General features: G+C 43.3%; 3 protein-coding genes across 4 annotated transcripts; all 3 read left to right on the top strand.

Moving 5' to 3' along the window:
• Positions 1-25611: 25611 nt before the first annotated feature.
• LOC123996325 (GS homeobox 2-like) lies at positions 25612-27689 on the top strand. Its single transcript, XM_046299683.1, has 2 exons — positions 25612-26038; positions 26352-27689. The coding sequence occupies exons 1-2, from the start codon at positions 25666-25668 to the stop codon at positions 26690-26692; spliced, it is 714 nt and encodes a 237-aa protein (XP_046155639.1). The 5' UTR covers positions 25612-25665; the 3' UTR covers positions 26693-27689.
• Positions 27690-31234: 3545 nt separating this feature from the next.
• On the top strand, positions 31235-34214 carry LOC123997826 (pancreas/duodenum homeobox protein 1-like). Its single transcript, XM_046302408.1, has 2 exons — positions 31235-31660; positions 31885-34214. Exons 1-2 carry the CDS (start codon positions 31294-31296, stop codon positions 32145-32147), a joined length of 630 nt encoding a protein of 209 aa, XP_046158364.1. The 5' UTR covers positions 31235-31293; the 3' UTR covers positions 32148-34214.
• A 7038-nt stretch (positions 34215-41252) lies between these two features.
• LOC123996500 (platelet-derived growth factor receptor alpha-like) lies at positions 41253-71297 on the top strand. 2 transcript variants are annotated; one of them, XM_046299875.1, is made up of 28 exons: positions 41253-41491; positions 43947-44022; positions 44209-44496; positions 44612-44875; positions 45342-45472; positions 47976-48138; positions 48639-48831; positions 48938-49053; positions 49217-49516; positions 49611-50011; positions 50192-50360; positions 50504-50693; positions 50928-51043; positions 51247-51373; positions 51586-51782; positions 55941-56035; positions 56388-56520; positions 57382-57486; positions 62602-62712; positions 63391-63544; positions 64645-64802; positions 65468-65583; positions 66858-66980; positions 67139-67250; positions 67402-67501; positions 68680-68785; positions 69877-70112; positions 70353-71297. In XM_046299875.1, exons 2-28 carry the CDS (start codon positions 43965-43967, stop codon positions 70492-70494), a joined length of 4404 nt encoding a protein of 1467 aa, XP_046155831.1. In that variant the 5' UTR covers positions 41253-41491; positions 43947-43964; the 3' UTR covers positions 70495-71297. The 2 variants fall into 2 exon arrangements, with proteins under 2 accessions (XP_046155831.1, XP_046155829.1); XM_046299873.1 differs by having other exon boundaries at positions 43944-44022.
• The last annotated feature ends 792 nt before the right edge of the window (positions 71298-72089 follow it).

Genomic DNA, 72089 nt, shown 5'->3' with positions numbered 1-72089 from the left:
TGGGGATAGAAGCTGTTACGGAGCCTGTTGCTGTCGGACTTGATGCACCGGTACAGCTTGCCGTGCGGAAGCAGAGAGAACAGTCTATGGCTTGGATGGTTGGAGACTTTAACGATTTTCCAGGCCTTCCTTTCACACCGCTTGATATAGAGCTCCTGGATGACAGGGAGCTCAGCCCTGATGATGTACTGGGCTGTCTTCACCACCCGCTGTAGGACCATGCGATCAAGGGTGGTGATGCTGTTAATGGTGCAGTTGTAGAGGGCCCATGCCAAACCTTTAGGGGCCTCTTGTTTGCCGTAGATGGAATTATGTCCTTATAGGGATGTTGGGATTACTGAACAGTTTCCCAGACTAATACATGACCCACCACAGCATAAGAGCTGATTCTTCACATGCGAGTCCAGTTCAGGTGTCACATGGGCTGGGTGGAAGCAAAATAGATACATATGAGGGCAATGCATGCCAGCACATTCCAGAAGTAACTTTGTCTGTTGAATGGCCTCCTGGCATGTGGCAGTCCAGTTCCATGGTGTCTCTATTAACTGCCAGAGGGGGAGTGATGGTGGAGTGGACCTATCAAGGACAGTTCTGGGCTATTCAGAATGGCATTGACAATGGAGAGGCATGTTGGTTCAATGTGGTGAACACCTGCCTTATAAGCTTGTCATCTATGTGGTCACCAAGTCAACATGTTCGGTAACTCCAGCACAGACTGGAAGATTCAAGATTTCATTGACATTGGATAGGCACAATTCCTATGATATGTGAAGGCCCACTAAGTTGATGCCATTCTCTTTCCTTTTGTTGGAGCCTCCAAGTTGCCTCATTGGTCCTCAAAGAGGTTTGTAACTTGGCTTGGAATACTTGGTGTTGCCATGCAACGCAGTCTGCTGCCTTTTCCATATCTAGACAATGGTGTTTGAGTGTCATTATGGCAGGCCTATTGGATTTCCAACATACATTCTTAGAAAAAACCCTCCACACATGGAACCCAAAAGAGTTCTACCTGTAACCAAATGGGGTTCTCCTATGGGGAGAGCCAAATAACCATTTTGGAACCCTTTTTTCTAAGAGTCTAGTTGAATTACACAAACATTTTATTGAGTAGAGGTCATAAGTACAGTACACATATATGAAAGATATCTCTCATTTAAAACATGTATAGGTAATTGAACCACCATTTAACGGTATTCTGGCAGCCATATTTGATTTTGGACACCATAATGGATTGGGGGGAGGGGTAAAGCAATTGCAAGAGGTTGAAAATTTAAAATCAACAGGAAACTTTGACTGAAAAGAAATGGCAGTTTTCACTGTCTCAGCCCACTTGTTTCCTTAGAGATGATTAGATTACAAAAGCCACAACATGAAAAAACATGTGTAACTGCATGTATTTTTGTCAGGCAGGACCATAGAACACTGAGTGAGAACAAATTTGACTTGAAAAGTTGTCTATTAACAAGCTATCTAAAGGTAAAGCTTACATTCATCAACAGTTAATTGTTTATATTTCCACCTATTGTATCTCTGTGTTTACAGGTTTTTACAGTGCAAAGTATTCCGACCCGTTGACTTTTTTCCACATTTTGTTACGTTACAGCTTATTCTAAAATGGATTCAATTGGTTTTTTTCCCCTCATCAATCTACACACAGTACCACATAATGACAAAGCAAAAACCAAAACTGAAATTTGACATTTACAGAAGTATTCAGACCCTTTACTCAGTACTTTGTTGAAGCACCTTTGGCAGTGATTACAGTCTCGAGTCTTCTTGGGTAAGACGCTACAAGCTTGGCACACCTGTATTTAGGGATTTTCTCCCATTCACCTCCCTGACCAAGGCCCTTCTCCCCCAATTGCCCAGTTTGGCTAGGCACCCAGCTCTTGGAAGAGTCTTGGTGGTTACAAACTTCTTCCATTTCAGAAGGATGAAGGCCACTGAGTTGTTGGGGACTTTCAATGCTGCAGACATTTTTGGTACCCTTCCCCAGATCTGTGCCTCGACACAAATCTGTCTCTGAGCTCTAAGGACAATTTCTTCTACCTCATGGCTTGGTTTTTGCTCTGACATGCACTGTCAACTTTATATAGACAGGTGTGTGCCTTTCCAAATCATGTCAAATCAATTGAATTTACCACAGGTGGACTCCAATCAAGTTGTAGAAACATCTTAAGGATGACCAATGGAAACAGGATGCACCTGAGCTCAATTTCGAGTCTCATAGCAAAAGGTCTGAATTACTTACGTAAATAAGGTATTTCAGTCTTTTTTTGTTTTTGCTCAAAAATTCTAAAAACCTGTTTTCGCATTGTCATATGGGGTATTGTGTGTAGATTGATGGAGAACATATTTTATGTAATCCATTTTAGAAAGAGGCTGTAACATAACAAAATGAGGAAAAAGTCAAGGGGTCTGAATACTTTCCGAATGCACTACATTTCCAAGAGCGTTAAGATATCCCGATGCGTTTTTGTTTGTGTATGCACAATAGACAACTACTTGTATTACACATTTTTGCAATATCAGAGCAATATTGTGTTACATGAGCTTATGTGGCTCACCCCCCCCCCCCCCCTCCAGCCAGGCATTATTCTGCACCTTTTGAGTTTAGGGGGTGTCACAATATCTATACATTTAACTACTTTTGCAGTGAAATACTTTTCACAACCATCCATTTAATAAATGGGAGACATTCGAGATTTGAAAAACTTGGTTGTGTTTTGTTCTACCTGGGGTAGGGGTATCTAAAAAAAATGGAGGATTGGCCGCTAGCCTAATTCTCGTGTTTCTTCAACTCACATCGTAGTTTTGTTTGTTATTTATTTTTTATTCTGTATTTTATTACTATGTATATTATCTCTGTTATTATTATCACTGCATTGTTGGGAAATAGCTCTCAAGGTAAGAATTTCACTGTAATGTTTTACACTTGTATCCTGTGCAAGTGGTGAATAAACATTGAAACTTAAAACTAACATGATGATGACATCTCTGCACAACGCTAAGCTTGCTTTGAAAAGTTTCCATCCGCTGGACCCATCAAGGCCCACATCATCATTATAGTCCGGTATCCAGTATGAGGGGGAGGTCACAGGTTAAAAGGTCAGTTCAGGATAAGGTCAGCCAACAAGGAATGGGTTTCACCTAGCCACGACCTTTACAGGCAACCAGGAGAAACAGCATCACTCCAAGAGTTTAGGAGGCAAATCCCTCTCCTCTTGGTAACTTGCCTCTCCCTCTGACTCTGACAAGACAAATGTGTGACTGTGACAGCTTGTACCTTAACAGGGTTGGTTCTCTGGTGTGTTTAGTATCAGTGTCCCCGTGCATGTGTGTGCTGTTTTCTTACTCTGCCTCACTTCAACATCCAGAGGAGCAGACAGGACAGACAGAAAGGACAGGATGGATGACAGGATCCAGGTTGGGGCCGTGCTCTCAGGATAGCCCCAGTCCAGACTAAACAACAAACAGACTCCTCACCAGACAGGGACAGTGTTTACACAACTGCACAAGGCAGAGACAGACATATACAGTACAAGAAAAATATACACGTGCATATGCCTTGAACATAAACACCAACACGTCACGCTAATAGATAAACAAACCTACATGCATTCATATTTGTAGGCCAACACACAAACATACATGTAGGTAGAGCAATGTTTCCTTTGCATAATCGGCATAATTGCTCCACCATTTGAAGAGTTTTCATCTGTGATTATGTGTTTCAGTCTTTGAGAGTATGTGAATTCATCTGATTGAGCATGTCTTTGTTGCCTAGTTGGTCTATCTGCGTGTTCAGTCTGTGTGGTCTATGTGCGTGGTCTATCTGTGTCGTCTGTCTATGTGGTCTATCTGTGTCGTCTGTCTATGTGGTCTATCTGCGTGGTCTGTCTATGTGGTCTATCTGTGTCGTCTGTCTATGTGGTCTATCTGCGTGGTCTGTCTGCTTGGTCTGTCTATGTGATCTATCTTCCCGGTTCTGTCTGCATGGTCTATCTGCGTGGTCTGTCTGTGTGGTCTATCTGCGTGGTCTGTCTATGTGGTCTATCTGCGTGGTCTGTCTATGTGGTCTATCTGCGTGGTCTGTCTATGTAACTCTCTGTGGCTGTCTGGTGTGTGATGTACTAAAGGAGTCTCATTGTCATGGGAACTGCTCTGTGTCCTTGCACTCTGCCAGTAATCCAAAATGTTTGCTGTTGGTTTAGCCGTTGATCCCTGGAAGTGGTGCGGGAGGATCGGCGGTGCATTTGGAGTTACATAAATCAATGGATATGGTCATTTTCATTGTGGTTGCATTTTTCCTCTACTTCTGGAGTGGGTTTAGAGTGGTCCAGACTACTATTGTCTGCTGCTCTATAATTGCATTTGTGTATTTCCCTACGCTAAAAAAGGCCCCTTCTGAAAATCCTCTGTGTTTACAGCCTCTATCAACAGACCACACCACAGTAACAATCGAATCATCACTCCTTTATCATGGTCCACTCTGATATGCTGAAAAGTCCCACACTTCTGGACATAACTCTTTTTATGTACAAGAGGACTAGCTCAAACCTCTATTTGCCATATATAAGAGATTTAGCCACAGACAGACAGAAAAGCAGTGGAACTCTTTGCTTTGTCTAATGACAGCCAAGGTGTAAAAATAATAGTGGTTTGTGTGGAGAACGTGTTTTAACACATGGAGAATTGAGCTACTTAGTTTTTGGTGCTACCCAAGGATTCATTTATCTGTATTTTATTACTCATCATGGTTATTAAACTTTCTCTTTAGGGACAGTTACATTTGACACACAAACCCTCCTTCAACTGTGGTTTTGCTAGGTTCCTGTGACTGTGGCTGCAGTGCATGCACTTTTCTAAAGCTACTGTATCTCTCTGAAAATGGGAGTTGCAGAAAAAGGCAGAAAAAATATGGTGGTCCTTCTGTAGCTCAGTTGGTAGAGCATGGCGCTTGTAACGCCAGGGTAGTGGGTTCGATCCCCAGGACCACCCATACGTAGAATGTATGCACACATGACTGTAAGTCGCTTTGGATAAAAGCGTCTGCTAAATGGCATATATTATTAATATAGCTGTTTGAAGTAAAGACCATTTACCTGATTAAGTTTCAGTTGAAAAACACCCTGAAACATAAAGTGTTGGCAGCGTTCACACAGAACAGACAGAACAGAGATCTTGTTCCGCCACATCAGTACCAGCGTGTGTCTTTGCCTGCAGCGCTGTCACTCTGTGTGGGGGCGTCCAATATACCCCAGATACATACACCCCTCCACCCCATCCTATCCCGACCCGCCTGTAATAAAAGGCGTTATGAATGTATGTGTCTTAATTCTGTTCTACTCATGTCTGTGGGTGGCAGAATTAGGCAAGGGGGTAGAGAGGGGCCATTTAAATAGAAAACCGTGTCCAGTTTAACCGAGCTGCTCTAAGCCGATTTTTTAGGGTCACATTGGCACCAATGGGGGATTAGTTTTGTTCAGATCAATGTCTGATTGAGATCTTTCTCTCTCCCATTGCCTCCCTCTGTCCTTGGAGAATGCTTCCAAAGTCGTGCGATTTGTACTTGGGCAAGAAGAAAGGCTCTCCCCTCCTACGGAGGACAAAGACACATTAACTCAGTTTTGCTGATTTTCTCTCCTCCAGCAGTAAAGCTCCCGGCCTAAAGGATCAAACGTATGAAGATATGACGAATGATGGCACCCCCACACCTCCCTGTCCTGACTGGAGATCAGCTGTTAGTTCCACAGCTACTGTTGCAGAAGTGCAAAACAGGTGGCTGCAACAAGTGTGTCGGTCTCCAAGTATGCCTGTGAGTATTTTGTCTGGTGAAGGATGTGTGTAAGTATATGGTGTAAGTATATGTGTGATATGCCGTTATATGTTTACATGACAGTCTGTCGACCATGTGGTGTCACATTGAGGGAAAGTTTGGCATTACTTCCCATGGGGTCGTCAGACAACTTGAAACCATACTCTGCTGTCTAGTAATGGCAAGTAGGCACAGTCCATGCCATAAACAGAACTCTATACACTGGAGGGAGCAGAACGGGATCAAAAGCCCATAGTTCATATTGTTCAATATCTAAGGTATAGGTGGCAGTATAGGCTACATCCACTGGTATGTACTGTATGTTGCCAGAGTTAAAGCACCAGGGTGTGATCATCCATACTGTATCAAAGCTCAACCTGTCATCATCCATAGTCAGAAACAAACAAATAAACAAACTAATGTAAACTAAAGTAAACCTTAATTAATGGTGGCAATGTTGCTTTTCTGAACGACACTAATACGTTTTTCCTTCCGTCTGTCCTCCGACCAAACGCTCTCTCATTACCAAAATAAAAGACGAAATCCTAAATGTGTCAGATGGATCGTCCACTCTCAGCATTGTATATACAAACACACAAGCTCCGCTCAGCAAGGACGAGACGGAAGGCATGAAAAAAATAGTTTACTCTGAAAGTTTCCCAGCAACGCAAACATCAGAAAGCTGGAATATTTGAATAAAAATGTCCCGATTGTTAATCTCAGTAAATATTAAGCTGACGGGAAGATATGTTGTATAGTTTCAAAAAAAATGATGACTTAGTAAATGTAAAAATATCAATTTAGTTTATATTTACGGTTGAATATAAATAGTATGTCACACTATTTCTTGTAAAATTATTTGAGCTTTAGCTCACAATGTTCAAAGCAGAGCATAGACTTAATTAAATTAAGTCACACATTTCAAAAGCTGCAGCTGTTTGTCCATTTCTGTCCTTTGAATGACATTGTTTGGTGACACTCCCAATTAACATTTGTGTCTGGAGTATCTTAATATACTTGTGTCTTAAACTAGTAACTCAATCAAACCTTTTGAGAAAAAACCAAAAGCCATTGCATGTTGAGGTGAGGTGTTCATATTTTCCAGTTAATAGCCAGTTACAACATTTGGAAATCTGGAAATGGTTGACCACTGGCGTACTGATAGATCAGGGTCAAATGTTAGAGGTTAAATCAGGCCGGGTCTGGAGGAGATTTGGAAAACACCCCCAGGCAATCACCTGTAACCCCAAAGTCAGGCAGCGAAACAGACCTCCTGACTAACTAGAGAGCAGAAAAACAAAGACACACCCATTCTGAAGTACAAGAAAAACCTACAGGAAAGGGGTAAAAACATGGCTTCAGGTGCAAGGAACATGTACTCAAAATATATGGGGTCAAAACAAGACAAACCAAGGTGCCTCACAGGAAAACCACAGCTGTTTGAAAGGAACAGGAGCTAAACAACCTCTCTAGAATTAGGCAACCCTTGATTAAGAGCAAGCATGGATAAATTGGCCCAAGAGGTCATTATGGGTGCGGGGGTCATTTGCAATTTGCTCACAGCTGCAGGGTTGGGAGAAGCCAACCCTGTGTGTGTGTGTGTGTGTGTGTGTGTGTGTGTGTGTGTGTGTGTGTGTGTGTGTGTGTGTGTGTGTGTGTGTGTGTGTGTGTGTGTGTGTGTGTGTGTGTGTGTGTGTGTGTGTGTGTGTGTGTGTGTGTGTGTGTGTGTGTGTGTGTGTGTGTGTGTGTGTGTGTGTGTGTGTGTGTGTGTGTGTGTGTGTGAGGGAGATGAGGCATCATTCAAGGACTGAAGAGAGGACACCCTATCTGTAATTATACTGACACCACACCATAACTACTAAAATGTAATAAGTATGGGTATGTAACTCAGAGTCAGCAGGTTCCAGTTTATACAGGGTTCAGAGTGTACACAGACATTAGATCCTATAAAAAGGCTAGTCCAACATCCATACATGATCTCATTCACTTCAAAACTTCCCTTCCACTCACTTCAAATGTATATTATACAGTATATATACAAAGGTATGTGGACACCCATTCAAATGAGTGGATTCTGCTATTTTAGCCACACCCATTGCTGACAGGTGCATAAAATCGAGCACACAGCCATGCAATCTCCATACACCAACATCAGCAGTAGAATGGCCTTAGTGAAGAGCTCAGTGACTCTCAATGTGACACCGTCATAGGATGTCAACTTTCCAACAAGTTAGTTTGTTAAATTTCTGCTCTGCTAGAGCTGCCCTGGTCAACTGTAAGTGCTGTTATTGAGAAGTGGAAAAGTCTAGGAGCAACAAATCAAATCAAATGTATTTATAAAACCCTTCTTACATCAGCTGATATCTCAAAGTGCTGTACAGAAACCCAGCCTAAAACCCCAAACAGTAAGTAATGCAGGTGTAGAAGCATGGTGCTAAGGAAAAACTCCCTAGAAAGGCCAGGTAGTCCTGGCCTGCTCAGAGCCCTGAACTCAACCCCATTGAACACCTTTGGGATGAATTGGAATGCTAACAGTGTGCCAGGTCTAGTTGTCCAACATCACTGCCCAACCTCACTAATACTCTTGTGGCTAAGTGGAGGCAAGTCCCCGCAGAAATGTTCCAACATCAAGTGAAAAGCCTTCCCAGAATACTGGAGGCTGTTATAGAAGCAAAACGGGGACCAACTCCATATTAATGCCCATGATTTTGGAATGAGAAGTTTGACGAGCATGTGTCCACATACTTTTGGTCATTTAGTGTATTACTGTATATAGTAGAGCCACTTATAGCATAACCACACACATCTATCTGATGGGGCAGCAAATCAGCGTTTGTTTTGACTTATGTAGAGCTGGTTTTCAGTGAGAGAGAGGGGAGATGGACAGTGCACCTGTGAGCTGTCAGTGGACCAGACTCTAACGAGAAGTGAGGAGAAAAGGGGGGATGGAGTAAAGACGATTGAGAGAAGAGAGATTGGGGAGGGAGGAGAGAGGGAGGGGGAAAGAAGCAGGGAGGGAGGGAGGGAGGGAGGGAGGGAGGGAGGGAGGGAGGGAGGGAGGGAGGGAGGGAGGGAGGGAGGGAGGGAGGGAGGGAGGGAGGGAGGGAGGGAGGGGTGCAGTGAAGGAGGCGGATGTCTAAGGGGTTCCTGGGCTCTGCAAACCACTTCATTTCTCACTTGAGTGCCTCTCTTTGGGCATTAACCCCCCCCCCCCTAACCGCTTCAGATTGAAATTCCTCCACTCAGCAAGACCCTGTGCCCCCCTCGTCCCCCCGCGCTCGGCACACACCAAGGGGCATTCAAAACGCATTAACACCAAATCAATGGGAAACAGTGAAAAAAGCAAAAAATCTCCTTAGCAACATAATCTAGATGGTCTGACAAGAAGAGAAATGAAAAGACAGGAATAAGAGGGGGAGGTAGTGGCGTTTAGGAAGGGAAGAAGAATTGGACACAAAAGCTGGGCACACAGACAGCAACAAAATAGAAAATTAACACAGAAGAAACTGTTCCTTTTTCACAGGAGCACAATCAACGCTATTAAATCCCAGCCCCCCTTAAACAGCCATTAGACGGAGAAGGGAACAGGAGGGGAGGAGAGGGGTGCTGGACTCTATACAGAGCTCTATAGGGAATGTAAAGTAACTGATCCCTGGAATAAACACATTTAACTATGTGTTATGCATGCAAAGTACATATATCAAACTAAAAACAAATACATTAATTCAGGCTTGAAAATGTTTTTATTTTTATAATGTGTCAATTATTTATCAATAACTTTTGGGAAATTGGAAGTGATATAGTGAATGTATAAATTTGGTCTTGACCAAAGAGTTAATTAATTTAAATGTTTATTTATGCCATTATACAATTGCCCTGCTGGGACTTAGACTTAAACCATGGGAGCTTCATGGGTTGGTTCCCCGGACATGAAATCATGCATTAAAATCCCCAATTATCTTAATAACCACACACAAATGGAACATACACCTGTAAATACTTCAACTACATTAGTGAGATCCTGGAACATATCCAGTATTTATACAAACACTTTCCTCAAGTTGAAGTGCTCATTGTCTCTGGCTCTTGTCTAGCCTTTATCCAAACACACTGCCTTACTTTATGAGCTCATGGTCTGTCTCCTACAGCACAATGCACTGGTCTGAAGCATCTCTAAGGACCTAGTCTGTCTGGGAAAGATAGAGAGGGGAGAGTAGGGGAATGGAGGAGAGATGCACCTGGGATCAGAGATGGCAGAATGGAACATCCCTAGAACTGGTTCTGACACACCAAGTTGGGCTAGTTTAGGCTGAAGAGAGGGAGAGAGAGTGATGGAGCGGGAGATGGAAGGAGAAGGGGAGAGAATATTGTAGACTAATTTAATTGTGGGTTAGAACAGACCTATCTCCTAATCGCGTGGGTGTGTGAATGTGTTGGTGTTATAATATGCGTTTGAATGTTGGTGTATTTCAGAGTTGTGGTTTATGCATTGGTGTTTGTGTTTCTATGTGCTTCTACTCTCTCGTCTATCTGACAGAGTAGAGGTGGATCTACTATGCTGCTGTGCATCTAACAGGGTAATTAGCATGGAGCTGGAACACTGGCCACCAGAAGCCCTGTAAATGACCCTTGACCTCCAGACATGATCAGGCCATTAAGAGGAGGGGCAGGGCTGCTTTAATTAGGAGGTCATTAAAGAGACGCCCCAGCCCCACATGGGAGCATATAAAGCCATCTCAGCACATAGACTGAATGACACATATACATACACTCACACTCAGAGGCACTTTTGGAGCTATTTATTTACACACATTTGCACTCATACATTCAACCAGTAGGGACAAAACCACTCACCTGGACACAGATACAAAATTTGACCTCACTACACAGACTGTCTGCAATAAAAGGCCTGATTGCCTGTGAATAGCAAGTAGTGAAGGTAAATTATCATTATTTCTATGACTTTTATCCTGAGAAGGTCAAACTAAAGTGACTGTCTTCTCAGAGAGAGAATAACAAAAGAACTGTTGGACATAAGTCAGCTGTAAGAAGCCGTAGACTGCCAATACTCCCAGGAATCGCCAGTGTGGGGGGAAGAGTAGCAAAAGGAGTGCAGAAGGGTGAAAAGGGGAGGGAGTGAGGGAGGAGAGGAACAGAGAGCAGGATAGAGGGTAGAGAGAGGTGAAACAACAATGTCAAATAAAGTATAAAGGTGGGGAAAAAATGGATGACAAGGCGAAGGAGGGAGCGAGAGAAAGAGAGAGTCCAGGGCCCTCTTTGTTCAAGTCTCTGATTTCACACTTGCACAAAGAGCTTTGGGGACGTTTCATCCTTTTCACGTTTCTTCTGCGTTTATTCAGCGTTATTCTGGAGCACAGGCAGTGTCTCTCCTGTATGAGAGAGGGTGCTGCCTGGAGAGGAGTCAGCTCCATTCACATCTTTATAAATCACCTCAGCATGCACGGACCGTGGCCAATCGGCCAATTACACCCCCCTGACACACCGGGGCCGATAAAGAAGGCCCAGGACAATGGGATCACAGGCCAGATAAACGACCCTTTAATGAAGGCGGCCACAAAACAGGCCAAAACCGCGCGCCCCACTTACGTATTCCATCATGCTGTTGCCCTCACATTTCCTCTTGCTCAGCCGCCGCGGCAGACACAGCTGGGTGGAAGGAGAGGGAGAGAAAGAGAGGGAGAGAGAGAGAAAAGGAGAGAAAAATGACTCTGCGCACTGACACTGCTAAGCCCCCCACCCATGGCCCCTTTCAGACTTTTGGCTGAACAAAAGCATCTGTTGCCATACTGCCCCGCTCAGACCCCCCCGTACACACACACACCCGGGTCGGCCGGAGAGCTAGCGGACGGGGGAAAAGGCAGCATTGGGCCTTATGCAGCTGCGGCTGCTCACCTTGTGGCACAGGCCATTGTTCTACCACTTCCAGGAGCTTCTCCATCCATCTTCGTGTCTGGGGGACAAATGAGAGAGAAAGTGTGTGAGAGAAAGAGTTAGAGAGAGAGAGGGGCACAGAACTGCAGCTGCCGAATGAATAGAAGAGGGGATGATGAGGGGATGAGAGAGGTGGGATTGAGAGACGGGAGAAGAGAAGGGGGGCAGCTGCAGGGTGGTCCTGCCCTCTGCTCCCCCACCTCCAGAGTCCCAGCCCACTAACCAGGACACAAACAGCCAGGCCTCTCCTCCTCTCTCCTCTTCCAAGCTGACTGACCCACTCTGGGCACAGAACAGACACCACCTTATGACACATAAGGAGACAGAGGAGAGATGGAGGGGGAGCTATAGAGGGGGGTGGAGTTGTGGATGCATGGAATAGTGAAAGATAGAGAGAGGAGATGAAGGGAATAAGACTATGTGTAAATAGAGAGAGAAGGAGAAGAGCGGTCTCACACATACTGTATGTACACAAACAAACAAGGTTCCGCTACAATAAGTTGAGCACATAAAGTAAATTACTAGATGTTAATTACTGAGTTGTCTTAACTCTTCTCTGTGTCAAAGCCAGATCTCACTAAGGCTTAAATAGTATTCTAGCCTGCTTGTCACCAGACTCAACGAGGCACAGACGAACAAACAACCTACTAATAATTGACTGAACATTTTCAAAGGAAAACCTCAAAGAGAAAAATTAGGAGTAAGAGATGGATTAAAGTGGTTATGAAGTCTCTGAAATCTCAGTTGGTTATAGTTGTATTTATGGATATGAATATGACTTCACTGGGATAAAGGCGCTGTTCTGGAGAAACAGCAGCCCAACACAGTGCTGTCCTAATCAAACCAATTTGATTGGCTGAAATAGTTCCTTAAAAAAATATATTTTATGTTTTCAAGCAGTTTAACTGTTAAGATTTACTATGATGTTATGCTGGTGAATGAGGACCCAAAAGCGACTTAACGAAAACAGAGTCTTTATTCCAGTATTTGACAAAAGTAATAATCCTGGATATTATCAAGGAGAAAACAAAACAGGAAAACTGAAATCCACTCGTTAGTAGCGAGGACTGACTGGAGACTCGACCATAGACTGCAGGTTGCTTCGGGAAGGCACCGACCGTAGCAGACTAAGACACCTGCTCACACGCAGCATCTGAAGAAGGTAAAACACGACAGGGCGAGACAAGGACACAGAACAGCGAACATCATACAAGGATCCGACAAGGACAGAAGCGGAAAACAGAGGGAGAAATAGTGGCTCTAATCAGAGGGCAAAATAGGGGACAGGTGTGAAAAGGGTAAATGAGGTAGTTAGGAGAATGAGGAACAGCTGGGAGCAGGAACAGAACGATAGGGAGAGAGAGCGAGAGAGGGAGAGAGGGAGGGGAAGAGAGGGAAAGAACCTAATAAGACCAGCAGAGGGAAACGAATAGAAGGGAAGCACAGAGACAAGACATGATAACCAATGACAAAACATGACATATGATGTAAAAAGCTGGTATTTGCCTGGTATTTACAAAGAATATACGATATGTGAAAACAATAAGTACTTAATAATTCATGTCAATTGGTACCTAATTAGCACCAAATGGAATGTACTGGTACTTAGTCTCACAGAATGTAAAAATGTATTAGGCAATTATCATATTTATTTATAGGCTGAGGCTGCGGATCCGTAGGTGATCCCCCCCTGTCCCGCCCCATCCCGCCCCCCCAGATCCCTTTTCCCCAGAGCTAAAGATCCAAAGCACGTTCTGTGCATGTGTTTCTTTACCTCTACTTTACACACACATTTTTGTGGTCACCCCCCCTTCACATTTCTCACAATTGTGAATAATAATTCTTCAAACTTTACAGGTGAAACGTCCATACAGCAGCATCTGCATTCCAACCATTTGATCTCAGTCAGTTTCATGGGGATATACATTTAGATCTTCTTAGATATACAGTGTTGTTTCAAAGTAGCCTACAGTATTGTTTTGAATGATGTCCAGTGAGAGAATTGTAGAGCACATGCTGTTAGCTTACCTGTGTTTAGTTTAAATCAAAGCACATATTTTGCTTAGTGGCGTGAGCTGTGGAATTTTGGCCACATGAGCAGAATCATTATAAAATCTCATAATAAATTAGGTGGTGTATTTGTCTTACAGTAATCTTATACTATGCTATTATATACAGTTCTGTTATGTAGAATACTGTCACGCCCTGACCATAGAGAGCTGTTTATTCTCTATGTTGGTTGGGGAGTGACAGTGACTAGGATGGGTTACCTATGTGATTAATTATCTATGTTGGCCTGGTATGGTTCCTAATCAGAGGCAGCTTTTTATCGTTGTCTCTGATTGGGGATCATATTTAGGCAGCCATTTCCCCATTGTGCTTTGTGGGATCTTGTCTAGGTATAGTTGCCTACAAGCACTTCATTGAGCTTCACGTTTCGTTTCAGGCTTTATTGTTTATTCTTTGAGCTTCTTTTCCTAATAAAGAGGATGGAAACATACCACGCTGCATCTTGGTCTACTCCTTATAACGATCGTGACAAATACTATCATAATGTGATATTGCAGACATTGATTCAGCTTTGATCTAACTTTATTAAGCTGCACATGGGCAGACGATTCAGGACCTTCAGCTGTCGGGAGGAGGGGGCCAAAAAAGTCTGATCCGAAGCCACTCCATTACTTATATTCCAGGAAAATACACTGCTCAATAAAATAAAGGGAACACTAAAATAACACATCCTAGATCTGAATGAATGAAATATTCTTATTAAATACTTTTTTCTTTACATATTTGAATGTGCTGACAACAAAATCACACAAAAGTTATCAATGGAAATCAAATTTATCAACCCATGGAGGTCTGGATTTGGAGTCACACTCAAAATTAAAGTGGAAAACCACACTACAGGCTGATCCAACGTTGATGTAATGTCCTTAAAACAAGTCAAAATGAGGCTCAGTATTGTGTGTCGCCTCCACGTGCCTGTATGATCTCCCTACAACGCCTGGGCATGCTCCTGATGAGGTGGTTGGATGGTCTCCTGAGGGATCTCCTCCCAGACCTGGACTAAAGCATCCGCCAACTCCTGGACAGTCTGTGGTGCAACGTGGCGTTGGTGGATGGAGCGAGACATGATGTCCCAGATGTGCTCAATTGGATTCAGGTCTGGGGAACGGACGGGCCAGTCCATAGCATCAATGCCTTCCTCTTGCAGGAACTGCTGACACACTCCAGCCACATGAGGTCTAGCATTGTCTTGCATTAGGAGGAACCCAGGGCCAACCGCACCAGCATATGGTCTCACAAGGAGTCTGAGGATCTCATCTCGGTACCTAATGGCAGTCAGGCTACCTCTGGCGAGCACATGGAGGGCTGTGCGGCCCCCCCAAAGAAATGCCACCCCACACCATGACTGACCCAGCGCCAAACCGGTCATGCTGGAGGATGTTGCAGGCAGCAGAACGTTCTCCACGGAGTCTCCAGACTCTGTCACATATGTCACATGTGCTCAGTGTGAACCTGCTTTCATCTGTGAAGAGCACAGGGCGCCAGTGGCGAATTTGCCAATCTTGGTGTTCTCTGGCAAATGCCAAACATCCTGCACGGTGTTGGGCTGTAAGCACAACCCCCACCTGTGGACGTCGGGCCCTCATACCACCCTCATGGAGTCTGTTTCTGACCATGAGCAGTGTATATATCATATTTAAGTAGAAATGCTAATAACTACGTTTACAACAAAAAAGTGTCTGCAAAAGAGAGAGTGATGACAGTCCGATCAAAGGCTGAGGGAAGCGATGGTAGGATCCATACACTGCAGGTGCAGAGATGTTGTCAACAAGTTTAGCCCCCTCAACCCCCTCTTATACTCTCCTCCCAGACCCCCCCCCCCCCGTTAATACCCCCTCTAGAGTGGGCTAGCAGTGTGTCACCCACACTCACCACAATAATACTAAGCGCTCCATACCATCATCCCCATACCACTTAATCTAAACTCCACAGACTACACTAATTTAACAGTGTACCTCGATGGAACTCCAGTATAGACAGCCAAAGCCACTTGTATACCCAAATGTCCTACTGAACAAAAGGCGTCATCCATTACACAAAATACTTTCTTCACTAGATGCTAGTCTTTGATAAAGTACTCTTTAACATACCCTCACTGGCTCTGAAGAAGTCCTTAAATCCCTCCCTTTGTAAATGTAAGAGTTAAAGCCCCTTTAAAAGTGCACCACCACTGGGGTTTATTGTTTTTCTAATTACTATGCAGATAAGATCTAAGCCAAAGATCCCTATATCATAATTGTAGATGTATCTATTCTCGATGTACAGTAGGCCTAGATACATTTATCATATTCTGAAAACATTTCCTCTCCTGTGTATTGTTGGGCTTAAAAGAGAAGACTTTAAGAGTCTGTTTAACATTCCGGTTCGGTCACTCCTTCCCTCGTCTCGCCCCAAAGGTCTTTGTTTGGCCCGCTCCTCTAAAAGACCTGGAGTGTCAGGAGGGGCGGGGGGATCGATTTGATTATAATCGGACCATGAAAAGAACATGATCTAACTGCTTTCAGGCCGGAGTAAATTTAGGCCCACTCCTATCCCCCTTCCCCCCTCTTATTTCAAACACAATGAAGCTGGCCAATTTAAAAAGCTTTGAATGTCTCGTCAATGACTTTGTGAATACATAGGAGAGAGATTTGGAGAGGGAGAGAGAGAGAGAAATAACGAGGGAGGGAGAGGAAAAAGGGGAAAAAGGGCCAGGGAGCAGAGATAAAAATTCCAAGAGTTGTTTAAGCGTGGGTGGGTTCATTTGCATGACAGCGATGTCTGAATGGGCCTGACCTCTCGGACCGCCCCAGCGCTAGGCCGAGCTGCAGCCTGACGCGTAGGCTTTGACCCAGCTCATCGACTCTGAATGGATACTCTGTCAAAGGGAAGAACCTCAGCTCTCAACCGGACCGACGGGACGGCATCTGCCTGACATCCAGCAACCTCACACACAGGTCTAACTCTGTACACTTCACAAATACACACAAGTCTACCTGTATACGAATATACAGGTCTACCTGAAACATACACATGCAACATATCTCCATCTCACTCAAACTTACAGCCTCAATCTATCTCACACATTCGCAAGCATTCACTCACGCATGCACGCAAACACACACACACACACAAACGCACACATACACACACAAAGACAAGAATAAAAGAAACATAAATATCCATTGCAACAGCTCAACAAAATACATACATTTATCTCTCACACACATATACATACACACTGACAGGTGCAGAAAAGCGCTTGCACGTGCAGACACATTAACACGCTTCACTTGACAGCTCTATGATTCACAGCAACAGGCAGGTGAGAGGACATAGAGCGGGTGTAGGGGTGTGGGGGGTATAGGCACTGTATGCAGTCTGCATACAAATGTCATCCCCCCCAAACCTCCTTCATGGACACAAACACTTGGAGTTTTGACACTCTGTGCAAACACAAAGCTCAGGCGGCTTAAAAACCCCTCTCCATTTATCAGCCTGGCACAGAGCAGGGAGATGATGCAGCCTCCTGTCCCTGACCTCAGCTCTGTGCCCCTGTCTACTGAAACTAACCCCACAATAGGAGCACTCAATACTGGCACCGACTGGATACAGCTAGTGGTGAACACTATATAAGTGGATTGTTATTGGTAAACTGGGGAAAACGTTATTAAATAAAGAATTAAAAGCAATTCAATTCAGGCAAAGTACGCTACAATATTTCTACATATCTTTATTGTATTAGACTACTAAAATTGTATCATAGAGTGTGAGATCATTTCAGCATGTCTGCCCTACATTCACACTATTACTACGATAGATGATGGGTTAAAACACTAAAGAATAACTGTCCTTGCCCTCAGATGAGTGTAGACCTACTGTCCTCACTCACAGCCAGGAAAGTGGCTGAGACGGGCCCTCTAGTCTGAACCAGCTAGCCCACTAAAGGAGAGCAGCTCTTCCCCCCGGAGAATCACACCTCCCAAATGGAATGCTCCAGAGCACACAGAGCTGGAAGTGTGATGCAGCTGTGCAAAAGAAACCCAACCAGTTCATGTGATGTACCAATCTACCTACCGCACAATTAAGCGCCAGCTCTGCTGGGTTTGAAACACTTTATGACTTTGTATGCCATCAACCTTGATGTACTCAATCCAACTAGCTTCTACAATACCCTCCCCTACTGTAATATTATTCTCAGGGAATGGAGGTGGGGGGAAACATCAGGACCTTACGACTTGTAAATTTAAATTATAATCTGGACCGCAGTATGCTTCTTATCATTGGACATAATCTTTATGTATTAAGCATATCCTGTTGAAACACTCTAATCCACTACATTTCCAATGTGTTCACACACTATCCTATACCACTCTGTTTACTCAAAGACTACTTAACAGAACTCAAATAAGATTCAAAGGGGAGCATGGGAACACACAAAGAGCATGTATTAGCTGAAATTCATGTAAACATATAAAACCTCAGATGACTTTAGGAACAATAAGACCTGATGACGTACACACTAAGCACCCCCCCCCACACACACACACACAAGCTTATTTAATCCACCAACTAAGGAATTAGCTTTACTGCAAGTAAATTAACTATATTATTCACATTAACTGATGATAGACAAAATAAATGTAATGTATTTTTAGGTCTGAAAACAAAATACAGTCCAATCCTCTAATAAAAAGTTGATATAGATGTAGGATCTTAATTTGATCCTACACGGCAGGAAATGCAAACTTATAGTGTGTTCAAGGTTTAAAAAGGCTTCTAAAGTTTAAAATTCCCACTTTAAAACGTCAAACTTGATTTGCCCTAACGAAAAATGTATCAACTCCTACAAAAAAAATGCCTATTAATCATAATCCACATAATAATTTACATTTCTTGTTGCTGTAGCAAACTGTCTCAAATTAAGATACTACATCTGTAGCAATTTGATTCTAATAACTGTTTGCTTAATTTGTATAAGCAAAGTATTATGACATAGGAAGGATTCTATCAAGCAGTTTTTTGGCAACTATCAGCTTTTAAATCTCACTTTATCTTAAAAGCAGAGAGTACTGTATATTTTAGACCTCACATTGGGCCATAAAATGAAAATGTTAAAATATGCAAACAGATGTAAATGAATCATTGGAGCTGAGCTTGGCTGATAGTCATCTCTTACAAATAGAGAGAGAATCATTTCCCTCTAAGTTCTACATGGTGAAAAAGCACTTTCTAGATGTAACAGAAGAACTGAGCTTTGTTTTATAAAACAAAGACCATTTCAATTATGTCTGATTGTGCTAGCAGCTCTGTGAAATGAATACAAACGAGCAGTGAAGTGGCAACAGCTTTAAGAAAGATACAGACCAAAAAAACAAATTGATGCACTCAATTGTTTAAATGACTACAGTATGGCATAGGCCCAGTGTGGGACTGGATCTTGACCGCTAACCCCCCTCTCTTCCTCCTATTCTGCTCAGCACATCTTGCTAAGTGTCGCATTAGAATAACACAGTGGATAATAGGTGGAAAAATGCAGACACAATCTCAATTAAGAGATGTGTGACTTTGCCCATCCAGATGGGTGAAGGGTCGTTAGGAGACTAGGGATGTATGGCCTCTCCTCTCATTTGCCTCAGATATAGTTGTGTTGCCTGCCTGTGTGAAGGCCTGGGATGTGGTTGAAGGGACATGGTAGCGGACACTAACTGGCAATGATGAACATCAGCATAATGACAAACACTTCTCTGGATGAGGCTGACATGTTATCCAATCAATAGTTTGTCTGAGGATGGGAAACTGCACTGAAAGAAAAATAAATCAGAAAGATAAATGATTTATTTAGAAGGAAATAAAACTTCCTCCTCATCAAAGCCTATTGTGTCAATTTGCTAAACATCACAAGAGCCTGAATCACCAGAGCATTCGCCTACCCTTTAAAACATCCTCTAAATCCCAGTAATGGGCGTTCTATTCACTGCGATATGCGATGAAAATCTGTATTTAGCTGACAGTGCACGGGCCACACATTGAAATATCTAGAAGATTTGACATATTATCATCAATAATTTTGTGCTAATCCTTTGTCTTTTTATTTGTACAATCCCCCAGCATAACAACTGACTGATAATTAAGGAAACCTTTGTATATGACAGGACTAAATGATTGACAGGTGTAGGATGCTATAAAAGGTGTAAGAGTGAAGGCTTCCATCAGCTGGCTATAGGCTTTTCCTGAGCCCACAGGAGCAGATTGTACCCCATGCCTATTCAGCCGAGGCCTGGTGACAAAAGACATGGCCTGGCCACACATTCCAGACTGCTTCCGCTCCAGCACACAAGCTCAATCCTAGGGATTTCCCCTTTCAGAAGCAGAAAACGGTTACAATATCACCTCTTTTATGTTCTGGGAGAGATGGGTGGGGTAACTAGATGGATAGGAGAGCCTTCACTCACTCTGGGATACATTTCCTGGTTCAAAGCCTAGCAGGAAGTCAGAATCATCCTCTTGTTGTGGGGCAGGTGCTTGACAAGAGGGTGAATGGCTGAGAACCTGTAAGGATGAAATTCAGACATGCATCTATGTTGAACTTGTGAACAACCCACTGTAGAATACTCCGAGCATGCCGAGCATCAATAATACCATCCCACTGTATAGGCCAAGAAATTGTCATGACTATAAATAATAGAGAAAATTAAACTGATCATCACTGCTATAAATTAATACACTGATTGTTCCACTATTATTTTTGCTCTCTGTGGATGGAAAGACAAAGGTTGTCTCTATTACACAAATTGTGCATATTCTGTGATTGTGTGTTTTGGTGGCAGGAAATAGGGGAGACCACGATTTAAAATGAAATGTTTGGTGTATGGTGTACAGCGGCAGGCTTCAACAATGTAGCTGTTATGGTAAAAGACCACCCATTAAAAAACAGGGTCTTGATGTCCAGAATGACCAGTAAGAGAGTGCATGTCCCCAATAATAAGTTCCCAAAGGCAGACAACAATAACCATTAACAGCAACAGTGATGACAGAACAGAGAAGCATCACAGGGCAACGTCTGAAATATCTTCTGATCAAAATGAGGATGAATATTCAGGTCTTTTCTTTAGCAACTCAAGCAAGAGGAGATTGCTATAAGGGCTATTTTATTTTCTGTAGTTCGTTTTGGCTCAGTAATGACTATTTGCTTAGTCTTTTAGAAGGAAGAGACAAGGCAGAGAGGGGGACAGGGCCCTAATAAGGGGAAGAGAGGAGGCAACCATCGGTTGGTATTTATCTCGTTTTCTAGACTCTCTTTAATTGAGCATGGTATTGAAACGCAGACATATTTCTGTGTTTGTTTGTGTGGATGTCCAGACACTTCTTGCCTGACGAACACACTTCAGTCTCGAGTGTCTCGGCTAAGCAGCTCGGTGAGAGCTAGAAACGTTGCTTTAATTAGTGGGAGCCAAGCGCATCTCTTCGGTCGACAATGAGGGCCTGTAAGTGGCTTGGTTCACAAGGCTCACCCAGTGTTGTGGGTGTCACTGTCCTGAGGAGGATTGCCTGGAATGGTGGTGTAAAACAGTGAATAAAGCCTTATATCGCCTATTAGAAATGGTTTGCCAGAGTAGGCCTACTAAATCCCAGGTTTAACAATTCTGAATGAGGAGCAAAAACCCTTATTTTGTTATTCAATCAAATGTATTTATAAAGCGCTTTTTACATCAGCCTATGTCACTAAGTGCTATACAGAAACACAGCCTAAAACACCAAACAGCGAGCAATGCAGATGTAAAATTGTTATTCGTGGTTTAGTTCCACATTTACCGTTTATCTGATGTTCTGTGCACAGAAATATCCCAAATTCTCTCTCATAGCATGAACTGATGGATGGTTTGATGCACTTAAAGAAAACGTTTTTTATTTCAAGCTCATTTTTGTATAAAGATCAAATTATGAATTGAGATATAAATTAGATTCCACACTGAGTGGGACCATGACTCCTGCAGAATCCTATTCAACTTCAGCTCTTTCTCGCACTCTCTCTTTTCACTGAAACCCATGAGATGGAGAGTAGCCACTGCAGCTGCTATTCACATGAACGAGATAATTGTAAATGAAAAGTCACTGCGTGGCATTATGTTGTCTGCAGGATCATTGTTCATTTTTCCATCACCATTGAAAACTATATTGAGAACCCGAGTGTTTCTATTCAGTTTTGGTATTCAGGATCAGTTGCCTGGTTACTAATAAAGGAGGAAATCACCCACTGTATTGGCCAAGATGGGCCGCAAGCCGGCCCTGTGCAACAATGCAACTTTTGTAAAAAGGCGTTGATACAACAAGTTAATGACGCTTGTTCAACAAAACATTAATGGACTTCTTCACGGTATAATATGGACTGTGAATGAGAGGGGGCTGCCTCAGCAAAGCACATTAACACGTTTGTGTGTTTTTGTTTCTGAGAAACTCAAAGCAGTGCCCCCCCCCCCCACCATAAGATAAGGACGTTATTGTCAGAATAGAAACCCGTGGCATATGGTTCTTATGGTATCCCTAATAACTAACAGCCTAACCGTTTGTTGATCACAAACAAGCAAAGGCCTGGTTTATCTTCCCACTAACAAGGAAAATATCAACAGCTAATATGTGGAGGACTAAGCAGTGTGCATTAATTCCTAAAGTGTGATTTATTACTAATTTGATCTTCATTATAATTAATGGACACATGATTAATTGCCACATCAACATGACTTGAATAGGGCTGAATGGAGTAACTGCTGAATGATTATATCGTTTGCACACAACATGGGAGAGGGAACTCATTGCAGTGGGGCCCTCTGAGCTTTATGGATTTCTGACATTCTTTCAAACTCAGACGTTTCGTTTTTAAGGGGGTAATTTGGTAACGGTCCCATTTGCTGCAGCCGCTTTTTAACTGAAGCGGACAAAGCTGTAGTCCTGTCACCCCAAGCAGAATAAAAAGAATCAAAGGATTTTTACCTTAAATGGACTAATTTTCTTCTTGAATTATGAAAGTAATAGCTAGGTAACAGCCTGTGCTCTGTACCCGACGGCTTAATGCCTGCTAAACCCTTCCACGTGGCTCGACTGGTCGTGGCAATTAGAGCTCATTATAGCCTCATAAAGGATCTCATTTGTGGGATTACTTAATAGACAATGAAATTTTATCGTGCAGAATTATGGAAAAATAATATTGGAGCTAGGATAGTGTGATGAGGGCGCGCGCCACACATCATTCCGCCTGGTTTGTCCTCTTCACTGCAGGCTGATGGCATCACATTCTCTCTGTCTGACTACAACTTTGTGAAGTCATCTCCCCAGTACTAATGACATGATGTCATCTCATCTCTCTCTATCACACACACACACACTCTCTCTCTCACACACTCCTCTCTCTCTCTCTCTCTCTCTCTCTCTCTCTCTCTCTCTCTCTCTCTCTCTCTCTCTCTGGAAACTGTTCACTGTTCTCCGTACCATAACAACCCATTGCGCTTCTCATGTCATACACATGTGTTCACTTTATTATAGCAATTACAGTCTGCGTGACAGACGTGTTTGTTTTCTGTAATGTATACCTGTATTAAGTCATATTCTAATTCGTTTAAAGATGCCAATTAAAATCGTATGAGCACTGGTCACCCACCGGTTGCTTCCCCAAAGTAAGCAGAAAAAAACAGACAACGAATTGACCATGTTCCCCTCCCTTATACGGCTAATTTACACGTAGAGCAAACAGTTGTAAACTCCACAAAAATATAATTGTATGATCTTGGATATATGGGCCTAGTTTCATTGGAAAATGTATAGACAACATAGTGCGGTTTATAGTCCAGTTTTACCTCAATATTGCAATCCTTAAACTGAACTCTTGTATGCATACTTGTCCTTTGCTCAAGAGACTGAATGGATGTTTACACTTGTAATGTTTGCACAATTAAAATTCGGAAACCGCGCACGCCGCTCGCTTCCACGCGCTCTGTCTGGAGGTTCGAGACGTTAGTCCGCAGATGAAAGTAGAAGGTAAAACCCACTGGTGACCCGCCTGGAGATCAAACTCGCTAATTATTGTCACAAGATAAGGGATTAATGCATTTCTGAAATAGCTGCCTGTTTACCCGGCACAAACCCACCGTAATGAACACTTTCTAATTTAATTCTAATCGCTATCAAATAGTCACAACCCAGACAGAGGCATTTATAATTCTTTAATTGCTGGACCTGAAATCTTTACCAAAGGGACGCATCTAGGGTATGATTATACTGCAATTATATTTAGTCCAGGTAGTCACGAGATTTACAATTCAAATCTTATTTCCACAAATAAACTCTCACACAGAAAAGTAGATTGACTCTCATTATCACAATATACAATGCTTGGGCCATACAATTATGTCAATTATAAAGTAATTATCTAAGCATAGTTTTCTAATTAATTGGGATTTAAAACAAAAACGAATAACCAACTGGAGGCATTACGCTGGTTTGAATCCCTGCTAATAGAGAGCTCATTGTTTAGGCCAACAGTGTTATGGGCGATGAAGCCTGATAACAAACAGTACAGGAATCATCACCCATAGGCTACCCAAGGCAACTGCTCACATTGTAGATAATGCATGTGTTTTGTATGTGAGTTTGCTGAGAGCTACAGTATATTCAGAGGCTGGAGATGAATTGATATGCTATTAGAGGTTGGTATGGGGCATGGGGCTTTTCAACTCCAATAGGCTATTGCAGATGTTTGTGATCAATTTTAGCTATAGAGGCCTACTGTTATATGAATATATGTAGCCTATCGGTCAAAGTTCACATTTGAATCGATCATGTACAGGTGTACAGACAATTTTTGGGACACATGAATGTTACGTCTGAATTGACCATATACACTGACTGTACAAAACATTAGGGACACCTGCTCTTTCCACGACACAGACTGACCAGGTGAATCCAGGTGAAAGCTATATGATCCCTTATTGGTGTCACTTGTTAAATCCATTTCAATCAATGTAGATGAAGGAGAGTAGACCGGTTAAATAAAGATTTTTAAGCCTTGAGACAATTGAGACATGGATTGTGTACGTGTGACATTCAGAAGATGAATGGGCAAGACAAAAGGTTTAAGTGTCTTTTATGGAAGTATGGTAGGCGCACTGGTTTGTGTCAAGAACGGCAATGCTGCTGAGTTTTTCACTCTTAACAGTTTTCCATGTGTATTAACAATGGTCCACCACCCAAAGGACATCCAGCCAACTTGACACAACTGTGGGAAGCATTGGAGTCAACATGGGCCAGAATCCCTATCGAACACTTTGACACCTTGGAGACTCCATCGCCAGACGAATTTAGGCTGTTTGTTCTGTTGCTATTCCTTAATCAATGAAACCATTTAAATTAATTTAAAATCGGATTGTTGTTTAGATAAAATATGGAATTTTCTTCATCAAATTACATTACGACACAGAAACAACATATTGCTTGAGATGTGGACACTATTGTCTCAGGCAGCTGATGATGCTATTTAACTACTCATATTATGTTTTTGTTGAGTGACTTGTTATTAACACGACTTTTCACTATATTGGGGGTAAAACGAGCGAATGTGGAGTTTTTGATTGGAAGTTCTCTGAGAAATCACGTGGTTTGAGCCACTTGCAGTATACTGAAGCCCTTGGAGCCGGCTGCGCACGTGGGTGACGCTAGGGCCAGCCCTCTCCGGGGTCCCTTTTGTTTAACCATCAAACATAAGGACCTTCCGAGATCTTGAGGGCTTCAGATGAGAAACAGTCAACATCTTGTGCAAGCACCACTACTGACTGACCGCTTATCGTTCTGCAGCCATGTCTAGATCCTTTTATGTCGACTCTTTGATTATTAAGGACACCGTGCGACCCGCACCTCTAAACGAGCATCCCGGACAAGACTTTTTCATCCCCATCAGCATGCATTCGCCCACCATGATGACGGTCAACGCTCCGGTGTGCCCATCCAGGAAGACTGGCACTTTCTGCGTCTGCCCGGTTTGCGTCACGTCCCATCTCCACTCTCCCCGCGGCGGCATTTCGATGCTGAAGAGTCAGTTCCCTGGAGCAGAGCCCCAATATTGTCAGAGGATATCACACCACCAACAGTCTCCGGCGCTGGGACACGCACCTGTCTGCACGCCTACGTACAGCGTCACTGACCCCAGGAGGTACCACTGTCTCTCCATAGGTAAGAATATGTTGTGCATATCTGCATATCTGCAATTCAACGCAATGTAACAACCTGTCAATTCAACCTTTGAAATTAGAGCAACATATCTTAATTGCACCACATATATTATGCGTAATTGGATAGACTAGTACGAAATAACAAATACGAAATAACAAACATTATAATGTTTGTTATTTCGTATTAGTCTATCCAATTACGCGCAATTACACACAGTACAACCAATGCCATTTATTGCATAAAGTATGTAGTGCTCTGTTAGAACTGTGAATAGAACAATGATGTGGCTAAATCGTTGTGCTGTCTCCATCAGCCGCCTCTGAGAGCAATCACATCCAGAATGGCAAAAGGATGCGTACGGCTTTCACCAGCACGCAACTATTGGAACTGGAGAGAGAGTTCTCCTCCAACATGTATCTATCCCGGCTCAGAAGAATCGAAATTGCGACGTATCTGAACCTCTCGGAGAAGCAGGTGAAAATCTGGTTCCAGAACCGGAGGGTGAAACACAAGAAGGAGGGCAAGGGCACACAGAGGAGCGCGCACAGCGGTTGCAAGTGCGCAAGTGGTCACACGGACTACCCGAGGTCTGAGGACGAGGAATCCTTATCCCCTGCATCAGCGTCAGAGGAGAAAGAGATCTCCCCAATCTGAGGCCATCTCGCACTATACATACTTCCATTACACTACTGGCATAGTCTACCCTTGTTCAACACGGATTCAGCAATACCAGACGACCTCATGGCCATGATATGCTACTTCCAGTCTGAGAAGAACTATTGGGAATATCTTTGTTTCTCTCTGGTTAAATCGTGTATTTTGTCATTCGTTTTATGTTAACTGTCCAATATGAACAAATTGTGAATACATGTTTTATTTGTTAAAACATTTAGAAACATAAATGTAATGTTAAATCATTCAGGGTTCAACCAACGTCAAAGATGTACATCCTCAGTAGTTGTCATACAATGCTTGGTATCTTCCCTCTTCCATGTGATTAGATAAATATCATATTTATCCGATGTGGCTATGACAGCCGTTGATCTACTCTGTTTCACATCTGATTTATCCACGTGAATTTGTATGTACTTAGTAGACTATTATGTAAATAATATGTATATTTGTATTTATTTTAATAAAACTTTGGTGAGTTGTATCTCAGACAAAAATGGATGTGCTATGTTTTTTGACCGGTTGGCAGGTGCATCTTTGATTCGGCCCTTAAAGGCTATTGTTTGAGCTTTTGTGTTTGAATGATATAATTGTCAAGAAATCAACGTTGAGTCTGTATTTTTAGTAAATAGTCAATTTAATATAATAATTGCACGACTTTTCTCATGAGACCATTTCAAGGGACACATTAATGTCATCATATGCAGGTGATCAGAGACACTAACATAAACAGTATTAGATTTACAACCACGTTCACCGTCATTTACAGCCAAATGTATGTACTGTACTCTTTTTAAGATGATCAAGAATAGATTGATAGTTTTATAAATCTTGACATTTTCTGTCTGTTCTTAGAGCTGGTTTTGGCAGTGCACTGCTCGGGTTAACCATGTTAAATGTTATATTGAGTCCCTCTCTGATTAGGTAACAGGTTGATAAAATATGTCATCAAGGAGTGCATTACCTGTTAATGAACTATACTGGCACTTAATTAAAGAGTTAAGTTGATGTTGTCTATACTTAACAACTCTCTGACTCTCACACACACACACACACACACACACACACACACACACACACACACACACACACACACACACACACACACACACACACACACACACACACACACACACACACACACACACACACACACACACACACACACACACACACACACACACACACACACACACTCCCATTCTCTGGTGCATTTAAAAAACAGTATTTACATGTTAGTATATTCGTATAGCCTGACAATAGCCAAAATTTTGTAATTATTCAAGTTATAACACATTATAGCATTAGAGAAAAACGAACATGTAGCCTAACCTATACTGACCATATTTAAACTCAGACTCGAATAAAAGACTCAAATAAAGAAAATGGTGTTCTGAAATGAAATAGAGCCTAATCATTTTTTATATTTCCATTTGTTTTAAGTAGCCTACATTAGTTATTATAATGATGATGATATTATTATTATTAGTAGTAGTATTGTTCTTTTTTATTAACACCCTCATTATTATGGCGTTATTATTGATACCTGTACTTTATTTAGAGGCTATATGAAGTACTAGGCCCATAATGTATCCTGCCCACAAAGCCCTATCGGATTAAGCCCAGGGCTAAACCGGGGTAATAGCCTCGATCATCCATGTTATGTTCGCTTTTGAAGAGATTTTGCTTGTCCAAAATGAGTTTAATTGCAGTTTCAGTCCCACGTTGGCTGATTATGCTGCAATTCCTTCGAAACCACAGAACAAGGATATATAGAACTGGGCAAAGGCTTTGACAGGTTAGATTGTCCTGTCTTGGGACTCGCATTTAGCAGTGGACCCCCGACGGCTGCAGACTCTGCGGCCTTTGAAGAGACATCTACAGGGTTCCTCTGAGCGCGAGAGAACGATTTAGTCACTGTTTCATTAAGCACTAGTTGAACCTTTCAACTTATGGTAAATTGAGGGGGCATGCTGAAATAGAAGGACTGCGTAAGAAGGGCGATAGGAAATTAGCTAACGGTTAATTTAACTCGTTTCATTCGGAGTTTGGGATACATTCCTAATTGAGAGGGGAAGCAGGTGAAGTTTTGGTCCCACGCAGGCCCATTCAGACCGGGAATAAATGGTCTCTTTTCACATCCCGCTGGTGATCATATATTATTGAGCGAAAGCCACCTAATGAATATATATTGAAGTTCCTATTAATCGAATTAGATTTTACCCCTCGCAGGTGTGAAAGTGAAAGACCACCGGCCCATTAAAACCGATTGACAATGAAGCTAGCTGCAGTTTTGGGAAAGTCTCCCCCTTTTCAGACCGATGGGCCCTGACCTCGAACTGTCAGTCCGCTATAATAGCCTGAAGCTCATGTTTATTATACCTTCAGGCCATGGCGAGACTAGCTGGAGAGACAAAGTCAACTCTCAAAAACACTATCATAGTAGGCGTGTAGGTCGAGTTTTTGGCTAAAATCAGAAGAAAAGCAATAGGATGAAGCAGTTGCCCCAATTCGTGTGGCATGACTTTCATACTTTTAATTTGCATGGTCGATTTATAAAATGTCTTAATAGAAAAGTAATGCAATCATAGGTCTAAAGTCTAAACCGTCACTCAGCCCCAAATATTGTGGAATGTAAAAGTGAGACATTGTTACTTTGGATGTTGTATGAGGCCTGTTCAAATACAATAGCCACCAAAACCAGCACTCCAAAGACGATATAATTACTATTGAAAATGTGGCAATTACGCATTACAAAAGACAATTAATACGACTGCTTTTCACCAGTGTGCAGCTGCTGTCTCGTGTGGAGATATAAGAGCAAACTCAAGTGTCAATGAGAAAAGGAGAGAAAAAGTTTTGTCTTTGCCTGCGGAGACCTCTGCTTTGGTCATGAATCTGCAAGTACAATTTTGGCCCTCGATAAATGTGACAACCCTCTCTTCTGAGTCCAAGTGCTTCGAGTGGCGATGAATCATCCCGCCCTGGTAAAGGCAGGGGTCCAGGAGTGTCCAGTGAGTTGCTTGTTTCAAATGATGATGAAACTGTGAATTCTGGACACGTGCCCCATCAATGCCGTCTTTGGTGACTTAATCTAGTGGGAGCCCGGTCACCACACAATATGTGCCATGAGCTTTTGTCATGCTCTTCAGAATAGGCCTTTTCTAAAATGTCAACCACTTTAAAATCCATTATTTTGTTGGGTTAGAGCGTGCCTCTTAAATCATCAACTGCATTTAGTCGCTGAATTAATGAATATGGCTCTCCGAAACAGAGGACAACGAACTGAATATGACGATATATATCTTTGAAATATACATACATTTCACAAACCCCAAATTGGACACCCATGCAAAATAATAATTATATCTTAAACACATTTTTTTTATGGAGAGTAATGTAGGCTTAGCCCAAGTGACTTATGAATAACTATACCACCGCAGTATAGAGATGTTATAGGCCAATTATTCGATTCAGTCATAATGGCACGTGTGTGCATGTGTGTGTGTGTGTATGTGTGTGTGTGTGTGTGTGTGTGTGTGTGTGTGTGTGTGTGTGTGTGTGTGTGTGTGTGTGTGTGTGTGTGTGTGTGTGTGTGTGTGTGTGTGTGTGTGTGTGTGTGTGTGTGTGTGTGTGTGTGTGTGTGTGTGTGTGTGTGTGTGTGTGTGTGTGTGTGTGTGTGTGTGTGTGTGTGTGTGTGTGTGTGTGTGTGTGTGTGTGTGTGTGTGTGTGTGTGTGTGTGTGTGTGTGTGTGTGTGTGTGTGTGTGTGTGTGTGTGTGTGTGTGTGTGTGTGTGTGTGTGTGTGTGTGTGTGTGTGTGTGTGTCTGTGTGTCTGTGTGTCTGTGTGTCTGTGTGTGTGTTTGAGTGTGTGTTTGAGTGTCTGTGTGTGTGTGTGTTTGTGTGTGTAACAGCATTACTAATCACTGCGCAACTTACATATGTTTCAAGTAGTTCCATAAAAGCAGCCAGTGTTATTTTATCAGCTAAGCCAGAATGACAGCTTTACATATTTACAAAGGAAATCAATTATACACCCATTTGATTACGAAAGGTGGCGGAAGTACATGCCATGCCACAAGTCATATTGAACTCAAGCATTTGAATATGCTTCTGTGTAATTCCACCTGACACAATAGAAACGTTGTGTGCCTCCAAGAATCTGTCCTTGTCGAAATAATATTTATGTAAATATAAATATGATTTCATTCAGTAAATATGGAACATGGTGGGTTTAAGTAACCTTAAACGACTGTAGTGCTCCAAAGTGTGCACCTGTTACCTAAGAAATAGGTTAAAAGATCGAACGTTTTCATGTTTCAGGTTAAAGATGAGGATAAAGTATGTTTCATGTTCTCTTTTGTTTGTGATTCATTCCCTTCTGGAAATAACAGGTTCAACTTTGCACCAGTGCAAACTTTGGTCAATCTGGCCCATAGCCAGTTATGAGTTGTGTCCGTCACGTGACTAGGGATAGGTATTCACTCATAGGTGCACTCCAAGTTGTGGCCTCACTTGAAGGATATATTGCAGGGACGTACATGGACATCCTGTAAAAATTATCGCTGGGAAAATCTGCTCAATAATGGATACCTCGGATATTTACTATGACGGTGAGCGCTTCCAACTGCAGTCACCGGAAGAGTATGACTATAACCCGCCCTCCTGCCGCTACAGCGGTGACACCGAGCAGGTACGGATCCCCATGCCCCCTTGTGCCTCTGTCGAGCACCGGAGCAAGGGAACTTTACTGCCCTACGATCTACCTCCCTGTCAGTACTCGAGGCCTGTTCAGACACGGACCCAGGAACAGGAATACCTGACAGGTCAGGGTCGTGTACCGAACGACTACCATCCAGGAGACAGCCTAGTGGTGGAGGTAGAGTCCCCGGCACAAGTGCCATTCCCCTGGATGAGGAGCTCCAGAGTTCACTCATACCAATCACTCCCAGGTGAGCAGAATACTTTATAGGTGCAATTTTATAACATACATAGTTGTGACGCGATTTTGTCTGACAGGTGATTAGATGGAAGAAAAGGTTTCACAAGGCCTCAAAACTTGGCCTAACCTGAAATAAACAAGGTTATAAGCATTAGCTTAAAAATGCAAACACAGTCTAGATAGATTAACTGAACAACGACACACCTTTTATATGCATGTATCTTTTAATTTAAGGTGGTTATTCCCAGAACGGGGACGAATACAAGCGGAGCCGCACCGCGTATAGCCGGGCTCAGTTATTGGAGCTGGAGAAGGAGTTCCTCTTTAACAAGTATATATCCAGGCCCCGCAGATATGAACTAGCCACCACACTTAAACTGACAGAGAGACACATCAAAATCTGGTTCCAGAACCGGCGGATGAAGTGGAAAAAAGAAGAAACGAAAAAACGAAGCCCCTCTGACCACCATGAACCGGAGTCTTCCAATAAGGATTGATAAAACGTTAGGATAGCAGCATATGACCCTGGGTTTGACATCCAGATTATTTGTTGCACTTGTCTATAAAATGATAGGCCTATATGTGCTTAAACTTTATAGCCTACGTTAGGCCTATGATGTGGCTAGAGGGACATTTTACAATTTGAATTTGAGAGCTATTAAATTCTTTGTCTTGTGCGTATATAATGTTGCTAAATTTGCGAGTAATTCATTTATTTGTCATGTGCATAAGCTAACATTTTGTTAAAAATTGCTCCATTTTAAATGACTGAAAATATCTGGAATTTTAATTAAAATGGATAAGAGTATCCATTTACTTCAAAATGTATTGTCCAATTTATTTTAGATACACAATAGTTGCCATTGTTAACAGCCCACTGGAAATGATTTACCTGTTCTCTGCGTTTTAAACGCATGTTAGGATAACAGAGCATACATTCATTAATTGGAGGCCTACACGCAGACTATGTATCAATGAATGGCCGTGTCGAATGACTGAAAATATACCAATACGCTAGAACTAGCCAATAATATGATTAAGACATGTCTTACCTTTAGCCTACTTAATATGCAGATTAATTCATGCTTAAAATGTTCCTCCTTGTTCCACATATAGCCTGTGTGATAGGCTATAACTAACACAAGAGACATTTTGCCAGCAGAATGGTTGGTCTCATAAGTCTAAAAGGCACCTGCAAAGGGTTTATCTTATGGGCGTCACGATCCGTAATTTGTGGACAAATGATTTATGAGTGGTTAAGATATGATTTCGCTTTACAATTGCAGGCCAACGTTTACAAAACTTAAAGATAACAAAATACCTATTGAAAATGAGGAACAATGCATATGGCAACATGTTCTCTTTCAGTTGGTTACCTAACTCAGAGAAAGTAAAAATAAGAAAAAGGGATGATGGCAAATACCCAGAACTAGAATGACTTTTGCCCCCCAGGTTTGAGCAAACAATTAAGTCACTGTGTCATTTCCGCTGGTCGTGCAAATGCAGGTCGCCCGCCCAGCAACACTCATCAACAGACATCAACACAACTGAGCCAGGTGAAGTTAGACCTATAGGCCTCGGATAAATAGTCTACATGGTACTTTTTGCAAAGTCTGTGTTGTTTGTGAAACATCAATGTTGGCTAATATGAACAAGTCATTTGTTGATGTATTGAGGTCCATTAAAGTATATATTTTTAGAATAGACTGGGGGTTGTAACTACAAGCCCAAGTTTCCTTGTAAATTAATATCAGTTATTCAGATCTCTACAGGTTGTGTTCTCTGTCATCTGGGCGAAACTTTTCAGCCAAAGAAAGATGTCTACACGATATATTTTCATGTTGTTAGAGTACTAAGATAAGGACATTTGTGTTTGCATAGGCTGCAGCTTTTGCGCACTGCGAAACAAATATATACTTAATTTCAACGTCTAGTTTTGGTTTACATTTGTTTGAGTTGTCAACTAAGGTCAATTCAACATGAAATCAATAAATAAAAAATGTCCTCACGTCATTGGAGTTATATTAAAAGTTGGATGAAAAAAAAAATCCCTTATGTTGATGATGTTTTGCAAATCCAATTAGTTTCCCACGTTGAATCAACGTTGTAACATTGATTTCTGTTGTTGAAATGACATGGCAACAACAACTTCGATTCAATCAGTTTTTGCCAAGTTGGGAGACCACGTTTCAGCACGCTGGACAGGCTAGAGGGGACAGATAGCCCTATACCATGCATTGACCACTGGGTAGAGCAGGGATAGGCAAATGGCAGCGTGCGGCTGCATGCGGACCCCGGCCCTCCTTTTGAAGGCCCTCAGATATCCTTTTAAAAACTGTAAACATTTCTCTCCACCCTATGGCAAAAATTTGTTTTATAGAGTGAGTTGCAGGAAATTAGCTTTAAAACTGCAAATTTTCCTCTCAGTCCCATGGAAAAACTGGTAGAATTGTATGAAATTTGTTATAAAATTGATATATGCACATGTGGGTAGACAGACTCGCAAGCAACTGCGGCACCTCATGATGAGTTCAGATTGTTTGTGGCCCCCACCTTGACCAGAGCTGCCCATCCCTGTAAAACCTTACGTAAAAAACAAAAGTATGTGGACACCTACTCATCGAACATCTCATTACAAAATCATGGGCATTAATATGGAGTTGGTCCCCCATTTGGTGCTATAACAGCCTTCACTCTTCTGGGAAGGCTTTCCACTAGATGTTGGAACACTGCTACGGGGACTTGCTTCAATTCAGCCACAAGAGCATTAGTGAGGTCAGGCACTGATGTTGGGCGATTAGGTCTAGCTCGTAGTCGGCGTTCCAATTCATCCCAAAGGTGTTTGAGGGGGTTGAGGTCAGGGCATCGTGCAGGGCAGGCAAGTTCTTCCACACAGATCTCAACAAATCATTTCTGTATGGACTTCGCTTTGTGCACTGGGGCATTGTCATGCTGAAACAATAGAGCCTTCCCCAAACTGGTGCCACAAAGTTGGAAGCAAAGTATTGTCTAGAATTTCATTGTATGCTGTAGCGTTAATAATGTGTGGCCTACCACTTGTTGCTCCTAGATGTTTCCACTTCACAATAACAGCACTTACAGTTGACAGGGGCAGCTCTAGCAGGGCAGAAATTTGACGAACTGACTTGTTGGAATGGTGGCATCCTATAGGGTGCCACATTGAAAGTCACTGAGCTCTTCAGTACAGGCCATTCTGCTACCAATGTTTATCTATTGAGATTGCATGGTTGTGTGCTTGATTTTATACACCTGTCAGCAAAGGGGGTGGATGAAATAGCTGAATCCACTCATTTGAAGGGGTGTTCACATACTTTTGTGTATAAAACAATGTTTTTTTCTTCGTATAATAGCCTATCATGCTGACCAAACCGTGTGCCTGCGTGCTCCATCACGCGCATGTTGATTTTGAACCCTCACACCAGACACAATCAGGACACGCAGGTTGAAATATCAAAACAAACTCTGAACCAATTATATTAATTTGAGGACAGGTCGAAAATAATTTAACATTTATGGCAATTTAGCTAGCTAGCTTGCTGTTGCTAGCTAAATGGTCCTGGGATATAAACATTGGGCTGTTATTTACCTGAAATGCACAAGGTCCTCTACTCTGACAATTAATCCACAGATAAAACGGGTAAACCAAATTCCTTTCCCATCATCTCTCCTCCTTCCTCAGGCTTCTTTTTTACTTCTTTGGACTTTGTATGGTGGTTGGCAACCAACTTCACAGTGCATTACTACAACCGACTGGAATGTGGACGTCAGTTCATCTTTCAATCACCCACGTGGGTATATGCTCTTAAAAACCAATGAGGAGATGGGAGAGGCCAAACTTGCAGCGCGTTGAGTGTCACAAATAGAACCTATTTCTATTTTATCGCCTGGCCATGCAGACGCTCGCTGAGACGAGTAAGCAGTGTGAGTGCAATGATTGAATAACATGTATGTGTACATTTATTTTGCAACGCTCGGGCATGCGACGCGAGCGATGTGGTCAGCATGTCTGTAATGCAGTCTGTTTTGAAATTGGAGAGCTCTCCTAAACTGCTGTTTAGAAGTCTCACCATGGTGCATTTCTATAGGTTGGTTCATTTCCTGTGTTTTACCCAAAAGGCTCAGATATTTCTGTTTCCATCTACACAGGCCGGCACCCGAGTCTTACGCCTCTATCACATCGATAGCGTCATTGCGTTTTGGTACACCAAAAGTACATACATTTTCAATGGAACGCTGCTATTGAATGTATGCATCAAATTGTATGCATAGAAGGATTGGCAGAAATGGTAGCAGAAGGTGAATATTGAACTTTCGTTGCACACATATCCAGATGATGCTACTTACCATTTTGTGCAATGACGCTGTAGGTGTGGTCGAGGATTTACGCTATCATTTCTGTTACCATTTCTGTCAAGCATTCTCCACATACAATTTGATACCAACAAGCAAAAACTAAAGCAGGAAGTACCAGTGACTCGCTCAATACGCAAGTTGTCAGATGACGCAGATGCTAAGCTACCAGACATTTTTGCTAGCACAGACTGGAAAATGTTCCAGGATTCATCTGGTCAGTCACCGGCTTCATCAATAAGTGCATCGATGACGTCGTCCCCACAGTGACTGTACGTACAAACCCCAAACAGAAGCCATGGATTACAGGCAACATCAGCACTGAGCTTAAGGGTAGAGCTGTCGCTTTCAAGGAGCGTTTATAAGAAATCCCGCTATGCTATTCGACGAACCATCAAACAGTCAAAGCATTAATACAGGACTAGGATTTAATCTTACTACACCGGCTCTGACACTCGTCAGATGTGTCATGGCTTGCAAACTATTACAGACTACAAAGGAATCCCCAGACACGAGCTGCCCAGTGACAAGCCTTTCAGATGAGCTAAATTACTTCTATGCACGCTTCGAGGCAAGCAACACTGAAGCATGAATAAGAGCACCAGCTGTTCTGGACAAATATGTGATCACTCTCTAGATAGTCGATGTGAGTAAGACCTTTAAGCAGGTAAACATTGACATGGCCGCAGGGCCAGATGGATTACCAGGATGTGTACTCTGAGCATGCGCTGACCAACTGGCAAGTGTATTCCCTGACATGTTTAACCTGTCCCTGACCGAGTCTGTAATACCAACATGTTTCAAGCAGACCACCATAGTCCCTGTGCCCAAGAATACCAAAGTAACCTACTTATTAAATGACTACTGACCCGTAGCCCTCACGTCTGTAGCCAGGAAGGTCTTTGGATGGCTGGTCATGGCTCACATCAACACCATTATCCCAGAAACCCTAGATCCAGTCAAGCTTGCCCCAACAGATCACACAATCTCTATTGCACTCCACACTGCCCTTTCCCACCTGAACAAAAGGAAAACCTACATGAGAATGCTGTTAATTAATTACAGCTCAGTGTTCAACACCATAGTGCCCTCGAAGCTCATCACTAAGCTAAGGACCCTGTAACTAAACACCTCCCTCTGCAACTGGATCCTAGACTTCCTGATGGGCCGACCCCAGGTAGTAAGGGCAGGCAACAGCACATCTGCCAAGCTGATCCTTAACACAGGGGTCCCTCAATGATGTGTGCTTAGTCCCCTCCTGTTCTCCCTGTTCACCCACGACTGCGTGGCCAAGCACGACTCCAACACCATCATTAAGTTTGTCGATGACACAACGGTGGTAGGCCTGATCACCGACAATGATGAGACAGCCTATAGGGGGGAGGTCAGAGACCTGGCAGTGTGGTGCCAGAACAACAGCCTCTCCCTCAATGTAATCAAGACAAAGAAGATGATCATGGACTACAGTTATATGGCTGCACCATCGAGAGCATCCTGACTGGTTGCATCACAGCTTGGTATGGCAACTGCTCGGGCATCTAACCGCAAGGCGCTACAGAGGGTAGTGTGTATGGCCCAGTACATCACTGGGGCAAAGCTTCCTGCCATCCCGAATCTCTATACCAGGTGAAGTCAGAGGAAAGCCCTAAAAATTGCCAAAGACTCCAGCCACCTTAGTCATAGATGGTTTTCTCTGCTACTGCACAGGAAGCAGTACCAGAGCTCCAGGTCTAGGTCCAAAAGGCTTCTTAACAGCTTCTACCCACAAGCCATAAAGGCCACATTTGCATTGACCCCCCCTGTCCCCACTTTATTAACGCTGCTCATACTCGCTGTTTTTATTTTAGTTTTATTTTTTAAAATCTATGCATAATCACTTTACCCCTACCTACATGTGTCACGGCCTGACCATAGAGAGCTTTTTATGTCTCTATTTTGGTTTGGTCAGGGTGTGATTTGGGTGGGCATTCTATGTCCTGTATTTCTTTGTTTTGGCCGGGTATGGTTCTCAATCAGGGACAGCTGTCTATCGTTGTTTCTGATTGGGAACCATACTTAGGTATGCTTTTTCCCACATGGGTTTTGTGGGTAGTTATTTTCTGTTTAGTGTTTGCACCTTACGGGACTGTTTCGGTTTCTTTATTCTCTTGTTATTTTGTATTAGTGTTCAGTTCAATAAACAAACATGAACACTTACCACGCTGTGCTTTGGTCCGACTACTCTTCCTCATCGGATGACGAAAGCCCTTACAACATGTGCATATTACCTCAATTACCTCGACTAACCTGTACTCAGTACCGGTACCCCCTTTATATATAGCCTTGTTATTGTTAGTTTATTGTGTTACTTAAATAAAAAAAAGGTTGTTTATTTAGTAAACATTTTCTTAACTCTTATTTTTCTTACAACCCAACAATGCAGTTGTAAGTAAGCATTTCACTGTAAGGTCTACACCTGTAGTATTCGCGAATGTGACAAATCAGTTTGATTTGATTTATTCAATGTATGCACCATACAGAACGCACAACAACTGCCTCTGCAATGCGATTCTGCAAGGTAAATTCAGTTCCATTGGAAATGAATGTACTTCTGGTGTACCATTACGCAATGACTTTGTAGGTGTGATCTAGGCGTTGTCGGGCCATGCTTGGATCTGCTCTCACGGGACCAAAGCCAGGTCACTGGTACTTTTCAGCACTCATTTACATAACAATGACTGTCTGTGAACTTTAACACCTTCTCACAAAGCAACTTTGTTGATTATGCAGAGTTTGTTGATTTTTCTCTTCACAAGTCCTCATTGTCAGCCTTATAGCTATGGAAACACAATTTGCCTTGTATAACACATGGGTGCACTAGTGTAACAATGTTACAGTAGAAAAGCAGGAACAGTGGCATAACCTTAGATAGTCTATTCTAATTCATTTCTATGGGCTTATTATAGGCTACTGAAACTACTTCATTTTGAATGATGCTGGGTTCAAACAATAAACCGGTCTGGGAAAAAAACACTGTTTAGGCTCATATATCAACATTCCTCCAGTTGAAACCATAAACATTTGAATGCCCCCTTGTGGATGTTTGCTTCTAAGTAGAAGTATGTCATTTCCACAGGTCATCTTTTCTTATTGGCAGTCAATAAATGTGGACATCCTGATCAACAGTTCGTAACTGGGCTACACAATTAATGAATTATATTTCTGGATTGTTACTGTAGACTGTAATAGGCCTAATGATGTATTAAGTAATGCTAGGAAATGTGTGTGTGTGTGTGTTTGTGGACGCGTACATGTGTGCTATATGCATAGTCTATAGTCACTTTCTATACATAGTCACTTTACCCCTACCTACATGTACAAATTACCTCGACTAACCTGTACCCCCGCAAATTGACCCTGTATATAGCCTCGTTATTGTTATGTAATTTTCTTGTGTCACTTTTAAATAAAATAAAACAACTTTAGTTTATTTAGTAAATATTTTCTTAACTCTATTTCTTGAACTGCATTGTTGGTTAAGGGCTTGTACGTAAGCATTCCACTGTAAGGTCTACTACACCTGTTGTATTCGATGCATGTGACAACAACAATTTGCTTTGATTTGATTTATACTCAACAGTCACTCTTGGTTGCGCATTTTTTGCCATAGATTACATTCCACTCTGTTTAAAGATGTGGAATGCTGAATTAACGTCCAAATGTAATCATATCACATCCACAAAACGCCATTGTACGTGTTTTACAAGCGCGCAATGTGATAGAAATGAGTTAACACGAGAAACATGGGAAGTGCCTTAGATGAGCCAGTTATCACAAACAACGCCCTCAAAAGCCAGCTTGCATGACCTTTTACAGAGTTGGAAAATGTCTGAAAGAAATTGGCTACACACTAACCTTAATAGGTATACAACTGATTTTTGCACCAATACATTGGAACAGTTTTTTTTATAGCCCACTGTATGTCGAGGCTTACTACAAATCACAATTCCCAAAAAATAATTAACTTTAAGTAAATAAGCGTACTATTTTAATGGTAAAATAAGAGGAGAGCCTTCAGTAAGGAACTCTACCAGTTTGAGGCACTAAAATGCGATTTTTTTTGTTTGGAGAACAAGGAATACTGTTCTTTTGCGCGCTTCGGCTGAGGGAACATGTGGAAGTCATCGCGCTGAGCGGCTGGAGATATGTGTTTCTCTGGAAGGGGAGCGCTGCGGGACGGGCCGGGCCCCGCTGGAAGTACCGGGCACCGCTGGAAGTGCCACTGAGAGAGGGGTTGGGGGTGGTCAGCCCCGGGGCTCCACTCCATGAAAAACGGCCTGGTCGGCTGACTTGGCTCCACATCCCTGAGTGCAGTGAGATAGGTAATTCATAATGACCCTTTATCCCAGCTATTAGGCCAGCCTCAGGGCCGGGGGAGAGGGGGCTGGGGTCACAAAACACCTTCACAGAGTCGGCAAACAACAGAGGAAACAGTGTGCCAAACGGGCAACAAACAAAAAACACAACGAACATTTCTCAGTTTTTTTCATAAGAAATTGCCCAAAAAATAAGAATAACTGGAAATACCTCCCTCTTGGGGAATATAATGAATTATTATTATTATTATTATTTATATAATGAAGTCAATATGTGGTTGACTTGAGAGAGGAAGAGAGAGCTGAGTTGTGTGTGTAGTGCCTGGTGTTGGAGCGCCCCCTGTGGGCAATGGAGGCGTGGACGTTCATGTTAGCAAGTTTCATGTTTTGAAAAATGATAATGAACTGAGCACTAATGTTCGAACAAAACTCCATTCAAGTATTGTTACCATATAATTATATGTGTATACGAACAATAGCCTGTTTATAAGAAGGCAAATACATTATATCTTAATAACTCATGAAACAACATGTTTTTTTGTACATTTTAATGTTACCTTTGCGTATTTGCGGAATGGTGACATGTATTTATCTATTTGAAGACATCCGCCAATGTCGCTTGATAAGTTATATCGTTTGCTTTTCTTCGAAAATAAGCTCGACACCGGATTTTTGTGCATATGTATTTATCGTCCCTCTTTCCTACATCATTGCCCAGCAGAGTCCAGCTCCAGTCCCACGGAGAAAACAGGTCTCTTATTTTGAAAGGAATCCCAGAGCTGGAGCCTCCTGTAGGGGATGAGAGGGGGGGTCATTTCCTGAGAGTTATTTACTTTGAGCCAGATGATTAGTTTTTTTGGAAAGGACGGGCTGTAACATTGAATCAATTACTGGTCGCTGTAGCTCAAGCACATTGTGTGCGCGGCAGTGGACGCAGACGGAGGGGCGCACATATGCTAGCTCTCACAGTGAAGGATCGTGGCCATAGGATTACTACCACTGCAACACAATTGAGTAGAGGAGCCTTCACTGAGGCGACCGGAGCGCCTTTATGCTCCTGATTTCATTCTATTGGGATTTTAAATCAAGACACACAAACCAAGGGAATTTAAGAGGTTTGTATTTAAAATAAATTGGCAAATATTTTTTGATTTTGCTAACTGTTATTTTCTCAACAAGGCTATCAATTGAGAGAATTTCAAATCTGCTAAAATAAAAAGGTTATCCAACTGGACACTTTTAGACTAGTTCAATTTGTCCGCCTTAGTGAATATTCACGAAATAGCCTAGTTTACTAGGATAGCACCATATTGTGAAAACTTTACCAAGAAGAAATTCTTAATCTGATCCATCCATCACACTTTGGGGGCTTTCATTCGCCTAATTTCGCTACGAGGAAACGTTCCAGTAAACGTCTTGAAATTTTGACGATGCATTAGTTTGCAGGCTATGCGCGTTATGCATAATGAATTATGCTTTGAACGGGATTCAGTTTCCCATGAAACATATGGTCTCACCTCCGGATGCCAAGCGGAGAGATGTCGCTGACTCGGCTGGATAAAAGCGCTCAATTTCGGCCTCACAGCTGGAGGTGTCACCTCTAGGACTGAGGGTCCATTGTGGGATGCTGCTGCCTGCCTTGACATATAATGGAAAACACATTGGAAATTGGATTTCAAGTTGTTTTCGTTATTGCGCTTGGAATGTGTGGAATTAAATTGAATATTGTACCTTGCCATTTGCTTTCTGAGATTGGACACAAGCTGTACCCGAATGGAATTCAAAAGTAGATAGAAAGTTTTTTTTTTAACCCACTAAAAAAAGTATAGTAGCCTATAGAGTGGAACCAATTCCTAGTTGGATGTAATTTCAGTGCACCAGACAACAACATGCAAATAGCCTACATTTCCCCCAAGATAATTCTTCATAATTAGCCTATAATTTAATGATGGCCAAATAACATGCAGAAAATATGTGCATATTTGTTAAGATTGCAATAGAATAGAGTTGCGCGCTGCACGACTGTAACAGTCAAGTTAGATACAAATCTTTAAGTTTTCCATCAGTGAAACTCACTGCCATGGACATTTTTGAGTGTAGGCTATTGCTTGCCCCAATGCCCTTTACCATCCTCTTCATTTCAAAATGCTATATTTAGACATGTCTCTGCTATATTCCCATGGAAATCAATTCTGCACATGGGGGTTTGAATTTAACAGTTTAAGTGTCTGTGGAGGACTGAGAGCTGATCAACCATCTCTCAGCTGTTGCTCCAAAGTGTCAAGCGCAGCAGAAGGGGGGTTTGGCAGGCTGCACATTTGCTGAGACTGTAGTGTTTTGTTCGGGCGAGAAAAGGAGAAGACTCACAAGCCCTACATTTGCACATTCGGCTGGAATAGAAAATATGCGCAAACGTGTTAAAGTGTATAAATCAGGATTCCCACGCGAATATTTGTCATACAGACTTCTCTTCAAGAGAGGGGTCTCTTAATTATAGTCCCTCTCTAACCCTTGGTTTGGTTTGCCAGGGATAATTAGCCAGTCCCGGGTGAGATAGAGCTGACTACCTCAAATTAAGCACTTAGCCCTACACTGTTAAAAGTAGCAGCAAACGTTTTGAGACAAAGGGGATTTTGATTATGGATTAAAATAATGTATTTTAATCGAGCCAATGGGAGATAATAATTAGAAGAAATTTTAAAATAATTATCCTATAGTCACAAATTAGGTTTAAACTAAGTGTTTCTATTGAATAGATTAGAGTAAAACTGGTAGGTATATAAACGTTTCAGAGTTAAGCGCGCCTGTGTTTGGAGTTGCGTTTCTCTCAGCTCGTGCGTTGATGGAATCCAGGGTCCCGCGCACCAGAGAGAGAGATAACGCTCGTACCAGGGGAATGTCTGTTGACCACAGACCCATGACAGCAAGCACGAATAAACCTGGATGGACGAGTTCTTTAACAGCCTAAACGTTAGTTGGGTCGAGTTACTTGGTTTAAAAGCCTATGGTAGCCATGTCTAGATTTTATGTTGCATTTCCGGCGAAATGACAAACAATGTAACTTTCCTGCTGGAGAAAGAAGTTACAGCCCACAGATGACTGCTTGATGCAGGCGAAACGTGAACTATGTCGCCCCCTAGCGACTTCCAGAGCCTGAATTGAATTCCAGCTCTTCTTGGCAAAAAATAGACGTTGGCGCCACTTTGCTGATTCAACCATGTCCAACGTTTTTATAAACATCTTCTGAGACCAAACCAGTGTAATCATCACGCCTGCTCAACAAGATTACTCAGTGTGCGCTTTACAAGACCTGGTGTGCCACAGTAGGCTATAGTTGGAGACAGGATAGAGCCAGTCAGTTTTACTGCTGTGCTGGAGCAGTAAAAGTCCCTCTATTGATTTTAATTGATTAAATTGCAATGTTTTCCAAAAGCCCTAGGTAGTGGAGACAGGGGTATCTTCTCCCATAAATCAACACATTTTCTCTAAGCTTAGACAGATACTAGTGTTGTTTTTGCAACATCTGGTGGAACCATGTCTGACGTGCAAGTATTTAAACTCTTCCAGCAGAATGAACCATCCGTGACCATGGATGAAATGAAGACATGTCTCATCATTGGGGTTTTCTTGTTTGGGTTGTTATCAGGTAAGAAACTCATTTAAGTAAGTCAAAATGTTTCTTGGTTCTTATAACCGGAAAATATTCTGCCAGCGCACCCAACTTGCCTCTTCCTTTCGACATGTGTTTTTATCACTGTTAAATAAACAAACCTGTCCAATATTTTGTATTGAAAACACTATCGACATTCAGTGAACTTGTGTTTTCCATTAGTTACCCGCGGGCTGGCCACACCGACCATTGTATCAACTGAAGATGAGTTTGTTCTTGAGCCGCTCTCGGTGTTCAACATCAGCTGCACTGGTAAAAGGAACGTTGCCTGGGTCGAGCCCCTACCGGACGACACATTCGTTTTGCCTGGATATTACACCTCCACGCTCTTCATCTACAACGCTTCTGTGACACACACCGGATATTACTCCTGCAAATACCAAGACAAAGAGGGCGATGAAGAGGTGGATGGCGTAGCCAATGATGCGTTCATATACGTTTTCGTCCCAGGTAAATATAGTGAAATTGTTTGTCATATCCATGCTCTGTGATTCTATTCTATTATATGAATTCCCATATTGATAGATTTTTGACCAAACAACCATGTTCTTGCCTTGTTCCTCAGATCCTGAGATTCCATTTGTGCCCGAGGAGCCAGATCGCATGCTAGTCCCAGTCTATCCCAATAGAACCATCATCCCATGCAGGGTGTCAGACCCTCAATCCCAGGTGGTCCTAAAGAGCGCTCCCAGTGGAGTAGAGGTGGACGCAGTTTATAAGAACAAGATCGGCTTCATTGGCAACCTGGACGCTGGATTGTACATCTGTGAGACCACCGTGAACAGCATGACAATTACGAGTGACACTTACACCGTGGAGGCCAACAAACGTAAGGAGTCCAGATGTGCATGATTAGTTTGATGACAAATGCTGCTTAGTTTTAATATCACATTGGTAAAAAAGCAGTCATCTTTTCGTGCCTTAGAGCAGAGACATGGTTGAATAAGCATTAGGCCCAGAAAGGGGGATGATATTGAGGCCAGCTATTAACACCCTGGACTTGTTTACTACTGAGAGAGAGAGAGCGAGAGAGAGAGTGTGTGAGAAAGAGAGAGAGAGCGAGAGAGGGAGTGTGTGAGAGAGAGAGTGTGTGTGTGTGTGATAGAGAGAGATGAGATGACATCATGTCATTAGTACTGGGGAGATGACTTCACAAAGTTGTAGTCAGACAGAGAGAATGTGATGCCATCAGCCTGCAGTGAACTCAGAGAGGGGGATACCATGAAGAGATCTGTAGATTGCCATATTGTCCCTGTTGACCATATTGCTCCTCCCTCCCCTGGTGGTCTGTACAGAGATAGAGAACGTCCATGTGGAGGTGAAGGCCAGCGAAGAGGCAGTGAGACTGGGGGAACCCTTCAACATCACCTGTGTGGCACCTCCAGGACTGCCCAACCAGCAGCAGTGGCTCCACCCCAGGAAACAGGCAAGGCCTCACCCCCATAGCCGTGCAAAGTAGTGGTGTTGCAGCACCCCCTGTAAAATCAGAATAAAAACGTCTATTGCAGGCAAAAACATTTGTCCAACCCCCCCTTTTCCATCAGAACAGCCTCAATTAGAGAAAATGCAATAACTAAAAATGCAATAAATCAAAACGAGAAAATGCAATACCTCAAAACGAGAAAATGCAATAAAAAATAAATAAATTGAAAGATGTTTTGTGCAAAATTTCAAAATTAAATAAAAGAAGCTGTGAAAATGACCCAACATGTTTCTGATAAGTTTTCAGTTCGGCTTGGATGAATATTTCATGTGGTTGTCATACTATGATGCTGTTAAAGAAAGCACCTCTACAGACGGTATCTAACTGCATATTCACATTCTCTCAAGATGCTGAAATAAATAAATCATATTTCTCCACTCCTGTTCCCAAGTAAAAATGTTGCTTACATTTACTGTATCATTTTACAGCAAGAAATGCTTAATTCTGCAGGGGTTAATATTAAGTCTATGTGAGAGGTTATAGACTTACAGTCAGTGTTCAGAATTCAGTTTCCATTTAACTCATCTGAACAGTAGGCTACAGTTCCCTTGACGTGCCATAGGCCTATTTGAAGTCCTGTTTTGTGACTGTCGAATTTGTATAGCATCTCACAATCATTACACATAACATTGCCAGGACCGCTATCATCCTCTTTCAACACTTCCCCAAATCTTTCCCAAACATTACTTTTCTGTCCCTCCCTTCTCTTTATTTTCAACTCTCCATTTCACAGCTTTTCTCTTCTTGAATAAACCTCAGACATTATCCTATTTGCCTCCTTAGATCGATATGAACCTTTTCTGCCCATTCCCAAAAGCATGTGTTGATTGGCATGTAGGCTATTTGGCACGAATACAGTTAGGTCCTAAAGTTCAGACTTATGCACTAATGTCAGATAACCTAAAATAATGAAAGAAAAACCTCAATGTTGCCTATAGATATAAAGTGCACAAGAATGATACATTTAAAGATTTTTTAAAGGTATTATTTTCTCTTTATTCAATGCACCTGCCCTTCATCCACACAATATTTAATGACCCTAAACCTGCCCTTCATCCACACAACATTTAATGACCCTAAACCTGCCCTTCATCCACACAACATTTAATGACCCTAAACCTGCCCTTCATCCACACAATATTTAATGACCCTTCATCCACACAATATTTAATGACCCTAAACCTGCCCTTCATCCACACAATATTTAATGACCCTAAACCTATTTAATGACCCTTCACCCACACAATATTTAATGACCCTAAACCTGCCCTTCATCCACACAACATTTAATGACCCTAAACACCTTAATGCCCTTCATCCACACAATATTTAATGACCCTAAACCTGCCCTTCATCCACACAATATTTAATGACCCTAAACCTGCCCTTCATCCACACAATATTTAATGACCCTAAACCTGCCCTTCATCCACACAATATTTAATGACCCTAAACCTGCCCTTCATCCACACAATATTTAATGACCCTAAACCTGCCCTTCATCCACACAATATTTAATGACCCTAAACCTGCCCTTCATCCACACAATATTTAATGACCCTAAACCTGCCCTTCATCCACACAATATTTAATGACCCTAAACCTGCCCTTCATCCACACAATATTTAATGACCCTAAACCTGCCCTTCATCCACACAATATTTAATGACCCCAAACCTGCCTTTCATCCACACAATATTTAATGACCCTAAACCTGCCCTTCATCCACACAATATTTAATGACCCTAAACCTGCCCTTCATCCACACAATATTTAATGACCCTAAACCTGCCCTTCATCCACACAATATTTAATGACCCTAAACCTGCCCTTCATCCACACAATATTTAATGATCCTAAACCTGCCCTTCATCCACACAATATTTAATGACCCTAAACCTGCCCTTCATCCACACAATATTTAATGACCCTAAACCTGCCCGCCTGCAGATATAACTGATATAATATAAATGTAGTTCATTTAAGTTTGTGTGTCAGTGTAGATGGTAGTGTAGATAGTGGATTGTCTGAAGTGATAGTCTTGGTGTGTGTGTGCACCTCTGTCTCTGTGTGCTCTGTTCAGTAGTGAGAGAGCGTCTGTTTTAGCGGTGGGATTCCTAAGCCCTTTTCCAGAGACAGTTAGGGTAAGAAGAGCACTGGACTCCTGATTCCTGGCTTTGGTCTCAGATGCAATTACAGGCATTTAAAGGCCCTGGGGTCCTGATTTATCTCCTGTGGACCAGCACATGTTTTCCCCATCAGCTCACAGACCGATAGAGAGACATACTGCTCTGACATACAGAATTCATCTCTAAACCTGTAAAAAGGTGGAGAAGAGCATAGAGACAAGATTTTTCATTCCCGAGAGATGGTTACAGACGGTGTATGTGTGTGTGAGTGTGTCTATAGTGTATTTCATCTTCCTTCCTTTTGTTCCTCTATCTAGGCTGTGGATGCAGTCCAGATGAAACAGACTCTGCCTGATAGAGTGGTCTACACCCTCAGTATCCCAGCAGCCACCTCTCAGGACGGTGGGGTGTATGAGTGCTCCATCACCAACAACTTCAGTGGAGAGATCAGAGCCAACAGGGTGGCTGTCACTGTCTTTGGTACACTCTCACCTCCTTACGGCCAATCAAAAACTCATTTTGAAAACATATGCATAATGTCTATCACTAGTCAATTTCACTCAAGACATTGCTTATCCTTCAACAGCATTACTCTTTACTACCAATACCACTTAGCTGTAGATGTATTAAACAGAAACAACTTGGGGTCCATCATACTTCTTGGAATAAGTCTTTAAAAGTAGTCCCCTTGAATTCACATAAAAGCATAGAGTTAATTCATCCTGCCTATCAGTGTCAGTTTGACGTGCTAGAGGGAAGGGATGCTTTATGGGATGGCTTCAACAGCCCCAATGCTTTATGGGATGGCTTCAACAGATGTGTGCCAGAATTTCATTGATCTTTTTCCGTTTCTCATCCTTCCTTCTGTGTCCCCTCTCTATCACTCTCTCTTTCTTTTGTCTCTCACTCTCACATTACCCCACTCTTCATCACTACCTCTCCCTCTCCTTCCCTCTCTTTTCCACCCCTTCTCTCTGTAGAAGAGAACACCTTTGTGATATTGGACCACAGTGGGATTGGAGTGGTGGAGTTTGTCAGTATGATGGAGGAGACAGAGTTCACTATCAGTATTGAAGCCTTCCCTGCTCCTAAAGTCACCTGGCTGAAAGATGGCATCGCCATCACTGAGAACAGCTACTTCCTCACCAAGACCAGCCGTCTGGAGGGGAACAAGTAAGATCACAACAGCTGTTTATAGCAAAGCTGTTTTTTGTGTGTCTGTGGACCTTTGTGTGGTGTGTGCTGGACTGAGCTAAGTGGTTCTCTGCCCATCTCTCAGACATCAGAGCACTCTGACTCTTCGGCAGCCACTAGAGGAGGACAGTGGTAACTACACCATCATGGTCCTCAGCATCCCTCACACTGCCCAGTTCTCCTTCACCCTCAAAGTGAAAGGTGAGAATAACTTCAAGCCAAGTGAAAATGCACTTGTACATGTGTGTGAACATGCATTTATGTGTTCAAATGTGTTAGGAATTGTGAATGTGTCAGTGTGCGTGTATTGTCTCAGAATAATCCTAAATCTGACCATATGTCTGCCTGTGTGTGTGCCTTCCAGCCTCAGCCCCAGTGCTGTTCCAGCCAGCCTCAGCTCCGGTGCTGATCCCCCAGAGAGAGGAGATGGTTGTTCCCCTCCATACCCCCTTCACTCTGACTTGCAGGGGCGAGGCCGAGCTGGCCTGGGACACGCCCGTCTACCTATCAGAGCAGACAGAGGAGGACAACAGCGGCCTGTTCGTCACCACGGTTACCGTAGAGAACGCCACTGCGGCAAACACTGGTTTCTACACCTGCTTCTACAACGGAGGGAACTCCACTGAGGAGGGAGAGGACAGCAGCATCTACATATATGTGCCAGGTATAGGGAAGACATCACTGTGGTGTTGGAGTTAAATCTATGTAAGACGTTTGAATGATTAGAAACTTACCATGCCCTCTTCTCACCCCCTCAGATCCAGAGGTGCCTTTTGTCCCCTCTCTGGTGCCCTTTGGCAACCACGTCCTGAATGGTCATGATGAGATGGAGATTCAGTGTCGCGTGTCAGACCCCAGTGCCAATGTGACTCTGGTCAACACTGATACCCAGCAGGCCATGCCCATGACTGTCTACGACAGCAAGAGGGGCGCCGTGGGCTTCTTCAGTGCAGGAACCTATGTCTGCAAGGCCCTCGTCAATGGAGAGGAGCACCTCAGTGAGGAGTACATCGTCCACGGCTGGGCAGGGGGGTCAGAGCTGCGTGTGGAGCTGAAGGCCCTGAAGACTGCTCTCTTGGTGGGAGACACCATCACTGTCACCTGTGTGGCCCGGGGGTCTGAGATACTGGAAGACCACTGGAAGTACCCTGGAAAACTGGTAAACAACAGCACATACTGTACATAGTTATTACTCTCTTCTCGGAGAGCATATTAATTGATTAATTTGAAAATACATTTGTTTGTTTGATTATAGATGGGTCTAACTTGTGTGTGTCCCCTGTGTGTGTGTCCCCTGTGTGTGTGTCCCCTGTGTGTGTGTCCCCTGTGTGTGTGTCAGGTGAACCGTGGCTTGAAGTCGGTGCGTGAGAATAAGAGGGACCAGGAGATCCAGTACATCATGACTGTCCCCCAGGCCTCAGCCAAAGACAGCGGCATCTACGCCTGCTCCATCACTGACATCATCAGCAACGAGAGCCAGACCAAGGAGCTGGCCATCACTGTCTATGGTACGTTTTGTCACTGTTTATTAACCTAGTAACAAGGCAATAATCTTGGTCTGTCATCTTGCTTGAACTGGTAGATTGTTTTAACTAGCTGTGACCTGTACATATTTAATTAAAGGTTCTCTCTCCATTTTCTGTCCTGACAGAGAGCCCATTTGTGTCGCTGCGCCCTGTGTTCAGTTCTCAGGAGTCAGCAGACCTGGATGAGAGCAGAGAGTTCCGGGCCGACATTGACTCATTCCCCAGCGCCCAGGTCACATGGCTCAAAGATGGCCTCCCCCTCAACTATGTGGCGGCTGAGATAACCAACAGCCTCCAGCAGCTCAGCGAGACCAGGTGAAACTTCCTCGAACATGACTCAACACTGACTGAAGAGATATGATAAACCACTGTCCTGCACACTAAACTCTGTGGCTAATAACAGGTTCCCCAGTTCACCAAGGATGTTCAGATGTCTATTATTAAGGTGTGGTGTGGTGAGATGTTAGATTGAACTAGTCTCTCATGACAGACTTAACAGCGATCACATGAGATTAGAGTGTAACCATACATGGTGTTTTGTGTCTGTAGGTACCTGAGTGTTCTGACCCTGATCCGGGCCAAGGAGGAGGACAGTGGGAACTACACCATCAGAGTGCAGAACGGGAACCAGACCCACAGCCACAGCTTCAGCCTGCAGGTCAAAGGTGAGGCAGAGGAATGCTCCAACTCCTCAATTTTCATTTACCTTTATCTCACTGACACCTGTGGTCCCAAACACCCATAACTTCCTAACCATCTCTCTTTGACCCCCTTTCTCTATTTCTCTTTTTTTCCCTCTCTTCCTCGCTTCTTCTGTCACTGTCTGTATTGTGGTCTGACCCCCTGTTCTTTCTCTGTCTGTGTCCAGTACCTGCAGTCATTGTGGACCTGATGGACCTCCACCATGGCTCAGCCTCAGGCCAGTCTGTAGTGTGTATCGCTGGAGGCATGCCCACTCCTGAGGTGGAGTGGTTCATCTGCAAGAACATAAAACAGTAAGATTACCCTCTCACAACCCCACGTTCTTCCTCTTTCCCCCTGTTCTCTCACTTTCACTCCAACAATAGCCAGTTTTCTTCCTTAAAATTAAAATACACCTACTGTACATTGTTTACCTCACTGGCCACTTCATATGCTACTATGCCCAATGTGATAATGTCATGCTATCAGGTCTCGTGTCTTTACTCTTCCTTCCTCCCCTGTCCAGCTGCGCCAATGACTCATCTCAGTGGGTGCCCCTGCCAACAAACGACACAGATATCACTGTGGAAGCACATTTTGATCAGGACAACCAGCTGGAGAGCCAGGTGATCTTCGTGCGTCTTGAGAACACTCTGGCCGTCCGCTGCCTGGCCAGGAACGAGATGGCCGCCGTCAGCAGGGAGGTGAAGCTGGTGTCACAAGGTGAGACATACACTCACAAAGTCACACTTACACACCTCCTCTCTCAATTACAGGGCCTATAGAAAGTTTACACACCTCCTCTCTCAGTTACAGGGCCTATAGAAAGTTTACACACCTCCTCTCTCAGTTACAGGGTCTATAGAAAGTTTACACACCTCCTCTCAGTTACAGGGTCTATATAAAGTTTACACACCTCCTCTCAGTTTCAGGGCCTATAGAAAGTTTACACATCTCCTCTCAGTTACAGGGCCTATATAAAGTTTACACACCTCCTCTCAGTTTCAGGGCCTATAGAAAGTTTACACATCTCCTCTCTCAGTTACAGGGCCTATATAAAGTTTACACACCTCCTCTCAGTTACAAGGCCTATAGAAAGTTTACACATCTCCTCTCAGTTACAGGGCCTATAGAAAGTTTACACACCTCCTCTCTCAGTTACAGGGCCTATAGAATGTTTACACACCTCCTCTCTCAGTTACAGGGCCTATAGAAAGTTTACACACCTCCTCTCTCAGTTACAGGGCCTATAGAATGTTTACACACCTCCTCTCTCAGTTACAGGGCCTATAGAAAGTTCACACACCTCCTCTCTCAGTTACAGGGCCTATAGAATGTTTACACACCTCCTCTCTCAGTTACAGGGCCTATATAAAGTTTACACACCTATCTCAGTTACAGGACCTATAGAAAGTTTACACACCTCCTCTCTCAGTTACAGGGCCTATAGAATGTTTACACACCTCCTCTCTCAGTTACAGGGCCTATAGAATGTTTACACACCTCCTCTCTCAGTTACAGGGCCTATATAAAGTTTACACACCTATCTCAGTTACAGGACCTATAGAAAGTTTACACACTTCCTCTCTCAGTTACAGGGCCTATAGAATGTTTACACACCTCCTCTCTCAGTTACAGGGCCTGTAGAAAGTTTACACATCTCCTCTCTCAGTTACAGGGCCTATAGAACGTTTACACACCTCCTTTCTCAGTTACAGGGCCTATAGAAAGTTTACACACCTTTCACTTTTTTTCAAATTGTTGAGCATTACAAACTGGGATTGAAATGGATTTCAAATTGTAAATTATAAACTGGGATTGAAATGGATTTCATTGTAAAATATATATATATATATATATATATATATATATATATATATATATATATATATATATATATATATATATATATATGTTATCTACACAAAATACTCCATAATGTCAAAATGAAAACAAAATTCTACACATTTTTTACAAATGAATAAAAATTAAACAACTAAATAGTTAGTTGCATAAGTAGTCATCACCCCCTTTGTTTAGGCAAGCCTAAATGAGATCAGAAGTCAAATCTGGCTTGACAAATCACATAATAAGTTATATGGACTCACTCTGTGTGAAAAAATAGGGGTTGACTTGATTTTGTAATGACTACACCGTCCTCTGTCTTCCATACATGTAACAGCTGTCAAGTATTGAATTTCAAGCACAGATTCAACTATAAAGACCAGGGAGATTTTTGAAAGTCTCATAAAGAAGGGCAGTGATCGGTAGATGGGTAAAAATATCACATCCGACATTGAATATATCTTTAAGAATGGTCTGGTTAATAATTATGTTGTGGATGATGTATTAAACCACCAGACACGTCAAAGATGCAGTCGTCCTTCTGAACTGAGCTGCAGGACAGGAAGAAAACTGCTTAGGGATGTCACCATGAGGACATTAGTCATTTTAAAACAGCTACAGATTTCCATGGCTGTAATGGATGGAAGATGGATCAACAACATGGTGGTGACAATAATGATCTATATGACAGTGAATAAAAAATACAAATATACAGAATAAAAATGTTCCAAAACATGCATATGTATGCAACAGGGAACTGAAGTAATACTGCAAAAAAACACTGCAAAGAAATACACTTTTTGGCCTTTTTGCAAAGCTTTATGTTTGGGGCAAATCCAACACAACACATCACTGAGTAACTGCCTCCTTGTTTTCAAGCATGGTGTTGGCTGCATCATGTTATGGGTATGCTTGACATCGACAAAGACTGGGGAGTTTTTCAGGATAAAAAGTGACCGGATGGAGCTAAGCACAGGCAAAATCATAGAGGAAACCTGGTTCAGTCTGCTTTCCACCAGACACAGAGAGGAATCAACTTTTCAGCAGAACAATAACCTACAACACAAAGCCAAATCTACACTGGAGTTGCTTACCAAGAAGACAGTGAATCTTCCTGAGTGGCGAAGTTATCAGTTTTGACTTAAATCTGCTTGAAAGTCTATGGCAAGACTTGAAAATTGCTGTCTAGTCATGATCCCCAACATCTTGACAGAGCTTGAAGAATTTTGCAAAGAATAATGGACAATCCAGGTGTGCAAAGTGCTCATGAGACTTACCCAAGAAGACTCGCAGCTGTAATCACTGCCAACTGTGTTTGTAACATGTATTAACTCAGGGGGGTGAATACTTACATAATCAAGGTATATTATTGTTTTATGTTTCATTCATCTTTTAAAAAATGTTCAACATTTTTTTCCACTTTGACATTACAGAGTATTTTCTGTTGATCGTTTGTAACATAATAAAAATGTGGAGAAATCCAAGGAGATGTAGACTTTCTATAGGCCCTGTACAACATACATGGTTGGTATAGTGTGGTGACTAGATTCACCGTATCTTAGTTTGCCTGCTACCGTATATTTTCTTCCTGCCATAGTCTCCTCTTTTAATAGCTAGTTTCTTCCTGTAGTTGCGCCCCTTTGTGACACTTGATGTGTGATTGGAATTGAAGAGACTGGGCTGGGCTGTCAGTGTTGAGGTAGCTGTCTGATAAATTGTCTGTGGTAGGGCAGCTGATCACAGACTTTTATTGTGTAGATGTGTGTTAGCCTGGGATACTTTTACTGTGAAAAGTAAAGCCCAGGTAGCTTAGTACATTTGGCCCCTCAAGCTGTGCCCCCCTACCCAGCACCTCTCCCTAAACCCTTCAGCAGACCTTTTGGTCCTGATAATCTGGAGACCCCACTGGTTTGGTTTATTGGGTGTGAGTCACCATGCTGAACTATGCCATTTAAATAGGGTATTTGGATTGCCACGTTGAAGTTCTTTATATTTTACCCCATGTTGGGTTCTTCAAATAATTCATCAAACTAACATTCCCATATTGACTTACATTGACTTCTCCATGTTGTTTTCTCTCTGTGGCATTCTCCATGTTGTTTTCTCTCTGTGGCATTCTCCATGTGGTTTTCTCTCTGTGGCATTCTCCATGTTGTTTTCTCTCTGTGGCATTCTCCATGGTGTTTTCTCTCTGTGGCATTCTCCATGTGGTTTTCTCTCTGTGGCATTCTCCATGTTGTTTTCTCTCTGTGGCATTCTCCATGTGGTTTTCTCTCTGTGGCATTCTCCATGTGGTTTTCTCTCTATGGCATTCTCCATGTTGTTTTCTCTCTGTGGCATTCTCCATGTGGTTTTCTCTCTGTGGCATTCTCCACGTTGTTTTCTCTCTGTGGCATTCTCCATGTTGTTTTCTCTCTGTGGCATTCTCCATGTGGTTTTCTCTCTGTGGCATTCTTCATGTTTTTTTCTCTCTGTGGCATTCTCCATGTTGTTTTCTCTCTGTGGCATTCTCCATGTTGTTTTCTCTCTGTGGCATTCTCCATGTGGTTTTCTCTCTGTGGCATTCTCCATGTTGTTTTCTCTCTGTGGCATTCTCCATGTGGTTTTCTCTCTGTGGCATTCTCCATGTGGTTTTCTCTCTATGGCATTCTCCATGTTGTTTTCTCTCTGTGGCATTCTCCATGTGGTTTTCTCTCTGTGGCATTCTCCACGTTGTTTTCTCTCTGTGGCATTCTCCATGTTGTTTTCTCTCTGTGGCATTCTCCATGTGGTTTTCTCTCTGTGGCATTCTTCATGTTTTTTCTCTGTGGCATTCTCCATGTTGTTTTCTCTCTGTGGCATTCTCCATGTTGTTTTCTCTCTGTGGCATTCTCCATGTTGTTTTCTCTCTGTGGCATTCTCCATGTTGTTTTCTCTCTGTGGCATTCTCCATGTTGTTTTCACTCTGTGGCATTCTCCATGTTGTTTTCTCTCTGTGGCATTCTCCATGTTTTGCTCTCCATCTCATGTGTGTGTGGTGGTTCTCCTCCTGAACAGGCCCCCACTCCGAGCTGCCTGTAACTGCTGCTGTTTTGGTGCTGCTGGTCATTGTCATCATCTCACTCATTGTCCTGGTCATTATCTGGAAACAGGTACAACAGATCACCACTGCCCCTCACACACGCACAAACTCGCTCACTCACTCACTGACTCATTCTCTCAATGACTCATTAAATCAGTCACCTACAATTTGTCTTAGAGCAGTGTTTCCCAACTCTGCTCCTTCAGTACCACCAACAGTACACATTTTAATTGTAGCCCCGGACAAGCACACCTGATTCAACTTGTCAACTAATCACCAAGCCCTCGATGAGTTCAGTCAGGTATGTTTGCCCTGGGATACAACCAAAATGTGTACTCTTGGGGGACTAGAGGACCGGAGTTGGGAAACGCTGCTCTAGAGCCAATGCATGGATCTGTTTATCTATGTCCTCTATCTTACAGAAGCCTCGCTATGAGATCCGCTGGAGGGTGATAGAGTCAGTGAGCCCTGATGGCCATGAGTACATCTACGTTGACCCCATGCAGCTGCCCTATGACTCCAGATGGGAGTTCTCTCGCGATGGGCTCGTACTGGGTAAGAGCCGACTGCACTGCTTCCTTTCTCTGTGGTCTTACTGTGGTCATGTTCCGGTCAGAGTGTCACATCATCATGGTTGGGTGGTCGTGTTCTAGTCAGGCTTTGGTCTGGATGTCTTCCTCTGGTCTTTGAAGTGAGGATGTGATAAGGCCATCTGGCCTGGCAGAAAGGGGAGGTTGGGGCGTGCTGCCTGGGTATGGGTTGTGACTCACTGACCAAAGGGAATCTCACTCACTGGGTAACTGGGGAAGTCACAGATGAGAGGGCAGAGGCAGACGTGTGTGTCAAGTAACATTTGATTTTATTTGTCACATGGTTCGTAAACAACAGACGTAGACTAACAGTGAAATGCTTACGTATGGGTCCTTTTCCAACAATACAGAGTAAAAGATAAAGATACAAAATATAAAATATAAATAGAAATAGTGACACAAGGAATAAATACACAGTGAATAACAATAACAAGTAAACATGGCTATATACAGGGAGTACCAGTACTGAGATAATGTGCAGGGTTACGAGGTAATTGCGGTAACTGTGTACTGAAGATATAGATAGGAGTAAGGTGACTAGGCAACAGGATAGATAGACAGTAGCAGCAGAGTATGTGGTGAGTGTGAAAGTGTGTGTGGCGTCTGTATGGATGTGTGCGCATGTTATGTGTTTGTGTGGGCATATGTACTGTGTGTAGGTATCTGTGTGTTGGAGTGTGAGTCTGTGGGTAGAGTCCAGTGTGTGTGCATAGAGTCAGTGCTTGAGAGTGTGTGTGTGTGTGTGTGTTTGCCTGTCTGTCTATGTTTGTGTATTTGTTTACCCTCCATGTTAACTGATCGTGTGCCATGTCCGGTGTGTCTGCAGGTCGAGTTCTGGGCTCTGGGGCGTTTGGGAAGGTGGTGGAGGGAACTGCATATGGACTCAGCCGCTCCCAGCCCGTCATGAAGGTGGCTGTGAAGATGCTGAAACGTGAGTTGACCACAGACAGTTATAGTTGACCACATACAGCTATAGTTGACCACAGACGCTATAGTTGACCACAGACATCTGTAGGTGACCACAGAAATCTATAGGTGACCACATACATCTATAGGTGACCACAGGCAGCTATAGAGTTGACCATAGACAGCTATAGATTTGACCATAGACAGCTATAGAGTTGACCACAGACAGCTATAGAGTTGACCACAGACAGCTATAGAGTTGACCATAGACAGCTATAGAGTTGATCATAGACAGCTATAGAGTTGACCATAGACAGCTATAGAGTTGATCATAGACAGCTATAGAGTTGCCCACAGACAGCTATACAGACAGCTATAGAGTTGACCACAGACAGCTATAGAGTTGACCATAGACAGCTATAGAGTTAACCACAGACAGCTATAGTGTTGACCACAGACAGCTATACAGACAGCTATAGAGTTGACCACAGACAGCTATACAGACAACTATAGAGTTGACCACAGACAGCTATAGTTGACCACAGACGCTATAGTTGACCACAGACAGTTATACAGACAAAGATAGAGTTGACCACAGACAGCTATAGAGTTAACCATAGACAGCTATAGAGTTGACCATAAACAGATATACAGACAGCTATAGAGTTGACCACAGACAGCTATAGAGTTGACCATAGACAGATATACAGACAGCTATAGAGTTGACCATAGACAGTTATACAGACAAAGATAGAGTTGACCACAGACAGCTATAGAGTTAACCATAGACAGCTATAGAGTTGACCATAGACAGATATACAGACAGCTATAGAGTTGACCACAGACAGCTATGGAGTTGACCATAGACAGATATACAGGCAGCTATAGAGTTGACCTCAGACAGCTATAGAGTTGACCACAGACAGCTATACAGACAGCTATAGAGTTGACCACAGACAGCTATACAGACAACTATAGAGTTGACCACAGACAGCTATAGAGTTAACCATAGACAGCTATAGAGTTGACCATAGACAGATATACAGACAGCTATAGAGTTGACCACAGACAGCTATAGAGCTGACCACAGACAGCTATAGTTGACCACATACAGCTATGGAGTTGACCACATACAGCTATAGTTGACCACAGATGGCTATAGAGTTGACCACAGACAGCTATACAGACAGCTATAAAGTTGACCACAGACAGCTATAGTTGACCACAGACGCTATAGTTGACCACAGACATCTGTAGGTGACCACAGAAATCTATAGGTGACCACATACATCTATAGGTGACCACAGGCAGCTATAGAGTTGACCATAGACAGCTATAGATTTGACCATAGACAGCTATAGAGTTGACCACAGACAGCTATAGAGTTGACCACAGACAGCTATAGAGTTGACCATAGACAGCTATAGAGTTGATCATAGACAGCTATAGAGTTGACCATAGACAGCTATAGAGTTGCCCACAGACAGCTATACAGACAGCTATAGAGTTGACCACAGACAGCTATAGAGTTGACCATAGACAGCTATAGAGTTGACCACAGACAGCTATAGAGTTAACCACAGACAGCTATAGAGTTGACCACAGACAGCTATACAGACAGCTATAGAGTTGACCACAGACAGCTATACAGACAACTATAGAGTTGACCACAGACAGCTATAGTTGACCACAGACGCTATAGTTGACCACAGACAGTTATACAGACAAAGATAGAGTTGACCACAGACAGCTATAGAGTTAACCATAGACAGCTATAGAGTTGACCATAAACAGATATACAGACAGCTATAGAGTTGACCACAGACAGCTATAGAGTTGACCATAGACAGATATACAGACAGCTATAGAGTTGACCATAGACAGTTATACAGACAAAGATAGAGTTGACCACAGACAGCTATAGAGTTAACCATAGACAGCTATAGAGTTGACCATAGACAGATATACAGACAGCTATAGAGTTGACCACAGACAGCTATGGAGTTGACCATAGACAGATATACAGGCAGCTATAGAGTTGACCTCAGACAGCTATAGAGTTGACCACAGACAGCTATACAGACAGCTATAGAGTTGACCACAGACAGCTATACAGACAACTATAGAGTTGACCACAGACAGCTATAGAGTTAACCATAGACAGCTATAGAGTTGACCATAGACAGATATACAGACAGCTATAGAGTTGACCACAGACAGCTATAGAGCTGACCACAGACAGCTATAGTTGACCACATACAGCTATGGAGTTGACCACATACAGCTATAGTTGACCACAGATGGCTATAGAGTTGACCACAGACAGCTATAAAGTTGACCACAGACAGCTATAGTTGACCACAGACAGCTATAGAGCTGACCACAGACAGCTATAGTTGACCACATACAGCTATGGAGTTGACCACATACAGCTATAGTTGACCACAGATGGCTATATAGTTGACCACAGACAGCTATAAAGTTGACCACAGACAGCTATAGTTGACCACAGACGCTATAGTTGACCACAGACATCTGTAGGTGACCACAGAAATCTATAGGTGACCACATACATCTATAGGTGACCACAGGCAGCTATAGAGTTGACCATAGACAGCTATAGATTTGACCATAGACAGCTATAGAGTTGACCACAGACAGCTATAGAGTTGACCACAGACAGCTATAGAGTTGATCATAGACAGCTATAGAGTTGACCATAGACAGCTATAGAGTTGAACACAGACAGCTATAGAGTTGCCCACAGACAGCTATACAGACAGCTATAGAGTTGACCACAGACAGCTATAGAGTTGACCATAGACAGCTATAGAGTTGACCACAGACAGCTATACAGACAGCTATAGAGTTGACCACAGACAGCTATACAGACAACTATAGAGTTGACCACAGACAGCTATACAGACAGCTATAGAGTTGACCATAGACAGTTATACAGACAAAGATAGAGTTGACCACAGACAGCTATAGAGTTAACCATAGACAGCTATAGAGTTGACCATAAACAGATATACAGATAGCTATAGAGTTGACCACAGACAGCTATAGAGTTGACCATAGACAGCTATACCGACAAAGATAGAGTTGACCACAGACAGCTATAGAGTTGACCATAGACAGCTATACAGACAGCTATAGAGTTAACCACAGACAGCTATAGAGTTGACCACAGACAGCTATAGAGTTGACCATAGACAGATATACAGACAGCTATAGAGTTGACCACAGACAGCTATAGAGTTGACCATAGACAGCTATACAGACAGCTATAGAGTTGACCACAGACAGCTATAGAGTTGACCACAAACAGCTATATAGACAGCTATAGAGTTAACCACAGACAGCTATACAGTTGACCATAGACAGCTATACAGACAACTATAGAGTTGACCACAGACAGCTATACAGACAGCTATAGAGTTGACCATAGACAGTTATACAGACAACTATAGAGTTGACCATAGACAGCTATACCGACAAAGATAGAGTTGACCACAGACAGCTTTAGAGTTGACCATAGACAGCTATAGAGTTGACCACAGACAGCTATAGAGTTGACCACAGACAGATATAGAGTTCACCATAGACAGCTATAGAGTTCACCATAGACAGCTATACATACAGCTATAGAGTTGACCATAGACAGCTATACAGACAGCTATAGAGTTGACCACTGACAGCTATAGAGTTGACCACAGACAGCTATAGAGTTGACCACAGACAGATATAGAGTTCACCATAGACAGCTATAGAGTTCACCATAGACAGCTATACATACAGCTATAGAGTTGACCACAGACAGCTATAGAGCTGACCACAGACAGTGATAGAGTTGACCACAGACAGCTATAAAGTTGACCATAGACAGCTATAGAGTTGACCATAGACAGCTATACATACAGCTATAGAGTTGACCACAGACAGCTATAGAGTTGACCACAGACAGCTATAGAGGTGACCACAGACAGCTATAGAGTTGACCATAGACAGCTATAGAGTTGACCACAGACAGCTATACAGACAGCTATAGAGTTTACATTTACATTTACATTTAAGTCATTTAGCAGACGCTCTTATCCAGAGCGACTTACAAATTGGTGCATTCACCTTATGACATCCAGTGGACAGTCACTTTACAATAGTGCATCTAAATCTTAAAGGGGGGGGGTGAGAGGGATTACTTATCCTATCCTAGGTATTCCTTAAAGAGGTGGGGTTTCAGGTGTCTCCGGAAGGTGGTGATTGACTCCGCTGTCCTGGCGTCGTGAGGGAGTTTGTTCCACCATTGGGGGGCCAGAGCAGCGAACAGTTTTGACTAGGCTGAGCGGGAGCTGTACTTCCTCAGTGGTAGGGAGGCGAGCAGGCCAGAGGTGGATGAACGCAGTGCCCTTGTTTGGGTGTAGGGCCTGATCAGAGCCTGGAGGTACTGAGGTGCCGTTCCCCTCACAGCTCCGTAGGCAAGCACCATGGTCTTGTAGAGGATGCGAGCTTCAACTGGAAGCCAGTGGAGAGAACGGAGGAGCGGGGTGACGTGAGAGAACTTGGGAAGGTTGAACACCAGACGGGCTGCGGCGTTCTGGATGAGTTGAAGGGGTTTAATGGCACAGGCAGGGAGCCCAGCCAACAGCGAGTTGCAGTAATCCAGACGGGAGATGACAAGTGCCTGGATTAGGACCTGCGCCGCTTCCTGTGTGAGGCAGGGTCGTACTCTGCGGATGTTGTAGAGTTGACCACAGACAGCTATAGAGCTGACCACAGACAGCTATAGAGTTGACCACAGACAGCTATAGAGTTGACCATAGACAGCTATAGAGTTCACCATAGACAGCTATACATACAGCTATAGAGTTGACTACAGACAGCTATAGAGTGACCACAGACAGCTATAGAGGTGACCACAGACAGCTATAGAGTTGACCATAGACAGCTATAGAGTTGACCACAGACAGCTATACAGACAGCTATAGAGTTGAACACAGACAGCTTACTTTGCGATTGATGAAACAATGGCAGTCATTGATGGATCTTGTTGATGATGAATTGATTGTGTGTGATGGACCGATAGGTGCTGTGTGATTGATTGAAGGTTGATTTATTGTTTGTCTGTTTGGTGTTGCAGCCACGGCCCGTTCCAGTGAGAAACAGGCCCTGATGTCAGAGCTGAAGATCATGACTCACCTGGGCCCTCACCTCAACATCGTCAACCTGCTGGGGGCCTGCACCAAGTCAGGTGACTACACACACATGCACACACACACACTAACAGATGCAGTGGTGTAAAGTACCTAAGTGAAAATACTTTAAAGTACTGCTAAAATCCTTTTTTGGGGTGCTTTACTTGACTATTTTGGGTACTTTACTATTTATATTTTTGACTACTATTACTTTTACTAAGTACTCTTTACATTTTGAATGCTTAGCTGGACTGCAAAATGGTCCAATGCCTACATCCCTGGTCATCCCTACTGACTCTGGCAGACTCACTAAACACAAATGCTTTGTTTGTAAATTATGTCTGAGTGTTGGAGTGTGCTATCAGTCATTTTTATTTATTTAAATGGTGCCATTTGGTTTGCTTAATATAAGGGATTTGAAATGATTTATACTTTTACTTTTTGATACTTTTATTTTACTGGGTGACTCATTTTCTATTAAGGTATCTTTACTTTTACTCAAGTGTAACCATTGGGTACTTTTTCCGCCACTGCAGATATGCTGACACACACACATATGGTTTTGACAGTCAAGAAAGGCAGTTACCATTACACATTGGTGTGGTATTTTAATAGTGTTTTTATGAGTGTAAAGGCTTGCCCTCTTGGCGTAGCTTTTAGCCTTTATGAGCCTCTGATAAGTTAAGCCAGCAAACTGACACTTGTCTCTTTCTATCTCCTCTCTTCCCATGCAGGCCCCACCTACATCATCACTGAGTACTGCTTCTATGGAGACCTTGTCAACTACCTGCACAAAAACAGAGAGAACTTCCTCAGCTTGCACTCAGAGAAGACCAAGAAAGACCTGGACATCTTTGGCATAAACCCTGCAGACGAGAGCAGCAGGAGGTAAAGAGACATAGAATCAGCTGCAGAAACACACACGGACGCACACAGACACGGACGCACACAGGCATGGATGCACACAGGCATGGACGCACACAGACACGGACGCACACAGGCATGGACGCACACAGACACGGACGCACACAGGCATGGACGCACACAGACACGGACGCACACAGGCATGGACACACACAGGCATGGACGCACACAGATACGGACGCACACAGGCATGGACGCACTCAGGCATGGACGCACACAGACACGGACACACACAGGCATGGACGCACACAGACACGGACGCACACAGGCATGGACGCACACAGGCACGGACGCACACAGACACGGACGCACACAGACACGGACGCACACAGGCATGGACGCACACAGGCATGGACGCACACAGACACGGACGCACACAGGCACGGACGCACACAGGCACGGACGCACACAGACACGGACGCACACAGACACGGACGCACACAGACACGGACGCACACAGGCATGGACGCACACAGACATGGACGCACACAGGCACGGACGCACACAGGCACGGACGCACACAGGCATGGACGCACACAGGCATGGACGCACACAGGCACAGGCGCGCACACTCACATGCACTAGCACGCACACACACCCCCTATGTCGTGTGTCCCCCTCCTCAGTTCCAGCTCCAACTCTCCCCACTCAGTCATTCTGTCTCATTGCCAGCACTATACTGCAGGCTCTCAGTAACATAACGTAGCCCTACCCCAGTCTTCCACATGGCTGAGGAGGTCATCTGGTGTCTTCCACTAATCAAATCTGTGTTTGAAGTGGTGCTCGGCTTTCAGCCTAATCATGACTGTTGTTTGGTACCTGTTAATGGTCTCTGTCCAGGCGAGCATGGGGGAAACAGTGGGAGAGGCCTGCCTGTTCCTGTCTGCTCTGCTGATCTGTGTTGACAGATTACTTACAATGACCACATCTCAAAATGACCACACCATCAACTGCACCCTTTGTAGCGGGAACCTCAGTATATACATTGGGTGTTCTTTGAGAATGGTGATTCTACCATGGTTGTTGTCTTTCTACCAACCTTCTCCCTCCCTCCTTCCCTGCAGCTATGTGATCCTGTCCTTTGAAAGTGGTAAAGGGGACTACATGGAAATGAAGCAGGCAGACACCACGCAGTACGTGCCCATGCTGGAGATGAGTGATGCCTCCAAGTACTCCGACATCCAGAGGTCTGAATATGACCACCCACCATCACAGAAGGGTGGTGAGTACATAGTCGGACAGTCTCTCTCTCTCTCTCTCTCTCTCTCTCTCTCTCTCTCTCTCTCTCTCTCTCTCTCTCTCTCTCTCTCTCTCTCTCTCTCTCTCTCTCTCTCTCTCTCTCTCTCTCTCTCTCTCTCTCTCTCTCTCGCTCTCTCTGTATCTCTCTCTCTGTCTCTCTCTCTGTCCTCTCTATCCCTCTCTCTCTCTCCTCTTTCTCTCTCTCTCTCTCTCTCTCTCTCTCTCTCTCTCTCTCTCTCTCTCTCTCTCTCTCTCTCTCTCTCTCTCTCTCTCTCTCTCTCTCTCTCTCTCTCTCTCTCTCTCTCTCTCTCTCTCTCTCTCTCTCTCTCTCTCTCTCTCTCTCTCTCTCTCTCTCTCTCTCTCTCTCTCTCTCTCTCTCTCTCTCTCTCTCTCTCTCTCTCTCTCTCTCTCAGCACAGGGTTTTAGTCTTTTAGTCAGCGCTGGTTGGGTTGGTTGAGGGGTCCAGCCTGTAATTATATAGAGAGGGTAATTGTAGCATTTGTATTTCTCCCTCCCATTAGGAAAAGCCAGGTTACAGCAGCCAGTTCTATATTTACATGCACGTAAACATACAAACACACACTTTATTCACTCACTCATAGACCGACTGAAGCTAAATGTCTGTATATGTGTGTTTTTCTGATCCAGATAATGAGATGGACAGCCTGCTGTCAGAAGACGGCAACGAGGGCCTCAGCACCACAGATCTGCTCAGCTTTACCTACCAGGTGGCCAGAGGCATGGAGTTCCTGTCCTCTAAGAACGTGAGTGGGACCAAGGGCTGGGAATGACTGGAGATCAGTGGGACATGATGTTAGGTCAGTGCAGTGGGCTGGGGATAACAGGTCAATGTCATACAATACAATAGCTATTCTGAGACCAAGGTCTCTTTTACAGATGAGCCCTGAATTACAGAAATGACACACATCAAAATATAAATACAAAATGTAAGCAGAAAGAAAAACACAGTCATAAAAAAAAAATGCATTCATCAGTAATGAGGTCCTCAATCAGCTTTGTGAATTGCCCCAGAGGCACCGAAACAGGCTGTACATTTCGTCTTGATGTTCTGGTGCAGATCGGGTAATTTAAAGTATTGATTGGGGACTTATTTGTGGAGGAATGTAACATTTGTGATGTTTTATTTGTGCTTCCCATGACTGTGTTTTTGTATTTTAATGTATATATGTATATATGTAGGTTGGGTATAATGTGTATATTTATGTTGTATATAAAGGGCACATGTGTAAAAGAGAGCTCGGTCTCAATATGTCTTCCCTATTAAAATATAGGTAAAAAGAATCACAACAAACATCCACTTTAACAACATGTATTAGATTTTTACTCAAATAAGGTGCAAGAAAACTAGAAGCTGATTTACCTAACTCAGGAGAGACCTAGGGAATTTCCAGAATATATCAACAAGAGATACAGAAGTGAGCCTAGGATGCCATAGCCATCTTTTATTGGCCTGGCTTTGCAACGAAGGAAGGAAGTGATGGTCACATGATTCCTTTGGCTTAGCAGAAGCTAGTGTCACTGGCAAGCTTGTTCTGACCTCTCTGTTGGTACACAACAGGGAGTGGGTCGGTTGCCACGTCAACCCTGCCGTCTGTATGTTCCAGTGGTAACCACAGTAATGATGGCAGGCAGGTTGTGGGCTGCTGTTGTGCTTGATGACAGCTGTGAAAGCCAAGAGGTTGGCTAAATCAGGGGTTGTGTGATAAGCGGCCCTGTGAAGGCTGAGCTCACTGCTCAGGAGACAGGCCAGGTCTTTATATAGAACACCCAGTAGGCTGGAATTACACTGGGTACAAAGAAGCTATAAGCTCCTCTTACAGCCTCCTAGTTATTATCCCTGAAAATCCCCTGGCCAGGAGTGGTCAGTCAAGGCTGTCTCTTAGGCTGGCCTGTTGATATAAAGCCACCCTGTAAAACATGAAGAGGAAAGAATGAATAAATGGAAAGGGAGAACATACAAATCGTTTCTTTGAATTGAGATTAAATGAATTTTCTGTGTGTCTGTTTTGCTGTACAGTGTGTGCATCGGGACCTGGCTGCTAGGAACGTCCTGCTCTCTCAGGGGAAGATAGTGAAGATCTGTGACTTTGGCCTGGCCAGAGACATCATGCATGACAACAACTATGTCTCCAAAGGCAGTGTTAGTATTTCTATATGACCATACTGGCTGTTTGTGTCCCCTGAGCATAGACATGTATCCTGCTTGTTCATGTTAGCACTCCATTATGTTCCACTATTGTAGTGTCCGTTATATGAGTGCTGTGTGTTTGATCCATCTGCTGTGTGTGTTGACCATAGACCTTCCTGCCAGTGAAGTGGATGGCTCCTGAGAGTATCTTTGACAACATGTACACAACCCTCAGTGATGTCTGGTCCTACGGCATCCTCCTCTGGGAGATTTTCTCTCTAGGTGAGGCTAAGCTGACCCCAAATCTGTGACAAAGACACATCTTGAGAAGCATGTTAAGGAGACATCTGACTCCAGATCCATGTGTAGATACAGTGTTGACAGTGTTACTGCTGTTTGCTGGTGTACTGATGGCAGTGTGTTTGTGTTAAAGGTGGCACCCCATACCCAGGGATGGTAGTGGACTCCAGCTTCTACAACAAGATCAAGAGTGGCTACAGGATGGCCAAACCTGAGCACGCCCCCGCTGATGTGTATGTACATATATTTTTTATATAATTCTACATTGTGTTGTGTACATTATGTTGAAACTTTTTATGCCAAAACAATTTTTAAAACACTGGATCAGATAATATTGTCCCATATGTCATGCAAATACTATGGAACGCTACTAATCAAATCAAATCAAATCAAATGTATTTATTATAGCCCTTCGTACATCAGCTGATATCTCAAAGTGCTGTACAGAAACCCAGCCTAAAACCCCAAACAGCAAACAATGCAGGTGTAAAAGCACGGTGGCTAGGAAAAACTCCCTAGAAAGGCCAAAACCTAGGAAGAAACCTAGAGAGGAACCGGGTTATGTGGGGTGGCCAGTCCTCTTCTGGCTGTGCCGGGTAGAGATTATAACAGAACATGACCAAGATGTTCAAATGTTCATAAATGACCAGCATGGTCAAATAATAATAAGGCAGAACAGTTGAAACTGGAGCAGCAGCACAGTCAGGTGGACTGGGGACAGCAAGGAGCCATCATGTCAGGTAGTCCTGGGGCACGGTCCTAGGGCTCAGGTCCTCCGAGAGAGAGAAAGAAAGAGAGAATTAGAGAGAGCATATGTGGGGTGGCCAGTCCTCTTCTGGCTGTGCCGGGTGGAGATTATAACAGAACGTGGCCAAGATGTTCAAATGTTCATAAATGACCAGCATGGTTGAATAATAGTAAGGCAGAACAGTTGAAACTGGAGCAGGAGCATGGCCAGGTGGACTGGGGACAGCAAGGAGTCCTCATGTCAGGTAGTCCTGGGACATGGTCCTAGGGCCCAGGCCAGTTGAAACTGGAGCAGCAGCATGGCCAGGTGGACTGGGGACAGCAAGGAGTCATCATGTCAGGTAGTCCTGGGGCATGGTCCTAGGGCTCAGGTCCTCCGAGAGAGAGAAAGAAAGAGAGAAGGAGAGAATTAGAGAACGCACACTTAGATTCACACAGGACACCGAATAGGACAGGAGAAGTACTCCAGATAAACAAACTGACCCTAGCCCCCCGACACATAAACTACTGCAGCATAAATACTGGCGGCTGAGACACTGTTGTGAATGCACAGTACTAAACTGTGATATACAATACAATTATATGACTGTTATACCATTGCATTTCACTCCTGTATTGTCTGTCCCGTTCTCTCTGTTTAACTAGGGTGTTTTCCTTCCTCCAGGTATGAGATGATGATAAAGTGTTGGAACAGTGAGCCTGAAAAGAGGCCTTCCTTCCTCAGCCTGAGTGAGAGTGTGGCTTCACTGCTGCCCTCCGGCTACAAGAGGGTGAGCGTCTCTTCAGTATGAGCTCTGACCTTACAATCTCTCCCAGGGTTCCTCACCCCTGCTTTCTAATGTGCTTCTCTCTTTAATTCCTGACCCTGACCTCCAACATTTGGACCTACTCCTCCCTCTTAATGTTTCTTGTCCTTTCTAATCAGTTTCATCCCCCTTTTACCTTACCTGACCGATCCTATTTTTACACAGAAAGGGAGTAAGTGCTTCAACCATACTCTTTCTCCATAACTTTCTCACACTTTTCCTAGCCAGTGCGCTCCCCCTAGCCTTGGGGCTTGTTATAGTTCTACAGTACTAACAAAGTGAAGTTCATCTAAAACCAGGCTCACAAACTCCAACCACTTCCCCCAACGCTGCCAGTGTAGTGTGTTTCTGTGTACTCTGCCAGTTGAGGCTGTTTATGTGGGCGCTGAGTACTGTGCATTTCCGTTGTATTAAAGCCCAGCTCTGGCGATGATTAGAGTGCTAATGCTCCAGGTGGCGGTCAGTGACCAGCCCCAACCACAGTACTGACGCAGTCAGCAGCAGCAGCCCCAGGTCTCCCCTCCACCTCCCCTTCACTGGCTAGGCTAACTATAATGAGGCTATTAAACAGCACTACACACATGGCACATCAAACCTCCTCCTCCCTCACTATTCTGCTTTGCTGGTCCAGGGGAGTGGAGGAGTTAGCTCCTGTTTTAGCACCTCAGGCTGGGGATGGGTTGGCTGGGCTAGGGTGGGGTGGGACGGGAGATCACCACCAGGCTGAGTGAATGAGAACACACACCACTGACAGCTGGTTTAACTGGTTCAACTGATAAATCTGTTTTAGGATTGATTTATGAGTTGAAGTGATTTATGTTTTGTGATTGTGAAGGGGATGCTACTGTTTTGGAGGTACTGTATGGGAGGTACCAGAGCAGTAAATAACTACTGAGTACTCCAGGCCAAACATGTTTTATTTACATGCACATCACTCTTGTTTTTTAAAAACGGTTAGACATATAGCTAAGTTTTCTGCATGTTACTGTAGACATGATTCAATGCTCCTCGATACTGTAGGTTAATGTTCTTTGGGCTTTCTCTCTGTTGTGCAGTGCTTCGAGAGGGCAAGCCATGAGTTCCTGAAGAGCGACCATCCAGCAGTGACCAGGGTCCAGGTGGAGAGTGAAGACACCTACATTGGGATCACCTATAAGAGTCAGGACAAGTTGAAGGACAGGGAGAGTGGCTTCGACGAGCAACGCCTCAGCTCTGACAGCGGTTACATTATCCCCCTCCCCGACCTGGACCCTCTGTCTGATGATGAGTACGTCAAGAGGAACCGCCACAGGTAGGCTACCACCTTAATCTCAGACATGTGTATCCTCAATCTCAGATGCTGATATGTGGTATAGGTTGATAACACCGTTTTACAACCTAACATGTGCTAGTTCTGTTTACCAAATGCAAACATCCGGCAAACAAGATAGATATCCTTTATATTTATTTAATGGTCTCCTCCTGTTTACTATACCCTATCACTCTCTCAGCTGTTTAGTAACACTGACCTGTTCCTCTCTGTCCTGTGAAGCTCTCAGACATCTGAAGAGAGTGCCATAGAGACAGGCTCCAGCTTCACGCTGGCCAAGAGAGAAGGAGAGACCCTGGAGGACATCAGCCTGTTGGATGAGATGTGTTTGGACTCAGAGCTGGTGGAAGACAGTTTCCTGTGAAAGGCCTGGAGAAGCCAAAAGCTTGCTAAAGAGAGGGAGAGAGGGGGGAGAAACACACACGAACACAGACTCTCAGACCACCCAAAGACCCCTCCTCGCAACCCCCTATCTCGAACCCTCCTCATCCTCCGCCCATACACCTCCATGCCTCTCAGGAGGACAGAGCAAAACCACTTCACTGCTTGGACGAGTCTGTGGCCAGATCATGGTACGCCTGCCGTTTTCCTCACCAGACTGACAGCACCCCTTGTGGGGCTGGAGGGACGAGCAGCATGGATGGATGCTACACTAATGACTCATCACTACCATGTGGTTCTATGGAACCATGCGGTTCTATGGAGTCTCTATGGAACGGTAGTGTTGGATGGGAATAAGAGCAAATGAGGAGAACATGGAGGAAGATTTTTATATAAAAGTATAAAATCTTATTGTAATGCGCATTCCAAACAGCATCATAAGCAAGGATGGATGGAGGGATCAGAATGCATCAAGCGTGAAAGTCAAAGACCCAGAATGACGGGCAGTTTATCTCAGCCATGCAGAACCACTACAGACAGACCCACTATTTAAACCACATCACACAAGTGCCAGCAAACAGATCAGTATGAGGCCAGCTACACAACAGACGGCTTTACTTCACAACCCACCTACCTGCAGAATATGTACTACAGTATATCTGATGCTGGCACAATCAGTAGCAATACACTGATTAAAAAACATGTTTTGTAATTTGCCCATATGGCATATGTTGTCAATAGCAGTACAAACATGTTTTTTTTTGCCTGGTTGATTAACCAGGCAAGTCAGCTATATATATATATATATATATATATATATATATATATATATATATATATATATATATATATATATATATATATATATAATAACTGACTTGCTTGGTCAGTTAAAATAACAAATTCTTATTTACAATGATGGCCTAACCCGGCCAAACTATGTATATATATACTGGGGGGAAAAAACATTTAAAGGATTTCACTGAATTACAGTTCATATAAGAAATCTGTCAATTTCAATGGGTTGATTAGGCTCTAATCTATGGATTTCACATGGGTGGGCCTTGGAGGGCATAGGCCTACCCACTTGGCAGCTTGGCCCACCCACTGGGGAGCCAGGCCCAATCAATCAGAATGTTTTCCCCACAAAAGGGCTTTATTACAGACATAAATACTCCCCCCCCCTCTCAGACTATCATGCAGGTGGAGGAGCCAGATGTGGAGGTCCTGAGCTGGCGTGGCTACACATGTTCTGCGGTTGTGAGGCCGGTTGAACGTACTGCCAAATTCTCTAAAAAATGTTGGAGGCAGTTTATGGTAGAGAAATTAACATTCAATTCTCTGGCAACAACGCTGGTGGACATTCCTGCAGTCAGCATGCCAATTGCACGCTCCCTTAAAACTTGAGACATCTGTGGCATTGTGTTGTGACAAAACTGCTCATTTTAAAGTGGCCTTTTATTGGCCCCAGCACAAGGTGCACCTGTGTAATGGTCATGCTGTTTAATCAGCTTCTTGATTTTCCACACCTTTCAGGTGGATGGATTATCTTGGCAAAGGAGAAATGCTCACTAACAG

This window comes from Oncorhynchus gorbuscha, linkage group LG15 (genome assembly GCF_021184085.1).
Source record: "Oncorhynchus gorbuscha isolate QuinsamMale2020 ecotype Even-year linkage group LG15, OgorEven_v1.0, whole genome shotgun sequence".
NCBI classification, from domain to species: Eukaryota; Metazoa; Chordata; class Actinopteri; order Salmoniformes; family Salmonidae; genus Oncorhynchus; species Oncorhynchus gorbuscha.
This window is presented reverse-complemented; position numbering and strand designations above follow the sequence as displayed.

Excerpts from the sequence above, each read along its gene's own strand:
- LOC123996325 (XM_046299683.1), top strand. The coding sequence starts at position 25,666 with ATGTCTAGATCCTTTTATGTCGACTCTTTGATTATTAAGGACACCGTG. Across the intron at positions 26,039-26,351 it reads GTACCACTGTCTCTCCATAG|CCGCCTCTGAGAGCAATCAC; the intron begins GTAAGAATATGT and ends TGTCTCCATCAG.
- LOC123997826 (XM_046302408.1), top strand. The coding sequence starts at position 31,294 with ATGGATACCTCGGATATTTACTATGACGGTGAGCGCTTCCAACTGCAG. Across the intron at positions 31,661-31,884 it reads CTCATACCAATCACTCCCAG|GTGGTTATTCCCAGAACGGG; the intron begins GTGAGCAGAATA and ends TTTTAATTTAAG.
- LOC123996500 (XM_046299875.1), top strand. The coding sequence starts at position 43,965 with ATGGATGAAATGAAGACATGTCTCATCATTGGGGTTTTCTTGTTTGGG. Across the intron at positions 49,054-49,216 it reads CTTCACCCTCAAAGTGAAAG|CCTCAGCCCCAGTGCTGTTC; the intron begins GTGAGAATAACT and ends TGTGCCTTCCAG. Across the intron at positions 51,374-51,585 it reads ATCTGCAAGAACATAAAACA|CTGCGCCAATGACTCATCTC; the intron begins GTAAGATTACCC and ends TCCCCTGTCCAG.